The sequence below is a fragment of the Zingiber officinale genome, chromosome 8A (genome assembly GCF_018446385.1).
Source record: "Zingiber officinale cultivar Zhangliang chromosome 8A, Zo_v1.1, whole genome shotgun sequence".
NCBI lineage: Eukaryota > Viridiplantae > Streptophyta > Magnoliopsida > Zingiberales > Zingiberaceae > Zingiber > Zingiber officinale.
This window is the reverse complement of record NC_056000.1, coordinates 18,624,752-18,696,840: the sequence shown is the minus strand read 5'-3', so window position 1 is coordinate 18,696,840 and position 72,089 is coordinate 18,624,752. Positions and strand designations below refer to the sequence as shown.

Genomic DNA, 72,089 nt, shown 5'->3' with positions numbered 1-72,089 from the left:
CCATGCAATGCTCTAATAAATCACCAAAAGTACTCACCATGCATCGCTGAAAAGTACCTGGAGCGTTGCACAGTCCAAATGACATCCTACGATATGTGAATGTACCGAAAGGGCAGGTGAAGGTAGTCTTCTCCTGGTCCTCTAGGTCGATGCAAATCTGAAAATAACCAGTATAATTGTCAAGAAAACAATAATGGGATTTACCTGCCAGCCACTCTAACATCTGATCAATAAAAGGAAGTGGATAATGATCCTTTCGGCTTGCTTGGTTCAGCTTCCTATAGTCCACACATACTCTCCAAGAATTCTTCACTCTCGTGGGCACCAGTTCGTTCTCTTCATTAGCTACCACTGTCACTCCTGACTTCTTCGGAACCACATGGATGGGACTGACCCATTTACTGTCATAAATCGGATAAATAATGCCAGCCTGTAAGAGTCTAGTCACCTCCTTCTTTACCACATCCAATATCAAAGGGTTCAGTCGTCTCCGTGGCTATCTCACTGGCCTCACATCCTCCTCTAAATGAATCTTATGCATACAAATGGAAGGACTGATCCCAGGAATGTCTGCCAGAGTCCATCCAATTGCCTTCCTATGCTGTCTCAGAATCTCTAGCAATCGTTCCTCCTGATCCGGTTCCAAATTCTGAGCTATGATGACAGGTAGCTGCTGATTCTCTCCCAAATAGACATACTTCAAATGCTGAGGTAATGGCTTCAATTCCTCCTGTGTCTGGTCAATAGTAGGTGATTCTGGGGGTAGTGCTGCTGAGCAATCCCCTACACATACCTCTTCCTCTCTGAGCGATCCTAAGGGTAATGCTTCTCCTAAGCAATCCCCTACGCATTCACTTAAGTTAACATCAGATTCCACATCTAAAATATCTTCCAACAATGCAACGAATTCATTCTCCATACCAAAATCAGAAACCTCTAAGTCTGAATCAATATCTGACAAGAACTCCATGCCATCCAACTCCTCCGAGATATCCATGCTAAGTATAGAATGATCCTCTCTAGGATGCTTCATAGCCTCAAAAATGCTGAAACGAACCACTATGTCTCCTATCTCCATAGAAAGAGTTCCTGCATGTACATCTATCTTGGTTCTAGCAGTCTTCAAGAATGGACGTCCAAGAATAAGCGGAGCCCTGTTTGCAATCACATCACCCTCCATATCTAAGATGTAAAAATCTGCAGGAAAAATTAACTCCCTCACTTTTACCAATACATCCTCAATCACTTCTGCTGGGTGTGCTTGACTACGGTTGGCCAACTGAATCACTACACCTGTAGGCTACAAAGGTCCAATTCTTAATGACTAAAAAACTGATTTAGGCATCACATTAATAGAAGCTCCAAGATCTAACATCGCATCCTCAAAGATACAATCTCCTATCACACAAGGCACGGTGAAAACTCCTGGATCTTCACACTTCTGAGGTACTAGCTGAAGTAATGCTGAAACATTCTTTCCCATACTTATCAATTCATTCCCTTTTAATTTCTTTTTGTGCACACAAAGATCCTTGAGGAATTTGGCATATTTTGGAATTTGCTTGATCATGGTAAGCAAAGGCACATTCACTTCAACCTTGCTGAATAATTTCACCAATTCTTGATATTCCCTAGCCTTTTCTTCCTCCATTTCTTTTCTTGGTTGTACACTTCTTTGAGGGAAAGGTAACGGAATGGAAGACTCAGCTCCTTGTTGGGTAATATTGCTGTCCAGATTCTGTGCAGAATTTTCCAGATTCTGTGCTGAATTTGGAGCTGAATTTGAAGCTGCTGTTGGAGTAAATTCCAAGCCGAAATCTGCTCCATCTAATTGATCGGATTCTAAAGTTGCAGGTCGATTAAAATGTTGCTGATCAGCTCCAATACTCCCATGCTGTGCAGAATCTGGCTGCTCTGAATTCGCTGAAAAATTCTGGAAATTCTGTGAACTCGAAGATGCAAATGGCCTGGAAATATTCTGCTGTGCTCCTGCTGAAAAATTCGGATTTGGGTCTGAAATTGTTTTACCACTGCGAAGAGTTAATGCACTCACATTTCCTTTAGGATTTGGAGTCGGTTGTGAAGGCAATTGTCCAGATCCTTGATTTTGCATCTGATTAATATTACTAGCCAGCTGCCCAATCTGCCTTTCAATATTTTGCAGTGTTGTATCAGTCCTTTGCTGATGTTGCTGCTGTTGCATCATCTGCTGCTGCTGTTGAAGCACTTGCTGCATCAAATCCTCAATTTTTGAGCTGCTAAAGTTCTGCTGAGGTTGCATTGATCTTGGGCTTGTAGAAGAAGGCAGTGCAAGCTGAGATTGGTGCTGATTTGATGCAGCAAAGGTTGCTGAACATGCTAGAAATTTGTGTGCTGATTTTGTGAATTCTGAAACTATGGCTGACTTACAATATTTGAATGCTGGAAATTCTGAAATGGTTGAAATTGTTGATTTTGGCTGAAGTTTTGCTAAAATTAAGGCTGCTGATGTGGCTGAAATTGCTGTGAATGACTTGCTGGATGATTCTGGTAATAAAGTTGATTCTGTTGATGCTGATAATATGGTTGATGAATCTGCCCTTGTGGTTGTTCCTGATAAAATGCATTCCCATACCTCAAATTAGGGTGATCCCACTATCCCGGATTGTAAGTTGAAGAGTTGGGATCATATTTGTGTTGCTGAAATTGAGGTCTTGAAATGACTACAACGGATTCATCTTGATGTAGATTAGGACAATGATCCGAAGAGTGATCTGGCTTGCACAAATTCCACACAACTTCATCATTGGTAAAGGAAAATTTGAAACATGACTCGAATTTTGCAACGCCATTTGCTTTACTAGAGAAGTCAATTCTTGCAAACTGTTCCTAATTTCTTGTTGTTCAGTTGAAACCAAATGAGTTTCATTAACCACTCTAGTACCAAGAGCTCTACTCCCAAATTGCTGTGAGTTTTCCGCCATATTTGAAATTAGCTCTCTTGCTTGATTTGGAGTCTTATTCACCAAAGCTCCTCCAGCTGTTGCATCTATCATGCTCCTATCCATGGGAAGTAAACCCTCATAAAAATATTGAACAAGGAGCTGGTCACTAATTTGATTTTGTGGACAACTCGAACACAGCTTCTTGAATCTCTCCCAATAATCATAAAGAGTCTCTCCCACTACTTGTTGAATACCACAAATGCTCTTCCTGATAGTTGCAGTCCTAGAAGCTGGGAAAAATTTCTCCAAAAAGGCCTTCTTCATATAAATCCAATTTGTAATAAATCCAGCTGGAAGGCAATATAACCAGTCTTTAGCTGCTCCCGTCAAAGAGAATGGAAAAGCCCTCAACTTAATGTCTTCTTCTGAAATCCCCTGTGTCTTCATGGTTGAACAAACCACATGGAATTCATGTAGATGGCGGTTGGGATCCTCTCCTGATAAGCCTTGAAATTTGGGAAGCAAATGAATAAGTCTTGATCTGAGTTCAAAATCTCCTGCCAAATCTGGATAAGTGATGCATGAGTACTTATAAGCCACATCTGGTGCTGCAAGCTCTTTCATAGTTCGATCCCCTTCTGTTATCTTATTATCCATCTCTAAAATACTTCTCTCACAAGTTGCTGCAGACCTAGCTTGTCTTCTTAAAGCCCAAAAGGTTCTCTCAATCTCCGGGTCAAGTTCAAGCAATGTTGCAAAGGAAGACCTAGTCATGCAAGCAATTCAACAATCAAAATTTAGTAGATATTCAATTAAATCAGAAAAAATCAGCAAACTAAATCTGAGAAAATTATTCACAATCCAAAACAAACAAACAAATCTAGCAAAGTTTTAAAGTTTCCTGGCAACGGCGCCAAAATTTGGTAGCTATCAAATTCGATGTCACAAATAAACTCCCAAATTAATGTTATGATCGAAAACTCACAACTACACAAGGAAATGTTTTAGTATAAGGCCCGAGTCAAATTTTTGAGGATTATGCTAGAAACATGCTTGTCTTGGATTAAGAACACTCTTTTTGGGTTTTCTAGATATAAAATGGGGATTTGGTATTAAAATGCAAAAGAAAACAGAATTGAACTTGCTGGCAATAGTTAATTTTTTAGCAATGAATTCTAAAACAAGCTAGGAATGAAACACTTAAACCACATTTGCATTAAATGGAATTCAACCAAATTTCACTTATGAAAACCACATATTCTAACTTATTTCTAGACAAACTTAAGAACTAATCTTTGGTTATTTGAAACTAATCTGAACTGAATGCACTTAACTACTTTAATTGACCAAATGGGAACCAAGTTGCAGAATTCAATGTAATTAACTGCAAAACCAAAACATGCAAGAGCTTAACATCACATCAAACTCATCACACAACAAATTCTCTATTCTATACTCCAACTAAATTATCAATGGATAGAAGGTTAAAATAGAATGCTGATATCAAACAAAGAAAAACAAAATTTGTAGCAATTCTGCTGCACGAACAGAACTAGACAGCACACAAAAATAGAACTAAGCATATCAGATTCATGTAGAAAATGAAACTACAACTAAATCCAAACTATAAACTAACAAATTCAAGAACAAAATTTCAAGAAAAGGATAATCTAAGCTAAGAAACAAAGTTCAGGAAAGCTAATCATCTCTACACACAAATCTCGGGCAAAACTTGTCTTCTCCTTGCCGTCACACAAGGGAACAGCAGAGAACACTCCAACTGTTATCGATATGGTTCCCTCAAGCTTCAAGATGAACTCAGATTCACTGAACGAACCACAAAAATCTTCAACAAACCCGGAACTCAGGCGTTCTGCTCTGTCACGTTCTGGGGTTCCTGATTCTGGAGATGCGACGCTGGAAAGAAGCTGCGAGAGATGAAGTGATGTCAGAAATGACTCAAAATCACCGGAGGACCACCGCCGATGATTCTGTAGAGGAGGGGAAGCTCGAATCGGAAGAACACCTCCAACCCGAGAGAAAACATGCGACTCGCAGGAACAGTAATCCACGCGCAAAATCTTCTTTCTGGCGAAGCACTATGGTCGGAATCTGATCACTGGTGGCTGAGGAACTTCACGCCGACGAAGACAAGCTAGATGGAAGATCTGGACGAAGAGAGGGAGCTACGTTCGCGCCGTCAAGAAACTGGCACGATGAACAATAGCGCGAGCTTATTGTTCACCATGCCAAAAATTCCCTTTTATACTTAGGGTTTGGTCCAGCTGGGTTTTGACTCGAATCCAAGCTCAATTGGGGTCAGTTAGGGTTTTGGGCTCCATTTGGTTGAGTGAACCATGCCTCCACTTGAATCATGAACCCATTAGTACCCTACAAGACCAAATTCACATAATGAGAAATAAATCATGCATAAGATGGAAAAACATCATAAAGCTCATAAAAACCTTGTTTGGGGAAACATGATCAAAATTGGAATTAAACATGTGCAAATATATAAAGAATACCAAATATTAACCCAAAATTAATGTGTCAATTCATAGATTATCACCCACCGACCCACCGAGATCTGGAGGAGAAAGCAAAAGCAATCCAGCTTTCTCGCGACACTCACCATCACAGCCGATGCAAATCATAGGTTTAGGTTCTTTTGCCTCAGTGATGGTCATTAGGTCGAGGGTGAAATAACAATAGGAAAGAGAGATGTGCCAACGAAAGAAGAAAACGGGAAAAAAAGGAAAAGCACTAAAATTATCGATAAAAAAATCTTATATATTGTAGTTCTTTTTTAAACCTTATATTGAGTTATTTAAAATGAAAAAAAACTCAAAATAATTTTTAATACATTAATTAATAAGGATAAAATTAGAAATTTATTTCATTAGTATTACTGATATTGATTTAAACCAAACATCGATAATACAATCATGATTCTCATTCCTATAAGTCCCCAGGGCGTAGCACAGCTGGGGGCACATGGTTTCGTAGCCGAGAGGTCCAAGGTTCGATCCTCGGGGTGCCATTAGCTGGGGTTAATATCCCGGCCATGCGTTTTCAGTTTTGTACCTGCATTTACCTCTCGTCATATCCATGGGACCGGCTCTAGGGTGCCGCTGATGTGGCGGTTCCACAATTGATTCTCATTCCTATTGACCCCATAATCAAACTCATTACTATTTTGATTCACAAATCCAAACCAAATGTCCCCTAAGTTCAAAAATAGATGAATTTGCTCCCGTTGATACCTACATGAATATTTATTATAATAGATCTTAAGAAAAATTATTAACAGGTGAGAAAATAACTTGCTAAATGTCTAACATCCCCATAGGCAGCTATGCAGGGACATAAACGGTTCTAAAGGGACCGTTAAGATTTTTTTTTAAGAGATGAATTTGAGTGTAAAAACTGACATTCATTTATTTTTAAATTAGAATATTTTTAAATTAGAATATTTTTAAATTAGTGGACAAATATTCTTTTAGCTCCTCAAACACGTTGATGTACTTCTCATCCCATTAGAACTTAGTTGCTCATCGGAGTACCTTGAAGAAGGGGAGACTCCGATCGGTCGACCGAGAAATGAAGAAAGACAGGGCAGTAATCCTCCCTGTCAATCTTTGGGCCTCCTTTAGGTTCTTTGGGGGAGCCATGTCTGGTAATGCTTTTACCTTGCTGGGGCTGGCTTCTATTCCCTGCTCGGTCACTACGTATCCCAGGAACATATCGCTCTTGGCCCCAAATAAACACTTGTTGGGATTGAGCTTGAGCGCATACCTCCTCAGGGTCCTACAAGTTTCTTCAATATCAGCACATAAACTAGAATCATGTATAGATTTAATAAGAATATCATCCACATAAACTTTCATGTTCCTTCCAATCTGCTTCTGAAAGACCTTGTTCATAAGCCACTGATAAGTAGCTCCTGCATTCTTTAAACCAAAAGGCATAACATTGTAATAATAAGTACCCTCAGTAGTTATAAAATTAACCTTTTCCTGATCCGCCTTGGCGAGTGAAATTTGGTGATACCCTTGACAGACGCCTAGCATACTAATGAATTCACATCTAAATGTATAATCCACCACTTGATCTATACAAGGTAGAGGATAATAATCCTTTGGACAAGCTTTGTTGAGGTCCCGAAAATCAATACATACTCGCCACTTATTATAGGGCTTAGAAACCAAGACAACATTAGCCAACTAGCTTGGAAATTGTACTTCCCGAATATATCGAGCTTCCAGTAGTTTATCCACTTTTTCATTGATAATTTATTTTGACCAGCTCCGAAGTCCCTTTTCTTTTGCTTGAATGGTCGGGCATCTAGGTATACATGCAAAGTGTGTTCCATAACTGTTGGTGTAACACATTTTACCTCCTTAGGTCTCCATGCGAACACATCACTGTTTCTCATTATGCATTTTACGAAGTCTTCCTTGAGATCAATAGCCAGATCGATCGCGATGTAGGTAGTAGCTTCCGATCGACCGACTTGTATCTGCACCTCTTCCTTCTCCTCATATACAAGAGTGGGCGACTTCTCATCAATGCCATTGATATCCATCCTCTGAGCTTTTCGGGCGACATTGGCTTCCGCCCTTACCACCTTATTTAGTCTCCCTTGACTTCCCCTACTTGATCATCCACAGGGAATTTTATTTTCTGGCAGAAAGTAGAAATGACTGCCCTGAATTCATTCAAGGCTGGCCAACCCAATTAACATTGTATACTGATGGAGAGTCCACCACCATGAAAATCGATCGGCGTGTCCGCATAAGGGGCTCCTCCCCTAAAGATATGGCCAATATTATTTGATTCAGTGGTTGTACCTCATTGCCTGTGAACCCATATAACGGAGTGACCATAGGCTAAAGCTCACTCGGGTCGATCTGCAGCTGATCAAAAGCTTGTTTAAAGATAATGTTAACAAAGCTACTAGTATCAATAAAAGTACGTGAAATGTTGTAATTGACTATAACAACTTTAATTATCAATGCATCATCATGGGATACTTCCACCCCTACTAAATATTTAGGCCCAAAACTAATTTCTGGCCCTGCTACCTTCTTAGCACTACATCCAACGGCGTGAATCATTAATCACCAAGCGTGCGGCTTTCTTGCCCGGTTGGAATCACCATCAGTGGATCCTCCATCTATCATGTTTATGCTACCTTAGGCAGCATTGCTGTGATTTTCTTCTTTTCAGGCTGATGGTTTCTCTAGCCGTACTTGATCCAACGTTTGTGCTTGTATAGTGGGGAGAGGTAATATTCCCGTTTGTTGTCCACTCGATTGATACTCAATTTTGAGAGGACTATTTTATCGTGGATACCTATTGATTCTTTAGAGTAAAGCAGTTTTTTGTGTTGTCGGTGCTGGTCAGAGATAGGTGCACCACCTTTACAGAAAATGTGCAGGAGCATCTACATGTTGTACTGCTTGAGGCCGAGACTCGGGATGATGATGGTGCGGATCCACTCGAGGTCCTTTAGGGGGATGGGCAGGTCCCACCGGACAGGTTACTACTGGAACTGCCACAGAAGTGTTAACATCTTTCATGCGGGCATCTTAAGCCTCCTACACATTAATTAACTCCGAAGCCCGCTCGATTAATATATCAAAATTGGTAGGATGATTCCTAACCAAATCCTTGAAAAAGTCATTGTCATTAAGCCCCTGAGAGAAGACGCTTACCAAGATCTCTGTGGTGGCCAATGGAATATCAATAGCTACTTGGTTGAATCTCTTAATATAAGCTCTGATAGATTCTTTAGGGCCTTGCTTAATAGAAAAGAGACTCCAAGGAGTTTTATGGTACCTCCAATTACTAGAAAAATGATGTAAGAATACCTTGTGGAAATCCTTGAAGCAATGAATAGAATTTTTCGACAATCGCTTGAACCATCTCTGAGCTACTCCTCCAAGAGTAGTAAGGAGCATCCGGTATTTAACTCCATCAGTATATTGTTGGAGGAGTGTCGCGTGTTCAAATTTAAGAAGATGGTCTTCGGGATCAATTGTTCTCGAATACTCTCCGACATTTAAATTTTGATAATGCTTTGGCAAAGGATCATCTAGTACTCGTTGAGAAAATATAGTGATAATCCTTTCAGGAGAAATATCAGTTGCTACAACCTTCCCTTTTTGCTTCTCTCATAGGGGTTTCTCTAGAAAACTCCTGAAGGATTGCTCTTCGTCCTCCTTGTTTAAGAGGTGTTTGAAAATAAACTTTTGGATGTCAAGTGAGATAGAGGGGGGAAGAGAAAAGATGAACCGGATCGCTCCCCCTCCCCCCTTGATTTCCCTCTCTCTGTGATGAGAAGTTATAGACATCACTAGAGGTGGCACTACAGGTAATGTGCCACCAGTATTCACTTATTGTTACTGTTATTGAAATATCTTTTGTACTCTAGCATTAATGAGCAACTCTAGATCATAGTAATAGTGTTAGGTTTGCCATCTTCCTACATCTTTGTAGCTTCAAATCTAGGTGAATAGTTCTCACAGACGACGCCAAATTTGATCCTCTCTGAAATCTACAAAGATGTGTGCTAGCTCCGGTGAACGTCGATCCCTGATGAAGAGAACCTCCTATAGATCTGGAAGAAGCCCTCCACGATCCTACGCACAGCGAGACAAACCAACAAAGCGTTAGTAATCTAAGACCGGGGTGGAGATCCCTAGCTAGGCCCTCCGACGCTCAAGTCAGTTTCTCTCTCAAAAGGTGGAAGAAAGGAAGAAGAACAGTAACTGAAGTGAAACAGAGTTTAGATGCTAGAACTTGTGTACCTTGCCAACGGAGAGGATTCCCCTTTTTCTACTACCTCACATGATCTCCGTAGTCATGAAGTGATCCCTAGTTCGTTAGGGTTTGTTAGGAGATGAAGTCATCTTCTATACTTCGTACAATAATCCTTTAAGAAATTTTTTCTGTACCTCAGATGTACCCATTTTATCATTTATGACTTGTATTTCTAATGGGGACACATCATTATCATTGAAAAAACTTCTAGAAGATATTTCCTGCCAAATATCCTATTGGGCATGTCTTGGCCGGTCGTTCAAGTTGGCTGCATATGCTGTTAAGAATACCTCCTTCTGTTGAATATATCTCTGTCGGTTGTTCAAGCCGACTATATATTAGGAATACCTTCTATTTAATATGTCTTTATACTCAGGCGGGCATATATAAGTACGTGTTAGAGTGTATATTAAAAGTCTAGCTTTTGTTAACATTTATTTTGAAAAAAAAGAATCACATTGGTCAAAAATATCTATATTTATGTTAAGTGTAGTTGTTCAATTAATTTATATCATAGATAACATGGTGTGTGGTGTCACGCACAGAAGATCATGTTATCAGTTCTTTATAAATTATAAACAGTTACTTACGACTAAGATGGAAAGGAACAAACCATCGGTAAAGTCGTAGTGTGATTAGGGATTAGTTTATCTTGACTAATAAATTACACTAGTACACTCTAAGTGTATTGATTAGGACCATTTTAGGTAAGTTCTTTTTATACTGACTTGATAAAAGAACTAGACCTTAGTTATTATGGAAGTGTGTGATCTTAATCCTAATATAATAACAAACACATATATTTAGTATTTATTTCTTTGACTTATCAATGGGTGAGATTTAACTCGATAAATCAATAAGCCTGATAAGTTGGGAAATGATATTACTTATAGTGTGTGTTGTTGATTATAGAAGGAAACTGTGTCCTAGTAATCTAGGTTGAGAATGACCCCAAGAGGAGCTCATAAGGATTGTCATGTTAAACCCTGCAGATGGACTTAGTCCGACATGACGATGAGGCTGAGTGGTACTACTCTTAGACTAAGATATTAATTAAGTGAGTTGTTAGTAACTTATTTAATTAGTGGACATTCGACATCTTAAACACAGGGAGACTAACACACTCATAATAAGAAGGAGCCCAAAATGTAATTTGGGATTGGTGCGATAGTTCAATAATAATTCTTTAGTGGTATGAATTATTATTGATGAAATTAAGTTGTGTGTTCAGGGCAAACACGGGAAGCTTAATTTCATCGGGAGACCAAAACCAATTCCTCCTCTCGGTCTCTATCGTAGCCTCTTGTATATAGAGAATTATACCCACCTATATCCACTCTTTGATGGCCGGCCAAGCTAGCTTGGAACCCAAGCTAGGGCCGGCCAAGACCCAAGGATTGAGCCAAGATTAGTGGCCGACCCTAGCTTGGAGTCCAAGCTAGGTGTGGCCAGCCACATATAATATAAAAGGGATTTTATTTATAAATTTTTCTTATGTGGATAACATGGTTTTTTAAAAGAGAGTTTAAAATTTAAATCTTTCCTTTTATAGCTTTCTACAAAAGATTAAGAAAAGATTTGAAATCTTTCCTTATTTGTAGATTAAAAGGTAGATTTTAATTTTGAGAAAACTTTCCTTATTTAACCATATTCATGTTTTAAAAGAGAGTTTAAAAATTAAATATTTCTTTTATAAGTTTCTACAAAAGATTAAGAAAAGATTTGATAACTTTCTTTATTTGTAGATTGAAAGGAGATTTTAATTTTTAGAGATAACTTTCCTTTTTGGAAAGCATCCACATATTTAAAATAAAGATTTTAATTTATAAAATTTCCTTTTTACAAACCACCATAAAGGGAAAAATTATTGGAGAAATTTTTTATAAATTTTGGAAAATAAATTAGGAAGTTTTAATTCTTGTGTTAATTAAAACTCTCCTTGTTTTGGAGATTAAAGTGGTCGGCCATTATAATTAAGAAAAGGATTTTAATTTTAATTAATTAAATTTTACCTTTTCATGACAAAAGAATTAAGTTTTTATTAAAAATTTCCTTATTTGCCAAGACCAAGGATTATAAAAGAGGAGGTAGAGATGCCTTCATGGCGAGAGAACTCTATTCTTTTTCTTCCTCTCTTTTCTTCCTTGGTGTGGCCGGCCCTAGTGGTTCTCCCTCTCCTCTTCTCTTCTTCTTTAGTGGTCGGTTTCATCTTTCTTTTGGAGTTGGTGATGGTGGCCGGTTCTAGCTAGGAGAAGAAGGAGAGAAAGGAGGCTTTGTTTCTAGCATCCCTTGGAGCTTGGTGGTGGTGGTCGGATCTCTATTTCTCTTGGAGAATTGATGGTGGCCGAATCTAGCTTGGAGAAGAAGGAGCATGGTGGTTCTCGTCTCGGAAGATCATTTCCCTCACAACGTCCAAGATTAGAAGAGGAATACGGTAGAAGATCAAGATGTTATTTGCTTACAAAGAAAGGTACTTGAAGGAACTTTAGATATCATAAATTCATCAGTAAGAGTGATCAGTTTTAAGTTTGTCACGTTGAACTTGAATCATCACCAGCTACACTACGACCACGTAGTGCAGTAAAGCTAGTTTGCCTTTCAAATTAGGTTCAGCATTGAAAAGGAAAAACAATTAAATTAGTTTACATGCAGAAAATCAGAAATTATGGTAGCTTAACTAGTAATTTTCTCCTGACAAGACACCAATTAATCACCTTTCTTTAATCCAGGATCACAGCAACAATTTCCAAACTAGAGCAAGTAGTTCAAATCGTTTTAATTTTATTGATTGAGCGTCAACAAAGATTGCCACACAAAGAAAAGCAGTAGACAACCTTCAAAATGTGAAAATTTTAAGCTTTACAGCCACAAAGTGTAGGATCAACGTACTCACCCTGTAATTGAGAAGCAGGATACATTTCTAGAGCTTCCAAAAGCCTCAATTCCAGCTCAATTTGCGATTTCTCCTCATGAAACCAGGTCATTATTAATTGTTATTTTGAGCCAATTTGATTGGTGAAAGAAGGAACCAGGTGCACCATCTCAATTCAGTGGGAAAATAAATGATTAATTTGAGCCAATTTGATTGGTGAAAGAAGGAATCCTTAATTGAGAAGTAGCTTTCATTAAAAACTCCTTGAAAGCATTTTATAATTGAAAATGAGCTTTACATGGTTATTCTCAAGCTGATGATGAACCTAAAAATTATCAAAGAGGCACTTTAGTGTCTTCCTATGGAAAAGCAAAAAAATTACATCAGAAGAAGAGACGAAGTATGTGAGAATAAATCAAGTTAGAACTTACTGATTTAAAGATAGGACACAGAGCAAATAGGAATAAATGAATTCTCAGAATAAAAATAACAAATTCAATACTCGTTTACTAGTGAGAACTGAGAAGCCATACCAAATGAGGATTTAACTATGGAAAATACCTTTTCACCTATAATCATATTTACCTGTATTCACTTGATTATGGTTATAATGTCTTATTTATATTTACAATTGCATCAAGGGATGTAAAAAATAACTTTCTTAAATGGAGAGTTGGATTAGGAAACTTACATGGAAAAATAGTAAGTTACACTGTCAAAGGCTAGCTTAAAGTTTGCAAGCTCCAAAAGTCAATAGATCACTTAAAGTATTTCTTGTGTATACTTTAGGCTTCTTAGCAGCATGCCAGCATGTTGCCCCAAAAGGCCAAAACTATTGTAATAATGAAATAGTAAATATCTTTTATGGAAATTTACATTTCTAAATTTTAAATATTTAGTTTAAGGAAACAAAAAGGAATTACCTGTGCTGTGTTTACATTTGAATCAAAAAATTTTTTGGCTTCTCTGTATGCTTGCATCACACCGCGAGGAACTTCATAGAAAAAAATTTCTTACAAAAGCAAACCAGTGGTAGTATCAATATGAGATGAAATCAAATGCAAGGTTCCCAGTTGAACTACATATTACAAATCCATGAATTTTGGAATAGTTAATCATAAATACTGTTAAAAAAATTAGAAATAGTATACTCATAGTATACTTCACCTTCATCATCAATTCCAAAGTCAATAGGATTAATGCAACTTAAGAGATGAATAGGAAAAAAAAGTAGCACAACATGAAGAGAGGAAGGGGAAGATGAAGGAGGCTTCAAAGTTCAACCTGCAATACTTCTTGTAAGCCACCGTCAAGTACATTCTCACTCAAGTATAAGTCTCATGAATGCAGAACATAAATATAATTCATAAACCATCAAATATCTTACAAGATTTGTGCTTCATGTAAAAGTCACAACTCAAAATAAAAGTGTCACATCAAATTTATCACAAGTTGTAACACTAAATGACTATAGCTTAGACTGCTTAGTTACAAAAAATATTGTCTGCAGATTTTTTGAAATTCCAACGTCTCAAAAGACCTATAAAAGTTTAAAACTAAAATTTAGTTACAAATATTAGAATTTAAATAAGAAAACATAAATGCAGTCTTACTAACTATAATTTTATTGAAACTCTAAGTCTCTAACATCTCAAAGGACCTGCAAAAGTTACAAACTAAATTTAGTTACAAATAATAGAATTGAAATAAGTAAACATAAATATAGTCTTACTTTTAAAGTTAGACCAAAGTGGAGGGGCGAGAAGATGAAGTGTTTGCACGGTCTTGACTGCATTTGCATCTGTTAAAAGAAACATGATTATTCATGTTAGATTAACAATGATAAATATTTTATAAATATAAACTTAATTTAATAAAAAATGGTTACTTTTTCCAATTTCTTCAATTTCCTTATATAGTTCATGGTCATCATCGGTTGGATCTTTCCAAAAAGAGAACTCCTCCGCTCTTAGCCAATCACTAGTGCATACCAATGCCTCTACCATTTTAGGACTCAAACTGCTCCTAAAAGGATCCACAATTCTTTTGCCCAAACTAAAAGTTGACTCACTAGCAACGGTTGAGCATGGAATTGAAAAAACATCCTTGGCAATCATTGAAAGGATTAGGTGTAACGACCCAATTTTTTTTATTTCGAGTTCTAAATGTCCATAAAAATATTTGGAAATGCTTTTAAAATATTCTAGAGATTTTTAGAAATTTTTAGGGTATTTTTATACAATTTCTGGAGTTCATTTGGTATTTTTACCAAGAGGAAGAAGTTAAAAAAAAAAATAAATAAATATGTTGAAGCTAGGTCTCGAACCCGAACCCGTGACCTCGGGTCAGACACGACCCAACCGGACGCAGCTCGACCAGCTGAGCCAGCGAGTTTTTGTTAATTATATATGGAGCAATATGTATATAAGTAGTAGTTAGGAATAAGAATAAATAGGAAGGAAAATAGTGGCAGCCGAGACTCGAATCCGCGAGCCTTGACTTAGTCAAAGCGCAGCCAACCAATCGGTCTACGAAAGCTTTGTTAATTATATAGGAGGTGGAATATATTTAAGCTATAGTTAGAGCATTTTGAATAAAAGGGGAATAAAAGTGCGCGGCTGGGATTCGAACCAATGAGCTGGGCTTTAAGCAAAATCGGCCCAAACCAGCTGAGCTACACGGACTTTGTCAACCTAATATGGAGAGAATTGGTATTAAAGTGTAGTTATGATTAAACCCGAATATATTAAAGGGAATTAGGTTTTGATTTTTCCAAAAAACCAAACATTTTCTCCCGAATCTCCTCTCCTCTCACGCGCGGCGCGGCGATTTGCTCCTGCTCGGGCGACGGCGAAGAAAGGTCTGGGTTTCAATTTCCGGCGCCGGCGAAGCTTCCTCCCGGCTAGTTTTCATCCACGGGTGGTTGTCTCGACAGAGGAGAACTTGGGAGCACGAAGGGATCGTCGGGAAAAGTAGCTACCCGAACCCTAGAAGCTTCCTTTCCTTCTTTCCGGTTGTAAGTGCAAGAAACCCTAGGTAAGTTGTAACAACCCCACCCTCCTCACTACTGGACTGTGAGGGCAGAGCGCTACTGGACTACTAACTTTACTTAACTAACATTGCACACATGTTGATAGTAATTCCTAAAACTCTCGGAGAACTCAAAACATACAATTAACTAGCAGCGGAAGACTAAATGACTCATCTAATACATTCTTAATAAATTCTTAAGCTAAGTCCCAAGGCTTCCATAGTCCTGGCATCACACATCCCTCGAACACCTCCTTGTCGCCTTCCTTTCTATATCTTTTCCTTTCCTGTATCTGCAGTAAGAGGAAGTGTAGTCTATAAGCAAAATTTGCTTAGTAAGCGCTATCTAACTCACAAAAACTCGATATGTATGTATATAAATAAAAACATGCTAAAACTGAATGCTAACATGTAAGACAAGTCTATACTATCATGCTAGCATAAAGAATTTAACTTACTGAATTCTAAACACTTTCTGATTCTTATTAAACTTACTTAAAAACTTATTCTTTTATTTCACTTATTTAAAACTTATTCTTTAATACTTGTAAACTTTTGTAAACACATTGTTTTATTAGTTCAAAAGCTTATACTTATAATACTTCAAAATAATAATCAACTTCTTCTTGGGCTCAGGCATAGTACCATCTTATGCGCGTTCCCTAATAGGTTGGGGTAGCGAGCCACCAATCCTAAAAGAGCAGACCTCGGTCTACCAGGGCCAAGACCTCGGAATTGGACACCTGGATTTGTTTAACGACAACCTTGGAAGTCGGGTACTAGCCTCTTCTTAAAAGTAAAATACTTATAATCTTAATTACTTCTTCTTTAAATGCCTTGGCATTTTAATAGGCACCTTGTGTGCCTAAAACCCCTAAAGTCTTGACTTTGGTATCTACTTAAGGCCTCGGCCTTTTCTTTCTTTTCTTTATCTTTCTTATACTTTTCTTTAAAAGAATGCTTCTTACAAAACTGAAATGTTTAAACAAATTCTAACACTGAAATGCTTAAATAAAAATCTGCATACAAGTTTAAACAGAAATATGCATATTAAGCTTATCTGAAATCTGCATACTATACTTATAAAAATCTGCATACTATTCTGCAAACAAACTTAACAAGATTCTGCATATAAACTTTAACAAAATCTTTAACATGCTACAATGGAAATCGGAAGAAAGGAAAGCAAATCACGCATGCTATTCTTAACCTCTTCCAAATCCTCACGGAATCAGATTAATCATGCTTGACCTTTCTGTTCATTCTATCAAGCTACAGAACAGATCACGGTTTGATCATACAACTCAAGCAAAGCTCAGTTCACAGTATTGCTAATAGCAAGAAAATATGAACCCAAAGCTACACTTCCACCAGCAACTATACTTATCCAACAAACATCCCTAACTGTTCATTTGCTGTTTACTTGGCCACAAAGGGTTTAAAACTGCATATTTAACGAAATGAACAGAACTGTACCAATCCTAATACATAGCAAACCTCAAGGCTGTTCTTATTCGTCTCAGCAAGGAAGAATCTAAACTAAGGTGTTACTCAATACGACTAAACTGCATGCTCCAATTTTAACCATTTCATGCTCCAATAACCCAACAAATGATCAACCATAGAATTTGGAAACTATAAAACTCCACATGAACCGAGCATGCATATCAAGGTTCCAACCAATTTCAAAACCTGAAGGGATCAACCCACTTGCTAGAACTTAACTAATCCATCTCGTAGCAAGAGAATTCACAACCTACCAATTTTCATCCACCGAATCTAACTACAATAGAGACAAACACACAATAAAACATCCCCCAAATCCCTCTAGTCTACACTAGAAATAGCTCGGCATCATCACCAGGGAATGAGAAACTCATCACGTTCATCAATGTTCGTATGGCAAACAAAACAAATCGGGACTGAGTCTTCCATGAAGAACTAGGGCGTCCTTATCCAACAAATCCATCAAGAGTATAGTTTCAAAACTCAATTCATCAGGAAAAAGAAAACTTGAACAAAACAAGATCTTACACTAACAAGCGGAAATCCAGAAAACATCACAAGATGAAATCTCGGAACTACTCTTATGCAGGTGAGGAGCGACGTACCTCTTGTTCTTTGACTCACAACCGGAACAACTTCTAGGGTTTCGGCGAGCTCGAGGTCCCAGCTCTTCCTTGCACTCACGAGCTCTCCTTGACGAGAGGGACTCGGGTCCGAGAAGAGCTCGCGGAAATCCTCTTTGGCCGGCCACCGGAGAAGCCCCAACTCCCTGCTGCGTCTTTGCCCGAGAAGAGGAGTGTCGACGCGCCGCGCGTGAGAGAAAGGGGAGGAAGTTAGGTCACGGGTAATCAATCAAGCCCTAAGTTCTCCTCTTTTATAACTTCAATATTCGGTTAACTTCTTTAAATAAATTTGCTATCAATTCTAAACAGAACCGACGGCCTGAATACTTGGTCAGCAGCGGTTTGGCGCGAGTTAAAGGTCGCTGAATACTTGGCGCGTGTTCGAACTCTGCTCGGCTCCCTTTTATTTTGGTATTTCTGTTCCCAAAAAAACTGCTTATATAGATTTTATTCCATACTTTATTAACAAAACTCTCGTAGACCAGCTGGTTGGCTGAGTTCGGTTAACATCTGGTTCGGGTCCGAGGTCTTGGGTTCAAAACCCAGCTTTAACACTTTTATTTCTTCTTTTTTTTAAAACTTCTTCCTCTTGGTAAAAATACCAAACGAACTCCAAAAATTGCATAAAAATACTCTATAAATTTCTAAAAATCTCTAGAATATTTTAAAGGTATTTCTAAATATTTTTAAGGACTTTTAGAATTCCTAATGATGAAAATTGGGTCGTTACATAAGTACTACTCACCTGCGGTAAGAGTTGCTCCAAGCTTCGATTTGATTTCTTTGCTTTCGGATTTTGCTGTGTCGAGTGGAATCATATGCTAGGGTTTTCTTTTATGCTTTGTTTATCTAGCCGAATTGTTAAGGTTAAGTTTGTTATGCCGAATTTATTGTGCTAGGGATATAGTTTCTCTTGTTTGGATCATGTGTGCAGAAATTTAGGGATTAAGGAAAACTTCCGAGATTTGTTTCCTTCCTATTATCTCTGCCATAGCATTCTATAGCATGCTTAGAGAGTTCTATATGAGGTTCGCTTATTTCTTTTTAATGTGGCAGTAGCATGCTTTAGGAATTGATTGCTTGAAGTTTAAGAGTAATTCCCAAGAATTGTTTCCTCTGCCTTATTTCTGTTGAAGCATGTTTAAGGAATCCAGATTTTCTGTTCAATGGGTTTTTTTTTATGCATGCATGAACCCTAGAAGTTTCTAAGAGTTTGTTAGGAGTTTCCTTAAATCGTTAGGGAAATTTATGGATTGATTCTTTTGTTATAGCTAGAATCGTTCCTCCTCGTTATTGCTGGAGTTGCTTCTTCTTGAATCGGTTATGTTCCTTACCGTTAGTGTTATGCAAGTGAATGAACATTGATCCTTCTTCTTGATCTGAACCCTAGTTTTTAGTTGGGGATTAGTTCCTTCTTATTTAGCTTCAGTTTTAGTTAGCTTTTAGTGCTACTCTAACATGTGTTCCAGATCCCTTGATTAGCATTTCAGTTTTCAGCCTTTAGTTGTTTACAGTTTCAGATTTAGCCTTGTCGTCGATTTAGTAGCATGAGCAGCCCTGCCTTTTAGCATATAAGTATCTATTTCCTGCTATTCTTACAAGCATGGACAGCATATTAAAGAAGCCTGAAGTTGTATTCTTTTGCTTTAGTTATGGCATGTTTAGAAAGTTTGAAGTAACATTCTGTTGCCTATTTTATAGCACGTTAAAGAAGCATGAAGTTGCATTCTTTTGCTTTATTTATAGCATGTTTAGGAAGTTTAAAGTAGCATTCAGTTATCTATTTCACAGCATGTTTAGGAAATCTAAATAAGCTCTCTTTCGGTTTGTTTTACAGCATGTTTAGAAAGTCCAAGTTAGTTTTCTTTTGCTCTATCTTACAGCATGTTTAGTAAGTCCAAGTTGGTTTATTTTGCCCTACTTTACATCATGTTTAGAAAGTCCAAAATTAGTTTCTTTTGCTCCATTTTGTAGCATGATTAGCAAGATCAAATAGTTTTCTTTTTGCTCTACTTTGTAGCATGATTAGTGAGGTTAGATTAGTTTCCTTTTTGCTTTTATCACAACATGTTTTAAAAGTTCAAACTAGCTCTCTTTTGCTCTATTCTAGAGTATGATTAGTAAGTTTAGATGTGCTTTCTTTTCCTTTGTTTTACAGCATGTTTAGAAAGTTTAGATTTGTTTTTCTATTGCTTTGTTTTATAACATGCTTAGAGAGAGTCTAGATTTGTTTCCCTTGTATTGTTTTTATATAGCATGCTTAGTTAATTGTAATCCTACACTTGTTAGGTATATCTAAAGGATTCCAATAAACTCTAATAAAGGATTATGAGAAAACTGAGTAAAAAGAAAAAAGACCAAGGTCTAGTTAAAAAGAGATAACAAATAAACTAAAGTAAGAGGCTAGTACCCGACTTCCAAGGTTGTCGTTAAACAAATCTAGGTGACCAATTCCGAGGTCTTGGCCCTGGTAAGACCGAGGTCTTTATCCTCATAGGGCTGGAGGCTCGCTACCCCAGTCACTATTAGAGAGCGCGCAAAACAAAGATGGTACTAAGCTTGGGCCCAAAGAAGAAAAGAAAAAGAAGAAGAAGAAAAGAAACGTTAAGAAAAAAAAGAAGAAGAAGAAAAGAAAAGTTAAGAAAAAAGAAGAAAGAAAGAAGAAGAAAGTAAAAGATAGAAATTAAAAGATTAATTTCTATTACAAGGATATATAAGAAAATATAATAAGTTTTATGCTTAGAATAAATAAAAAGTTAGTTTCTTTAATTCTAAGCTTACAGTGTTCATTTCTTATTATCCTGTTAGATAGTGAGCATGTTTAGTATTCAGTTTCATTTTTTGTATACCATGAGCACATGCAGATTTGCTTTAGCATTTCAGTTTCAGTATTATTGCATTACTTTTATGCACTTCGAGTTTTTGTGAGATAGATTAGTACTTACTAAGCGTTTCGCTTATAGATCTATTTTCTTTCCTCCTACTGCAGATAAAGGAAAAGCTAAGATATGAAGGGAGACGACAGGATGGTGGTGGTGATGAAGGTGTGTGGTGACTGGACTGTGGAGAGATCCAGAAGTAGCTGGCAAAATTGTCAAGACTTTCTTTTAGTTCTCTGTTAATGTTATATTAAATTTGGGATTGTAGTTGAGTTTATTTCCGCATGTCTAGCTAGTCTCTTTCATTATTTGTGGAGTGCGGTAGTCATTGCTATTGCTAGAGTAGTTTCTTTGTTTTTATTGTGATTTTTATTACTGCGTGGTTGTGGAAAAATATGTTCCAGCCGTCTGTGGCTGCGTATACTATGTTTGTATTATAGATTTGGTCACCGGTACAGGGGAGATTCTGCCGAAATTTTTCGGTAGGGTTTCCATGTGATATTTAATCATACCGGTTAAGTAGAGTTAGTAGTTAAGTAACGGTCATCCTTAGAGAGTAGTAGTAGTAAGAAGGGTGGGTTGTTACATTGGGTACCTAGTTTCACTTCCTTTCCACCACTCTAAAAGATTGAAAGATTGATTAGATCATTTTTCAATCTCATCGGCCAAGTACTTATCCACTTCATTGGATATCTCTTGAAGTTGCTCTTCTTCATTTTGTGCTTCCACATCATCAAACAATTCATCACAAAGACCACCACTAGGTCCACCACCACCACTAGTACCGCCATATCCATCATCACACTCTATTTGCATATCTTGACTCTCAACATTCAATATATTATTTTTTTTCCCTTGTACTCCATCCACAAAGTTACCAAGCTTTGCTTGACACTATCAACAAACTCTTTGACACTTGTAGGAGTACCTCCCAATTTTTTGACGATGACTTTCATCATTTGAAGTTTGTTTCTCGGGTCCAAAATATTACCAATAAATATCAAAGGATTAATGTCATTCCAATTTCCCCAATACTTGTCAAACTTTAACTTCATTGCACATGCTACCTCTTTAAGAATTGGATTTGAATCATCATGTCTCTTTCTATCAATCTCAACTTGTAGTGCAATCATTGTTTGCTAAAGCAATTGGGAGGTAGGACTTTTTGATGCACTTAGCTCCAAAGTGGCATCATAAAATTTTTTCAGAAAGTGTACAAAAGCCTTTGAAATCTCCCAATCATCAGCATTTGGAGGCCCTATCCTTTCTTTACCCTTATCATCTTTTTGACGAAATAATTCATAAAGGGCAACCATTCTTCAGTCATCCTTTCAAACACCCTTCTATACTTTTAATGCAACTTCAAGCATTTTATAAGTTGCATTCCACTTTGTTTTGACATCCATAGGTACTGTTGATGTGCTAGAAAACTTGGCTAGTATGGCAAACTCCCTAAATTTATTCAATCTCGATGGGGAAGAATGAATAAAAACAACTGCATTCCTTATAGCTTTAATTGAAACATTAAGCTCCTTCAAGCCATCCTTAATAAGTAAGTTAATTATATGACAAGCACACCTCAAGTGCAAGTATTTCCCTTCAAACAACAATGAATTTTCACTTTTCATTCTTCTTTTCAAGTAATCAATTGCAGTGTCATTAGATGAAGCATTGTCAACTATAATTGAAAATACTTTGTCTATCCCCCAATCTCTTAGACAAACCTCAACCATCTTTCCAATTTCTTTCCCATGATGACTAGTGATTTTTGTGAAGTTAATTATTTTTTTATGTAGCTTCCAATCACTATCCAAGAAGTGAGCTGTCACTACCATGTAATTTATGTTTTGAATGGATGCCCAAGTATCAGTAGTGATACTTATCCTTTGGTTGCCAATCACACTTTGTATCTTAGCCTTTTCAACTAAGAAAATATCATAAACCATACTTGCAACTTTCTTTCAATCAGGAATTCTGAATCTTGGTTGTAATTCATGTAATAATTCTACAAACCCCTTCCCTTCGATAGCCCTAAAAGACACTTCATCGACAATCACATATCTCGCCACTTTCAATTCACATTTTTTTTTATTAAAAGTATGAGGAACCAATGCACTTCCTTGCCCCATAGTCTCATTCGTCAATATAGTTTCACTCTTATCATCCCCCCTTGCTTCATAGAGCGTACTTGACTTACACCTCTTTACTAAGTGGTTTTTTAACCCACTAGTACTTCAGTAAACTATTGGGATCTCAACTTTGCAATATTTGCATATCCCTATTTGTTGTTCGGTTCCATCACTCAATTTCCTTGATCCCTTTGCACAATGCTTCCAAAATTTACTCCTAATATGTCTAGGAGGCTTCCTTGGTTGTTTTTCAGCAGTGGATTGTTGTGTTTCAGGTTCAATTGTATTTGATGTTTGTGATGAATTTTGGAGAGTATTAGACTCCATCCTGAAAGAAAACTATGATAATAGTATTAATTGCCAATTTATTCGATATATCAACATGAAACTAGAAAGGAATTAAATCATACTACATGAAGAAGATTTAATAGAAATTGTCAACCTTTTAAATCAAGATAACATGTAATAGCAACTCTGTTATCAAAATAATTACACACTAATTATAAATGTAAAGAATAGTTGCTTATTTTAAACATTACAAATGCATGCAGGACAGCAGGAATGTGAATCCATAAGGCCATAAGGGCAAAGAAAAGAAAACATTAATGTAAGTATAAATATGGTTCTTTCAAAAAAAGACTGCATTAATGTAAGTATTATGAGTTAAGAAGAAGCTCTAGTAGTAGAACTGTAGAAGAAGAAGCTCTATCTATTTTGATTGATTTCTATATTTTTCATTTAATAAGTTTGGGCAGCTTAGTTATAAGAACAAGAGATGTGATTTCGGACCCGAATATGGAAGATTGAAGCTTAAACCAACTGCTAGTTGTCACAGAGTGGTGGCTCGATGGAGACTCGTCGAAATCTTGCCGAAAATAGCTAAACGCTAGCTGGAAAAATAGGGGAAACATATTTGCTTCAATCCTACTAAAAATACCATAAATCCACCAAAAAGACGAAGCTAAAACTCACCGGAAAATTGAACAAGAACTTGCCCAAGCCAAGCACAGCTCTCAGAAGTCAGAACTCAGAACAGACTTGGTGCCCAGATTTCTTCAGACTCGGTGCTTCTTCTCTGGTGACTAGCGCGATGGTCGGATGCACAAGGAGAAGAATCGTGACTGGACAGCGCGTGGTGGTCGGCTGCGCAAGGAGAAGAATCTTGACAGCGACTGCGCATGATGGTCGACTGCCAGGAGAAGAATCGCGACGGCGACGCGCTGTGGTCGGCTGTGCAAGGAGAAGAATTACAACTGCGACTGCATGCGATGATCGACTGCGCAAGGAGAAGAATCGGGACTTCGTGAGTCGCGACGGCGGGTTATGCGCGAATCGCGATGGTCGGCTACGCGAATCAGGAAGAGTTTAGGGTTTCGTTTAGGAGTAATTAAATTAATATAATTAATATATGGGTTTTGTCGGTATTTTGGTATACCGAAATAATGTAAATTGTTACCGCTACTAGAAAATTCGGTACAGTATGATACCGTACCGAATTTTTCGATATACCGAAAAATTCAGTATATAAGGTATTTTTTCGATACAGTATTTCGGTATTTCAGTATTTTTTTTAGCCCTAGTGGGTGCTCTCATACCCAAGAAGGTCATGTGCCTCGCCATGCAGTCCTGGAAGTCAATTTTGGAAATTAATATTTAATTGAATTTATAACATAGGTCGATTTGGATCAATAGTGTTAAGTTCTGCTTACGATCCAAGTCTAAATCATTAAGAACAGATAAGTTAAATTTGGAATCATAATGTTAAGTTCCGTTTGTGATTCCTAATTTAACTTCTAAAGAATACAATAGGTTATTTAGGAAAAGGTTCGACACTTGTACAAAAATATTGTACAGTGGAACCGGTACGATTCTCCTAGGACCAACCAACAGTACGTGGGTGCTCGCTCGGCTTACAGTCAACCGGTGATATGCTGTGAATCATATATAAGGCTAAATATCTTTATGCTCGAGCGAACTTTATCCGGCCGAGCGTATATGAGCACGTGGATGCTCGCTTGGCCTACAGTCGGCCGGTAATATGTTGAGAATCATATATAAGGCTAAATGCCTTTATGCTCGGGTGGGCTTTGCTCGGCCGACCGTATATGAGCACATGGGTGCTCGCTCAGCCTACGGTCAGTCGATAATATGTTGAGAAATATATATAAGGTTAAATGTCTTTATACTTAGGCGGACTTTTCCAGGTCGAGCGTATATGAGCACGTTGGTGCTCGCTCGGCCTGTGGTCGGCCGGTAATATGTTGAGAACCATATATAAGGATAAATGCCTTTATGCTAGGGCAGGTTTTGCTCGGCCGAGCATATATGAGCACGTGGGCGCTCGCTCGGCCTGCGACCAACCGGTAATATGTTGAGAACAATATATATGGCTAAATACCTTTATACTCGGGCGGGCTTTGCCCGGCTGAGCATATATGAGCATATGGGCGCTCGCTCGGCCTGTGGTCGACCGGAAATATGCTAAGAATGTAACGACCTGCCTTCTACTACTAGGCTGTAAGGCCGATCGCTACATTATGCTGTGCTAAATTACTATTGCGAAAATCTGGATTGATTAAAATTTTACTAAACTGATTACTGTAAAATCTGAACTTAGTATTCTAGGTGTACCTAGGAGTTGTACACATGCTAGGGAAGATAATCTATGCCTCTCGGATGTCCTGCTAGCTGTAATCAGGCATTTCAATCGATCCATGAATCGATTGGGCTGTCGGATCGATCCAGTGATCGATCCAGCTTAATACTGGCACGGAAGAAGACTCTGGATCGGTCGGCTGACCGATCCATGGCACGGAGCATTTCAATCTGAACTCAATTGCTTCTGTATGCGTCTGGATCGGTCTACCGACCGATCCAGGAGTACACTGATCGGTCGGCAGACCGATCCAGTGGCTCACTGATCGGTTGGCTGACCGATCAGTAAGCTTCGATACTCACTGTTCGCATCTGGATCGGTCGGCTGACCGATCCATAACATACACCAACTCTCTGTTCGCGTCTGGATCGGTCAGCTGACCGATCCAGCGGCACAACCCCCACTCTGATCGGTCTGTAGACCGATCTGGGTTCTGATTTCGAATCAGAACCCTGATTTCAGCACTAGTTCGTGCCTAATTCTCATATAAGAGTTCTAAAATCAATGGAAATAAGTTCTAGTATCTATTAACTAGCATTCCAACATAATTACTAACAACTTAAACAAATCTTCCATGGTTTAAGCATTCTAAGGTTTAAAAGTGCATAAAAGTGCTTGAGAAAAGAAACTAAGTTCTTAATTTGCTAAACTCCCTAAGGATCTTCATTCCAGGTTCTTGCCACACACACCATCTTTGCATTGACCTTAAGCTTCCTCTGCTAATCCATTTTCCCTTTACCTTTATCTGCAGTATAAGGAAAAATAGTATCTGTAAGCTTAAAGCTTAGTAAGAAACCAGCTACCTTACTAAAACATGCAACGATGCAAACATGTTTTTAAATAATGCTATTTTAAAACATGCACTGAATTTGTTAAAGCATGGCATACTGAAGTTACATGGCATAAACACTGAAACATGGCATGCATAATAAAATCTAAACATGGAGCTATCTCCTGGTATCAACTAGGAGAACTAAACTGAAACTGAAGCTAAAACTATATTCACATAACTAGGTTGCGAATTTAAAAGCTATTATCATAATAAGTGAAAATAGTAATCATGCTGCTGTTTGGGTCCGGCAACTGTACGTGCTGTGCGTGCATCCCTAACTAGACCCGGGTTTGCAAGTCCCGAATTTAGTAGGGTTACTAGGTTGTCTGAACCTAGGGACGACTGTGGGAGTCCAACCCAATAGATATCTGATCCTGTACAGTGCAACTGAAAATAAAATACTGATATAGCTGAATTTACTTATCTTGCTATTACTAGGTTATCTGAACCTAGTGCTAGGTTGTCTGAACCTAGAGGCGACTGTGGGAGCCCACCCATTGGACCGCAGTCCCATGAAAGCTGTAGTAAGGCTAACTAAGCTATTTTAAATGCTTCTATTGCATTTACTGAGCTATTAAAAATGCCTAAGTTGTATTTTACTGAGCTAATCATTTAATCGAACATCTAGTGTGCTTAAACTCTCCCCTCTTTTAGGGAGACTACCTCTAGGCACCCGACAACATCTAAGACCTCCAACTGAAGGGGGAAAGACGTGTCCGGCCCATCTAAAGGTACTCACTAAATCCCTAAACCTGCGAGGAGGGTTAAATACACCCTATGTGTCAAAAAATCTGCAGATAACTAAACTAATGCATAGAAAACCACACAGAAGCTACTTATACTGCAGGTGAGGGGTTTCTTACCTCGTACGCTAATTTCCTTACAATTCTATTCGCTAGGATTCCGGTGGAGACGATCCTTTCGACGATCTTCTCGCGTCTAAGCGTTCCTCTCGCGAAGGGGAACGTCCTCGTGTTGGAGATGTCGCCGGAAGGTGTCCTTGAAGCCCTAGGAAGGGAACCCTAGGTTTCTTCTTGTGGTTGGCGCCGAGAGAAGGAGAGGGAAGGGGAGTCGGCGTGAGTTAGGGTGAGGAGAAGAAAGTCACGAATAAAAATCGAATAACTCCTCTTCTAATTTCCTATTTATATTAAGTGGGTATTTCGACCCAACTTAAACTTAAATATAAATGTTCCCCTTTCCTTTCAGCACGGCCCTGCTGGGTTCAACTGGTTACTAGCATTATCCCTAAGCCATAGGTCTCGGGTTCAATCCCCGCTTAGGCCGTTTTCGTTTTCTATTTATTTTTGCTACTTCTGCTACTCTAAAAATTTCGGAAAAATATCTAAAAATTCCAGAATAATTATAGAATATTTTTAACATAGTTTTGATAATTTTCGGGCGTTACAATCCCTCATACCTTATAAAAAGTTCGTCCTTGAACTTAGAATAATTCTGGGTACTTCTGTCTCATGCTGGCTTCTGATGTGTGACTGTGCCAAATGACTTTGACTAATGGTACTTCCTTGTTCCGCAATTTCTTAACTGCTCAGTCTATTATCTGAATAGGTCGACTGTCATAGCTGACGTCTTCGCGGATCTGTACCGACTGGGGCTCAATCACCTGGGTGGCATCTGGGGTATGCTTCTTTAGCATAGAGACATGAAATACATTGTGGACAGCTGACATTTCCTGGGGTAGCTCTAGCTCATATGCTACCTTGCCCACTCTTCTGCTGATAAGGTATGGTCCCACATATCTGGGACTTAGCTTGCCCTCTTTCCCAAACCGCATTACTCCCTTCATGAGAGCTACTCGGAGGAACACTGAATCCCCAACTGAAAACTCTAAGGGTCTGCGTCGTGTATCAGCATAGCTTTTCTGGCGGCTCTGAGCTGTCTCTATCCTCTGGCGGATCTGCTGTATAGCTGCTGTGGTATCTGCCACTAGATCTGTCTGAAGTTCTAGCACTTTCTGTTCACCACTCTCATACCAGCAGATTGGAGATCTACACCTCCGCCCATAGAGAGCCTCGTAAGGTGCCATACCGATAGTGGCCTGATAACTGTTGTTGTATGCAAATTATGCTAGGCTCAGATATTTGCACTAACTTCCCTTGAAGTCTAGGGCACATGCTCGGAGCATATCTTCGAGTACCTGATTTACTCGCTCCGTCTGACCATCTGTCCGAGGATGGAAAGCTGTGCTAAATTTTAACTTCGTGCCCAAGGCTGTCTGTACACACTCCCGGAAGTGTGATGTGAACCTACTGTCTCTGTCTGAAATAATGGTTCGTGGGACTCCATGCAGCCTGACGATCTTCTTGAGATACAACTGAGCTAGTTGCTCCATGGAATAGGATATTCTGATAGCTAAGAAGTGGGCTGATTTAGTCAATCTGTCGACTATTACCCAGATGGTATCAAAACCATTCGTGGTTCTGGGTAATCCCACTATAAAATCCATAGAAATGTCTTCCCACTTCCATTCTGGAATCTGGATGGGCTGCAAGACTCCTCCTGGTATCTGGTGTTCTGCCTTAACCCTCTGACAGGTTAGGCAGGTGCTGACATATCAAGCGATGTCTCTCTTCATCCCAGGCCACCAAAAACGTTTCTTCAAGTCCTGGTACATTTTGGTGGAGCCAGGATGCATCGCATAGGGAGTCTTGTGAGCCTCATCTAAAATTTTCCTTCTGAGTTCTTCCTGATCTGGAACACATAATCTGTCGCCAAAGTACAACACCCCGCTAACAGACACTCTGAACTCTCCGCTTTCTGTTCCTGCTAATCCTTGCTTGATTTTCTGAATTTCAGGATCCTGTTCCTGAGCTGTCTGGATGTCACCAAGCAAGGTCGACTCTAAGGTCATAGTAGAGAGCTGTCCGACTATGAGCTCGAGACCGAAATCTGTGATCTCTTTTTGTAAGGGCGGTGACATGGCTGCTAGAGATAATAGGGTAGTGCTGGACTTCCTGCTGAGGGCGTCTGCTACCCTATTCGCTTTTCCTGGGTGGTAGAGGATATCTATGTCGTAGTCTTTAACCAATTCTAGCCATCGGCGCTGTCGCATATTCAGATCCTTCTGAGTGAAGAAGTACTTCAGGCTCTGATGATCTGTATACACTCTGCACTGAGCTCCATACAAGTAATGTCTCCAAATCTTGAGAGCGAACACCATTGCTGCAAGCTCAAGGTCATGAGTAGGATAGTTCTTCTCATAATCCTTAAGTTGTCTAGAGGCATAGGCGATCACCTTGCCATCTTGCATCAGCACTGCTCCTAGTCCCAACTTCGAGGCATCACTATATATGTCAAAGCTATCTGCGTTCTCTGATAGAGTCAGAATAGGTGCAGTCAATCTCCTTTTCGGTTATGTTCTCATGATCCTCACCTGAAATTTTCATTCTTTACGGTAAGAGCGGTGGGAGGCTATCTGGAGAAGTCCTCTCGAATTTCTGTAGTAACTGCTAATCCCGAGCTTGATCTCGTGGCGTTCTTGGGTCTTTTCCAATTGCTCACAGCTTATCTTATTGGGGTCTACCATGATACCATCCTTTGAGATGATGTGACCCGGGAAGGACACTGATCTAACCAAAATTCACATTTTGTGAACTTGGCGTACATCTTGCAGTACTATTCTCATGTGCTCTGCGTGTTCTTCCTGAGTTCTGGAATAGATGAGAATGTCATCCATGAACACGATAACGAACTTATCTAAATATTCCCTGAATATCCTGCTCATGAGGTCCATGAAAGTAGCTGGAGCATTTGTCACGCCGAAGGGCATGACTACGAACTCGTAGTGTCCGTATCTAGTCCTGAATGCTGTCTTGGGTATATCCCCTTCTTTAACTTTCACCTGATGATAACCTGATCTGAGGTCTATCTTAGAGAACACTGCTGCTCCCTTTAGCTGATCAAACAGGTCATCTATTCTGGGAAGGGGATACCTGTTCTTGATCGTAACCTGGTTCAGTGCTTTGTAATCTATGCACAGGCGCATGCTCCCGTCCTTCTTCTTCACGAACAATACAGGTGCTCCCCATGGTGAGTGACTAGGATGTATGAAGCCTTTGTCAAGCAGCTCCTGTAGTTGCTCATGAAGTTCTTTTAGTTCTGCTGGAGCCATGCGGTAAGGTGCTTTGGAGATAGGATTTGTACCGGGAATGAGCTCTATCTCAAATTCGATCTCCCTGTCTGGTGCTAGGCCTGGTAACTCTTCAGGGAAGACGGCTGGGTAGTCACATACGACTCGGACCTCTGCTAACTGTTGGTCCTTGTCCTGACTGGTACTGACTACGTGTGCTAAGAACCCCGTACATCCTGAATCCATCAACCTCTGTGCCTTCATAGCTGAGAGAAACTTCTTGGCTTTTCTCCTGGGTTCTCCGACGTATTCAAACTGTGCTTCTGCTTTGGGTTGGAATACGACTTTCTGTTTACGGCACTCTATGGAAGCGCCGTATCTGATCAAGAAGTCCATTCCAAAGATGACATCGTAGTCAGTCATATATAGCACTATCAGATCACAAAAGAGTTCTCTGTCTGCTATAGTGACTGATACTGCTCTGAGCCAGTGTGTAGATGTCATAATTTCTCCCGAAGGTAATGTCGTCAGAAACTGACTACTGAGTACCTCTGGAGGTATTGCTAACTTGTTTGTGAATGCCCTAGCTATATAAGAATGGGTTGCCCCAGTATCGAATAAAACAATTGCTATTTGCTGAAAAATACTAATCTGACCTGTAACAACTGTCGAGGCATTTGCTACGTCCTCTCTGGTCAGTGAGTAGATCCGTGCATTTGTCGTAGCTGGAGGGGCTTCTAATCTGCCCTGGCTGATATGTAGACCATCTAAAGCGGCCTACATCTGATGTAACTGAGCTGGCTGGCCTCCATACTGAATCGGCTGTGGCTGAGGAAGACTGGTCTTGTTTGGACACTGCTTGGCCATATGCCCTTCCTGTCCGCATTCAAAGCATCCTCGTGTGCCCTTACGACAAACTTCAGGATGGAATTTCCCACAAGTAGCACACTTTGGATAACTGGGCTGCTTGCTGGCTGGTCCTCCTTTTGGGTAACTCCCTGGTTTGCGCTTGTTGTTAGAGTTCCCTTTCCAGTTAGAGCTATGGGAGCTGTGACCCTGCTGTTTCTGAGTGCCTGAGCCTCCTTGACCTTTAGTTTCTAAGAGGATTTGCTTCTGCTGCTTGATATTATTCTGGTAGTGCTCAGTGGTCAAGGCGCTGCTGACTAGTTCTTCGGTGGTTTGCGGCCTGTGGATGCCGCCAGCCACGTTCATTGCTATTTCCGGCCTCAGCATCTTGAGCATCAACCGGACTCGTTCTCTTTCTGTGCTGACTAGTTCTGGGCATAGACGAGCCAACCTGTTGAATTTCTTCACGGCTTCCTCCACTGAAAGGTTGCCCTGACGAAACTCTGTGAACTCGTCGTAATGGCGATTCGTGACCTGCATGTGAAAGAATTCCTCAAAGAACTCCTTCTCGAAGTCAGCCCACAACTTTACTGGGTGCTTCGCTCGATTCTCTCCCACCACATGCGTGCATCCCTGTGCCGAAGGAGGCACACTTCACCTTCGCGTGTAGTCCACAAGCTCCATCGTACTCTCCAGTGTTTTGAACCAGGCTTGTGCATCCCATGGTTCACTAGTGCTGAGAAGTTCTCTCTCTGCCACTGGATCGATAGGCTTCTCTTCTTGCCTCTGTTACTCAGGCTGGACTTGTGGAACCTCTAAGACCACCGGAGTCGCCGATTTGGTTCGGGGTGGTGGGGGTATTCTCGATTAGCCACGAGGGTGGCTATCTCTGTTGTTGTTCACTGCTGCAGAATCGAGCCACTAACCTTTGTAAGGCACTGAACTGCCTGCCTAATGCTGGGGCTCAGTAGCTGGTGTCCTTCTAGCTGGGCGTCCTCGTGCCATTTCTAAAGACATGGAGGACAGGACATGCATAACTAATACAATTATAATTGTATAACTATTTCTATCATGTTATATACTATCACATACTAATATGCATCAGATATCTATAAACATGAGCTATAACAAGAAAGCAAGATACATAAATAAAGTAGAGGTATTCTTACTTGGAAGCTGCAGGTTCAATGCTGATGTATGTGTAGGAAGTATGGAACACTGCTCTGATACCACTCTGTAACGACCCGCCTTCTACTACTAGACTGTAAGGCCGATCGCTACATTATGCTGTGCTAAATTACTATTGCGAAAATCTGGATTGATTAAAATTTTACTAAACTGATTACTGTAAAATCTGAACTTAGTATTCTAGGTGTACCTAGGAGTTGTACACATGCTAGGGAAGATAATCTATGCCTCTCGGATGTCCTGCTAGCTGTAATCAGGCATTTCAATCGATCCATGAATCGATTGGGCTGTCGGATCGATCCAGTGATCGATCCAGCTTAATACTGGCACGGAAAAAGACTCTGGATCGGTCGGCTGACCGATCCATGGCACGGAGCATTTCAATCTGAACTCAATTGCTTCTGTATGCATCTGGATCGGTCTACTGACCGATCCAGGAGTACACTGATCGGTCGGCAGACCGATCTAGTGGCTCACTAATCGGTCGGCTGACCGATCAGTAAGCTTCGATACTCAGTGTTCGCATCTGGATCGGTCGGCTGACCGATCCATAACATACGCCAACTCTCTGTTCGCGTCTGGATCGGTCAGCTGACCGATCCAGCGGCACAACCCCCACTCTGATCGGTCTGTAGACCGATCTGGGTTCTGATTTCGAATCAGAACCCTGATTTCAGCACTAGTTCGTGCCAAAATCTCATATAAGAGTTCTAAAATCAATGGAAATAAGTTCTAGCATCTATTAACTAGCATTCCAACATAATTACTAACAACTAAAACAAATCTTCCATGGTTTAAGCATTCTAAGGTTTAAAAGTGCATAAAAGTGCTTGAGAAAAGAAACTAAGTTCTTAATTTGCTAAACTCCCTAAGGATCTTCATTCCAGGTTCCTGCCACACACACCATCTTTGCATTGACCTTCAGCTTCCTCTGCTAATCTATTTTCCCTTTACCTTTATCTGCAGTATAAGGAAAAATAGTATCTGTAAGCTTAAAGCTTAGTAAGAAACCAGCTACCTCACTAAAACATGCAACGATGCAAACATGTTTTTAAAGAATGCTATTTTAAAACATGCACTGAATTTGTTAAAGCATGGCATACTGAAGTTACATGGCATAAACACTGAAACATGGCATGCATAATAAAATCTAAACATGGAGCTATCTCCTGGTATCAACTAGGAGAACTAAACTGAAACTGAAGCTAAAACTGAGCTAAAACTATATTCACATAACTAGGTTGCGAATTTAAAAGCTATTATCATAATAAGTGAAAATAGTAATCATGCTGCTGTTTAGGCCCGGCAACTGTACGTGCTGTGCGCGCATCCCTAACTAGACTCGGGTTTGCAAGTCCCGAATTTAGTAGGGTTACTAGGTTGTCTGAACCTAGGGACGACTGTGGGAGTCCAACCCAATGGATATATGATCCTGTACAGTGCCACTGAAAATAAAATACTGATATAGCTGAATTTACTTATCTTGCTATTACTAGGTTATCTGAACCTAGTGCTAGGTTGTCTGAACCTAGAGGCGACTGTGGGAGTCCACCCATTGGACCGTAGTCCCATGAAATCTGTAGTAAGGCTAACTAAGCTATTTTAAATGCTTCTATTGCATTTACTGAGCTATTAAAAATGCCTAAGTTGCATTTTACTGAGCTAATCATTTAATCGAACATCTAGTGTACTTAAACTCTCCCCTCTTTTAGGGAGATTACCTCTAGGCACCCGACAACATCTAAGACCTCCAACTGAAGGGGGAAAGACGTGTCCGGCCCATCTAAAGGTACTCACTAAATCCCTAAACCTGCGAGGAGGGTTAAATACACCCTATGTGTCGAAAAATCTGCAGATAACTAAACTAATGCATAGAAAACCACACAGAAGCTACTTATACTGCAGGTGAGGGGTTTCTTACCTCGTACGCTAATTTCCTTACAATTCTATTCGCTAGGATTCCGGTGGAGACGATCCTTTCGACGATCTTCTCGCGTCTAAGCGTTCCTCTCGCGAAGGGGAACGTCCTCGTGTTGGAGATGTCGCCAGAAGGTGTCCTTGAAGCCCTAGGAAGGGAACCCTAGATTTCTTCTTGTGGTTGGCGCCGAGAGAAGGAGAGGGAAGGGGAGTCGGCGTGAGTTAGGGTGAGGAGAAGAAAGTCACGAATAAAAATCTAATAACTCCTCTTCTAATTTCCTATTTATATTAAGTGGGTATTTCGACCCAACTTAAACTTAAATATAAATGTTCCCCTTTCCTTTCAGCACGACCCTGCTGGGTTCAACTGGTTACTAGCATTATCCCTAAGCCATAGGTCTCGGGTTCAATCCCCGCTTAGGCCGTTTTCGTTTTCTATTTATTTTTGCTACTTCTGCTACTCTAAAAATTCCGGAAAAATATCTAAAAATTCCAGAATAATTATAGAATATTTCTAATATAGTTTTGAGAATTTTCGGGCGTTTCAAAGAATCATATAAAAGGCTAAATACCTTTATGCTCGGGTGGGCTTTGCTCGGCTGAGTATATATGAGCATGTGGGCGCTCGCTCGACCTGCGATCTGTTGGTATAATGTTGAGAACCATATATAAGGCTAAGTGTCTTTATGTTCGGGCGGGTTTTGCCCGGCCGAGCATATATATGCACGTGAGCACTCGATCGACCTGTGGTTGGCCGGTAATATGTTGAGAATCATATATAAGGCTAAATGCCTTTATGCTCGGGCGGACTTTTTCCGGCCGAGCATATATGAGCACGTGCATGTTCGCTCGGCCTGCGATCGGCCGGTAATATGTCGAGAACCATATATAAGGCTAAATACCTTTATGCTCGAGCGGACTTTGCTCAACTGAGCATATATGAGCACGTGAGCGCTCGCTCGGCCTACATTCGATCGGTTATATACCTTTCCTATATTTCTCAACCTAGATGCCTCCTTCACTCGCCAGGCCGATCTATCATAACCCGTATCAATATTGATTGTAAAATACCGGAAATATGCGAATATGAATAAGGGAATTTTTCGGAATTTTTGGACATTTTTCGGGAATTTTTCGGAGCTCGTACGGATAAGTTCACGGGGATAAAAACTGGACCCGGAAAAGCTTGTTTAAGCTACCCGAATTAAGCGAGGAAAAGTTTATATTTATATATCTTTTTTCCTTTTATTTTCTTATTTCTTTTTCCTTTGCTTTTGTCACCGTTTCTTCCCTTGCCGAGCCATCCCGACGCCGCATTCCTTCTTCCTCCTTGCCCTAACCGCCGGCGGCGGTTACTTCTCCTCATGCGTACAACCTCTCGGCTACCCCCTCTTCATCTCCTCTTCTCGGTGAAGCCGACACCCTGTTTTCCTCTGCCCTAGCCAGCCCGACGCCACCGCCGGCTGCAACTCACAGAGCCGACCAATTCTCTCCTCTGCCGACGCCGACCACCTTTTGCTGCCCTAGCGCCGGTTCACTAGCATTTAGTGGCGAGTCTTTCTTCCATCTCGCTACTGCCTCCACATTTTTCTTCCTCACTGTGGTCACGCCTCCTGTGCCCTACCTCCGAACCTTGCCTCCTTCTCAGAGCAGAAGTGGTTCGGCAGTGTGACAGCAAGGTAAGATGAATAGGTTGTTGTTGCATTGTGATCTCCATTTTGATCTCATGTTTGATGTCCGATCAGTAGGAAAAATCTGCAAGGTGTTGTTCTTGGCCTTTTCTTGGGTCCGGTGATCACCATCTAGCGACTACCTTTCTCCGGCAGCAATATCCCTGTTGAAAAGTAAGGTAAGGTGCTTAGGTTATTCTGGAAATTTGGGGGTATTTGGATTTTTGATTAGAATGTTTGTGCTGAATTTGTGGGGCTGATCACTGTGGTATCGTTATTATTTTGTCCAGCAGTTGTTTACCTTGAATTTCAGTAGCCGGCAGTCCTATTCCAGCAGCAACAAACTGTGTGGGGATCAACAATCAAGGCTGTGGATTGAGGTAAGGTTTAGGGTTTTGAGCTTTGTGTAGATTGATTAGGTTTATGTTGGGAATTGGTAGATTGGATTAATTTTAGAGTTTTAATCTAATGTTATGATTAGGGTTAAAGAAAAATTAATCCTAGTTAATTGTTGGATTTAGTTTAGGAAGGTCGAGATTATGGTTTAGGGTTTTTCCCTAAATTATTCTTAAGGATTTTTATTTAGCTATTCGTTTAATTTGTAGCTAAATAAAAATGTATGTTTAATATTACAGGACCTTGACGCGAGACGAGTATCTCGGAGTCAGATTGGACCTTTCTATTTTCGGAGGCGGGTACTTTTGACTCATGTCATTTGATATGCTTAGTAATTAAATTAACATGTTGCATTAATTGTGTTTCTTATCTGTTTCGGTTAATCACTACCCAAATCTTACATGCTTGATTGATTGATTGGTTTTGCATCTCAGGTATATTTTACCTGGTTATACATGCTTATAGGGGTAGTGATATGTCATGCTTGACCATGTTCAGGACCTAGGTTTTTATACCTTCTGTGTACCTTTGATTCGATATGATTCGTTAACCTAGGGTGCACTTTTCTATATATATGGATTAGGTCAGGATGTTTATATGGTTATTGCCATGCATCATTTGCATGATTGCATGCTGTGTGATAGTCCGCTCCATTATTGTTGAGCACATCGCCAGTTACATGGATCTGCACACACCACCACTCATGGGTTAGTGGTCGATTCAGGCTGAGTGTGTTGCAGCAGGGACTCTGTTAGGCACCGTTGGTCCGCTCATGGGTAGTGTGACACAACGTGTTATCCGGCAGGGATTCCTCCCCGTCTTTGAGTACCGGGAGTTGAGAGCATTGCGCTCCCCCATATATGGTATGGGGTAGGAGGATAGGTGTACTGCAAGCATCCGTCCACTCGGTCACTCATCGGGAGTAGTGACGACAGAGTGCACGGTTGTCACACCCTACCCACTCGGCCTCACTTTTGTATGAGATGATCGTCAGGGGTGACCAGGACGCATCATTGGCATCATATGCATGATGCATTTATTGCTTGTGTTTGTGTTTGCTGCATTTATATGCTGCATATTGTTTGGATACCTATGTTTGACATGCATACAGGATTTCCTTATCCCTCGGACTGTTTTGACCTTATACTCAGGACCTGGTTAGTACAGTATTCTCCTGTTTATTTCAGATGCATTCTTATCTTTCTTATCAGGAGACTGTACGCATGATTAGTGTTAGGTGTTGTTTCTTTACTTTGCATATCAACTGTACCTGCTGAGTGTTGGACTCACCCCGCCTCCATTGTTGTTATTTTCAGGTTGATGCTGTCAGGAGGGAGTTCCAGTCGCTAGTCCCCACTGCACGTAGTGCTACTCCGCTGCTGGTTTTTGAGTTGTTTCATTTTAGCTTTTCGCTATCAGACTTTATTCTAGTTTTGTTTTGGACTTACATATGGATATTGTATGGAATCTTTCCGTTTGATGGACTTTTAGTATGATTTGGATTTACTCTACTACATGGCTGCCTGGACGGCAGAAGAGGTAAGAAAAATCGGATTTGGGCTTTACGAGTGTAGTTGAGTCAGAGTATTACTATGTTGTTTATTTTATTAACTGCGTGGTTGTGACAGCCAGAGGCTGAATACATATATAAACTGCGTGGTGATTGATTTTATTTACTGTTATTATTCCAGCCGCCTGTGGCTGAGTATTTAGTGCTTGTAGAAAATTTTGATTGTCCACCGTACAGGGGAGATGCTGCCGAAATTTTCTCGGACAGGGACTCTTCTGGGGGCGTGACAATTTAGTGGTATCAGAGCACAGTTATACGATCTTTTGTTTCGTATTTTTGGATTTTCGGGATTTATCTTATACCAATTTACAGGGGAGAATACCAATTTATTTGGTATCAGAGCAGGTTATGATACCTGCTTTTGGTGTTCTGGAGATTTATCGGATACCTGTTGTTGGTATTCTGGATATTTGGGTTAGCCAGGTTTGCGAGTCAAACTGGGCATTATCGGATTTTCGATATGGTTATATTTCGGATTTCCGTTGCGGATTTATTTGGATTTCCGGTGATATGTACGTTCGAAATTTTGAGGTCAAATTGGGGACTGGACAGCGACGGAACATCTCCATACGGCAAATAGGTATGCTGTTATTTTATGTTGGTTATATTGGTATTGATATCTGTAATTTAATTTAACAGATATGAGACGATCTACTCGTATTCCTGCGAGACGTGGTGCTGGACGGACACGTAAGATCTGGATATGCCGAGATGCCCACTATTAGTGAGCCCGACGTCGATGCACTCGGGATGCGGGAGCATCGGGCCTCAACCCGATAGCTCCAGAGATACCTACTTTGGCCACAGCGACCGTATCCACGCCTACCCTGCTTACGGTACCATGGGTACCATTGGTGTGCACATCCGCGACCTCACGGACGTATTCTGCCACCACCACTTGGACCTCGGTGTGCAGGCACGATGCTTTGTGCCCCGATGCTCTGATGGCAAGTGCACCATATCCGTACCATTACCCACCGCACTCCACCGCCACCACTTTTGTCCCCAGCAAGTACCACCGACGGCGATATGCTCCAGATATACAGAAGACCGGAGTTCCTCCTCCAGTATATTCGGTACCACGTAGTATCGCTCAGTGTTTCCAAGAGTTCTGCCGTCCGACATAGCTCATCGATATTGTCATTGACGAGCTAGGATTCCGGCCGAGTCGATGAAGACTCGTTTCACTCTTTTCCGCGGAGATCTCGATCCGAGTATGGCTCTGTCATGGATAGAGACTATGGAGCAGACTTTCTTCTATATGGCTTGCTCCGAGTGGGAGAAAGCAGAGCTGGCTGCTTACCATTTACGGGATGAAGCTAATGCCTGGTGGGTTACTCAACGTTCTATTATTGGTGAGCGCAACGTCACATGGACCAGGTTCAGAGAGGCTTTTGAGAGCCGTTTCTTTCCACTGTCCTATCAGATGGCTCGCCGACAGGATTTTATGAGTCTGAGGCAGAATAATCGCTCCGGTTGGCTCAGTTTTGTCCAGAGTTAGTTGCGGAGGACAGAACTCGCATGATGCAGTTTATACAGGGATTGGATGGTTATCTGCATGTACAGCTTGCCGGATTAGGGATTTCATCTTACTCTGATGCATTGAATCGAGCTTTGATGATAGAGTTAGCTCGGCAGACAACATATCCGGACAGGAAAAGAAAGCATACGGGTCAGACTTCAGGGCAGGTCCAGCAGACACAGGCGACAGGACAGCCTCAGAGTAGTCACAGACGGTCAGGTCAGGGTACTTCTGGGGTGTCACGTAGGCCTCAGAAATCAGGACGGTCTTCTTCAGGACGTTCCCGGTTTTCTCAGCAGAACCGGCAACCACCTTCCGGTGATACTCATTGTTTCAGATGTGGATCCAGAGATCACCTCACCCCAGCTTGCTCTCTGGGACAGTCAGTTTGCTTTTATTGCAAACTGCCAGGGCACCAGAGCCGAGATTGTCAGCTGAAGGCTCAGCACACGGCTTCCGGAGGGTCAGGTCAGGGGCATATCGAGGAGGGCAGAAAGCCCAATCTTCACAGCGTCAGCAGGGAGCAGCTCCCTCCGCAGCAGCATTTGGCATGCTTGGACAGGAGTACTCCAGTGCTTCTGTAGCACCCCAGAGTTTTGCTCCAGGACCTTATTATCCGACTCAGGGGCAGTATCAGACTCAGTCCCAGCCAGCTGCACAGTATCAGTCACCATCCTCTCAGTCTTATCTGGCACATAGTCCAGCAGCGCCTCAGTGGCAGGCTTCTGCCCAGCCGCAGCAGCCGCTGGCAGTGTTACCACCTCCTCCTCCGCCAGAGACTGGTCGTGTTCATGCGATTACCAGAGAGGATTGATACTGGTAGTTCGCATTCTTTTATATCCCGTACCTTTATGCGGGAGATTGGTAGATTACCTACTGTTAGGTTGCGACGATTGACTGTCTCCCTACCGTCCGGTGATACTTTAGACGTCACCCAGGAGATCAGAGGTTGCCCGTTAGACTTTGGCAACATGATACTTACGGTAGATCTTCTAGTATTGGAGATGGTCGAGTTTGATGTCATTCTTGGCATGGATTGGCTGTCAGTGTATCATGCTACCGTTGATTGCCAGACGAGGGTGGTCACCTTCCGGCCTCCGAACCAACCCTCGTGGAGTTTCACTGGCATCAGAGACGACGACATCTCGATTATTTCGGCGATTCAGGCGCAGAAGCTGCTGTCTCACGGCTGTCATGGTTTTCTGTTGTCGTTGATCAGTACTGAGGACAGTAGTAGTTCGCAGCTCTCCGACGTTCCTGTTGTCCGGGAATACCCAGATGTATTTCCAGAGGAGCTGCCAGGTTTGCCTCCTAGAAGGCCAGTGGAGTTCGCTATTGAGCTGATTCCGGGAACCTCACCGACATCGAAAGCTCCGTATCGTATGGCACCAAAAGAGTTGAACGAGCTGAAGGTTCAACTCCAGGAGCTTTTAGACAGGGGATTTATTCGCCCTAGTGTTTCACCATGGGGTTCTCCAGTTCTGTTTGTCAAGAAAAAGGATGGTACTATGAGGTTGTGTATTGACTACAGGCAGCTGAATGCAGTTACCATCAGAAATAAATATCCATTACCACGGATTGAGGATTTATTTGATCAGCTCAGAGGTACATCAGTGTATTCTAAGATTGATCTGCGATCTGGATATCATCAGCTGAGAGTCAGAGACTCAGATATTCAGAAGACAGCTTTTCGTACCAGATACGGTCATTATGAGTTTTTGGTAATGCCATTTGGGCTTACCAATGCTCCAGCGGTGTTTATGGATTTGATGAACCGCATCTTTCTGGAGTATCTGGATCAGTTTGTTATCGTTTTCATTGATGACATATTGGTCTACTCTCGTTCCGAGGAGGAGCATGCACAGCATCTTCGCACAGTCTTGGAGATTCTTCGACGACATCAGCTGTACGCGAAGTTCAGCAAGTGTGCATTCTGGCTATCCTCAGTTGGTTTTCTGGGACACGTGGTTTCTAGCAGAGGTATTTCAGTTGATCCTCAGAAGATCGAGGCTGTCACCGGTTGGGAGCAGCCGAAGTCAGTTCAGGAGATCCGCAGTTTTCTGGGATTGGCCGGATATTACCGACGTTTTGTCGAGGGCTTCTCGCGTATTGCTATGCCACTGACACGTCTTACCCGGAAAGGCGTGAAGTTCATATGGTCCGAGGATTGCGAGACCAGCTTTCAGGAGCTGAAGCGGAGATTAGTGTCGGCTCCAGTTTTGGTTTTACCTTCTGGAGAGGATGGATTTGTACTTTACACCGACGCGTCTCTACAGGGTTTGGGTGCTGTTCTGATGCAGCACGGCAGAGTAGTCTCTTATGCTTCTCGTCAGCTGAAGGAGCATGAGAAGAACTACCCAGTGCATGATTTGGAGTTAGCTGCCATCATCTTTGCTCTGAAGCTTTGGCGTCATCATTTATACGGTATCACATTTGAGATTCTCACTGATCATAAGAGTCTCAAATACATTTTCACTCAGAAGGAGCTTAATCTCCGACAGAGGAGATGGATGGAGTTCCTGAAGGACTACGATTGTACCATTAGCTACCACCCTGGGAAAGCTAATGTGGTTGCAGATGCACTCAGGAGGAAGGCCAGATGGACTTTACTTCGGACTTACGGACTTGATTCAGAGTTTCTGAGTTAGATCTTGAGGAGCAGGGACCGACAGAGCAGGGTATTCTGGTTACCATGGTTGCTCAGTCGTCGATCAGGACGAGGATCCGAGAGGCACAGGCCAGTGATCAGCATTTGCAGTTTATTGGCAGTCAGATAGCTTCCGGGCAGCAGACCGAGTTTACACGAGACGAGGAGGGTATTATATTCTTCCGAGGCAGATTATGCGTACCTCAGTCTCATTCGGTCTTACAGGAGCTACTTTAGGAGGCACATCGTTCTCGATTTGCGATCCATCCAGGCGGGACCCGTATGTATCGAGACTTGAGACGTTCCTATTGGTGGAACGGTATGAAGAAAGACATCGCGGATTTCGTAGCTAGATGTCTTGTTTGTCAGCAGGTGAAGGCTGAACACCAGAGACCTGCAGGATTACTTCAGCGGATTCCTATTCCTGAGTGGAAGTGGGATCACATTACCATGGACTTTGTGGTGGGTTTGCCGAGGACACGACGAGGCCACGATGCGATTTGGGTAATCGTTGAAAATCTTTTAAACTCAATTTCAAAATTATTTCAAAAATCTTTTAAACTTAACTTCAAAATTATTTGAAAAAATCTTTTAAACTCAATTTCAAAATTATTTCAAAATTATTTCAAAAATCTTTTAAACTTAACTTCAAAATTATTTGTAAAATCTTTCAAAATTCATTTCAAAATTATTTTAAAAATCTTTAAAAGAATTCATTTCAAAATTATTTTAAAAATCTTTCAAAATCATTTTAAAATCTTTTAAAACTTCATTTCAAAATTATTTGAAATTCAAAACTTATGTTTTATATCAATTGCAAAGACAACTCCATCTCACGCTCACTCATATGCTAAACATGCTTGTTAATCTAGAATGAGTGAGATGGAAAGATAGGAAAATATTTTTTTACCTCTCATGCTTGGACTCCTGAACTCAAAAATTTATTAAGGCATTAATTAAGGGGGAGTGATTTTGAGTCGGTTTTAAAATTAGTTTTTCTTTAAAATTTTTAACTTGACCTCAAAATTAAAAACTATTTTTACTTATCTTCAAAAATTCAGGTTATATTTAACTTAACTTTAAAATTAAAATTATTTATGACCTGGCTGTTAAATTACAACTCTTCTAGAATGTTTTCAAAGCTAAGCCCTTACATAAAACCTCTTTAAGCTAAGTACTTAATCAAGTCTTCTTTAACTAAGCTTAGTTAGATTATACTCTAAACTTAGCTATTTGGCAAGAAGTTTTCTCAAGACAATCATTTTTAAGCTGAATTTATAGCTAAGTATTTTCAAATTTAGCTAAGTGCTTTTTAAAGTTTTTTAAAGACAAAAAGGGAACTTAGCTAAAAGTATCTCTCAAACTAAAGGAAATGGAAATATTAAGATTAAGATTACCTGTACTTTAGGGCTCTGATACCTGATCAACACCAATTAGATAATTTGATTACTATTTAAACTTGACTCATACTTGGACTTAAAGACCAACTGAATAAATAATCTAAATTAAAATTTTAGATTATTTTTGTTGGAGGCAAAAACTAACAAGTTCTCTTTCAAAAATAAGTATTATTTTATTCAAAATTAAGCTAAGTCCCTTTTCACTTAAGCTATATCTTCAAAATTCAATATTTGCAAAAGGCGATTCATAGAGCAAAGGGGGAGAGAGGAAGTTACATAGACTATTTTTCTCTTTTCCTAGGTTTCTTTTTGATCTATGTCAAAGGGGGAGAGAGAAAAGTTAAGTAAAGAGTAAACTTAAACATAATCAATGGGAAAGCATAATAAAGTTTTTTGTTTAAGTTTCTGTACTTACTGTCTTATTTGTTACTTAACTTTGAACTGTATTGCCATAATCAAAAAGGGGGAGATTGTTGGTGCGGGAAGCATCCGACGATCGAACCTATGTTTTGATTATGTCACATGGACTTTCCAAGTGGTTATATGTATCGAGTGAATAAGTCCTTGGTTATGGTTATACACTAGTAGTCCTTATAGCTTGAAACAACACTTAGACTCTATATGTTGAGGATACACTTTGACTAGTTTACTGATTTCATTAGTGTTATTAAGTGATGAGATTGAGTGTAATAACGAAATACATAAGAGTCAATATATTATAGATGGGGATTTACCACACACCCATGAGTATGGATATCCTATATACTATATTGTTCTACAGTATATGAAGTCTCTTATAAGAGATGTAAGATGTGCTTTAAGAAAGGAGTTTCCTAGTTGTATATGCGTTGTCACTATAAGATACACTATATGATTGTCAAATCAATATTCAAACCTCAATGTACCAATGGTTATAGATTTTACCTGGATATATGAGATGAAGGGATCAGATTGTACGTTAACCATAATAGATTGGTTCTTACAATCACTATTCAGTGATACCAAGGAAGTCATAGGGTAGTGTTGCTAGACATTTTTACCATGATTCAATACGTACTTATCAGAATTAGTTCTGACATCCTATAATCAAGCAGTTGATCAAAGAAAGAGTATTAAGGGTATGCTCAAATAACGGAAGAGTATCGTCTTACATCACAAAGAGTTGTGAACCACGGCAAGGTGTATCCCTAAACCATTGAGGATCAAACAAGTATATTAGTTTCACTATTTCCTATTAACAAAGTAAAATTAAGTAGTTGAATTTAGTGAATAAAGTTTAATATAATCAAATATTATGACTCATAAAAAAGTTTATGAGCGATTTCCAGTTAATACATACAAGGATAGTGAAAGAATTCCACACAGAATCTACAAATTGAATCTGTGTTATCATAATATTAAGCAAGTGTGTTCGTCATACCGATAATTTTGGATCATTGGTATGATTATGATGAATTCTCATAATTGAGTTATAGAAAAATTCAACATCTGGTTAAGATGGAAGAGATATAACGGGCCTAGAAACCTCAAACCTATTAAAATCAAATTAAGTATTATGAAAAGAAAAATAATACTTGGTTTTTATGCAATATGAGGAGTGATTTTTCACCATATACACCACTTTCTCCACACCTCCACTTGTCCACTCCTCTTGAAAATTTTCGGCAGCCCTCAAAAGGAAGGAAAAAGATATTTCCCTCATTCGATGAAGAAATCTGCTCTAAGGGGCAGCCACCTCTTCTCTTCCCCTTGGTGAATTCGGACAACCACCTCTTCTCTTCTCCGTGGAGAATTCCCTTGGAATTTTCGGAATGAAAATTTTCATCTTCCTTGGAGTAATTTCAGCAACACCTCTTCATCTCCCTTGAAGGTTTTTCAATAGCTATTCTTTGAGAGTTTACAGTAGCCATATATCCTTGGAGAATTTCGGCAGTCCTTTACCTAGTTGCCGCTACCTTTTAAAGGAAGAATATAGAGATCTTCTTCCCTTTCTTTCATCGAAAGAGATCCATCTCCTTGTTGTTTCTTCTCCTCTTTGAAAAGCATTATTGTCACCCATCACTTTGCAAATTTTTTTATAGTTATTACCTCTTGTTGAGGGTGTTTTTAGCAGCCCCTTCTGAAGGGATAATTGGACAGTATCTCCCTCGAGGAAGGTTTTTCTATTGTCTCGATGAAAAAGGACACTTGATCTTTAGTACGATCAAGTATTTAAAAAGAGACTCCGATCGTGGATCAGATTAGACTAAGAAAGCACGAGTTTGAGACAAACAACGGAGAGTGATTTCACTAATACTAAAATAGTAGGAGTCATCCCCAAACAAAAGTTATTTAGGAGGTATAATTCTTAATATATGTTTTGATTCAGATGTATAATGATACATATGTTAATAGTTTTACTTAGATTATAAAAAATGATTTAGTATCCTTGTTTTAGATTGTCAAGCCTGTTTAAATAAAATAATTAAATTGATATTAGATGTTTCAATCATTTGATAGTTTATCTTTATTATATTTTTAGAATCTAACTTAAATGATTAATTTATAATGCATAGTTTAATTAAAGATTATAGTTATATTTATTTAAAAAATTCTTACAGACATTCCTTTGATTTAATTATTTAATCATACAATATAAATTTTATTTTTCACTATATACAGTTAGGATGTAGAAATATCAGAATTTTAAACTCATTCCTACAGTTTGGTTGGCGTCAGAATCGCTCAACCTAATAAATCAAACGTATTATCAAAATCCAGCTCGTCTCCTATTTATTGCACACTTATTATGGATCTCCTCCAACGATATATATGCAACGCATTCACAAAGGATATACAGGCCACAAATTCTCAGAATTCTCAACAAGTTTAATTTAAACCCTATTAGTCATTCTTCTTTCTCATTTTCTCTAAAATTTACATTCTGCAGCTTCATATTTCCTTTTGGATATCTCAGTGTTGAAGCCGCGATTTGATCCGTTACCTCGCGAACAGCAATGGCCTTGGAGCAAAGTGGAAAGATTGGGTCCTTTGTGATTATTCTAGGCTTCTTGTCCTTCATATTGGCTATTGTCGCAGAGAACAAAAAGGTTCCCTCTGCTATCTCTTGGAATTATATTCTTTAGTATTAAGGTTCAGCGTTTCATTTCGCGTATTCATTTTACAGCCTCCGTTTGGAACTCCAATTCAAGGAAAGGGCGTTGTGATCTGCAAATTCCCAAGCGATCCGACAGTGCTGGTCGGTTCTTTGTCAGTCGTTGCTCTAGTTTTACGATCATAGGAGGGCATGTCGCTGTGTTCTTTAACTACAAAGGGAAGGCTGTTTCAAACAATGTCCTGTTTGGCTACTCCGCCTTATTCGTATTCTTTGTGATCGCTGAGTGAGTTCACTCCTCTTTCTTACTGTGTAGGCATCAGTTCTGTATTCATAAACTTGTTATCGTCTTGTTTCAGGATTGTGTCAACTCTAGCATTTGCGTTCTTGATATGGACTGTCGTTACTGAAGGCCTACACCGATCCCGCAACGTTCACTACGATCTCACGACTCAGTGTCCCACGGCAAAGACCGGCATGTTTGGCGGCGCAGCTTTTCTCGCCCTTGATGCGGCCATCTTGTGGCTTGTTTGCCTCACGCTGACCTTGAACGTAAGAGCTGATCACTTTGAGGACGAGGAGGTTAAGAAGGGAGAGTATGGGCAGGTTTATGCTACTGAATTGGTTAGCCAAGGGGCTTAGCAATACTAATTACGTGCATTTATTTCTCTTATAACATTTGTAATTACTGATTAGTATTAGTATTGTGTACTTAGTTTGCTCGTGCTCTGATCTTTGAATTATCATTTTAATGTATGATGATAAATTGTATAATATTATAAGGCCTTTTTATTTCAACTATTACATTCATGATTTTACTATGAATTTTTATATATATTCTATTTTTATGTAAAATTTTATAGAAAATGAATAGATATTTTTTTCTATTGTTAATTTGAACTTAAATTTATCTCTAGTTTCTCCATTTTGTTCCAGCTCTATCAGTTTGCCAATTCAAGCTTCCTTTATTTGATTGGCCTTCCTTTATTTGATTGGCCTTCTTGATGACCTTTTAGTATTAAGGGGTTGTTTTGTTTAGGGGAATAAGGATGGGGAATGAAAATAGTAATCATTTATTGTCAATGTTAATCTTTGGATTATAAGAATGGAAATATAAATAAGGGAATGAATCCTTATAAATATTGGGCAATGATTCATTCCCCCACCCCCTTAATCAGCATTACTCTATTTTCAACAATCAAAATATTCTTTTATTTCAAAAATACTGTTGACCTAATACTAATTTTTCCCCTTGATACCAAATATTCTCGTGCCCCCTTCATTCGCATCCCTCCGTGTCGCAGCCCCATCTCCTCCATCAACCGGCGAAGTGGAAGCTAGTCAGAGTAGCTCCAGCGAAGGAAATCCAGCGTCTGAGTCAAGTACACCATGTTGCTGCCTTACCAACAACAGCCGTCACTTGCAAAGTTGCTCCCAGACGGTTGTGTCATCTCATGCTCCGTCTCTCCCACTACCACTTCCACATCCTCCCAGCCAAAGAAATCCAAATGATATGAAAAGGATTACAACGACCCGAAGAACCTGGACGCCATCAGATCTCCCAAGTTCATTCAGTTAAAGATCCTTCAGTTAGGCTGCAGCTTTCTCCTCTTAAATGTAAACCACTGCTCAACAACAACTCGACCCATCTACTTGTCTTCGATCAACGAATAACAGACTCGCAGCCTAATCGACAAAGTCGTCGTCCCACTGGAAGCTATCAATTTCAATGTCACAAATAAAGTCCCAAATTAATGTTATGATCGAAAACCCACAACTACACAAGGAAATGTTTTAGTATAAGGCCCGAGTCGAATTTTCGAGGATTAAGCTAGAAACATGCTTGTCTTGGATTAAGAACACTCTTTTTGGGTTTTCTAGATATAAAATGGGGATTTGGTATTAAAATGCAAAAGAGAACAGAATTGAACTTGCTGACAATAGTTAATTTTTCAGCAATGAATTCTAAAACAAGCTAGGAATGAAACACTTAAACCACATTTGCATTAAATGAAATTCAACCAAATTTCACTTATGAAAACCACAAATTATAACTTATTTCTAGACAAACTTAAGAACTAATCTTTGGTTATTTGAAACTAATCTGAACTGAATGCACTTAACTACTTTAATTGACCAAATGGGAACCAAGTTGCAGAATTCAATGTAATTAACTGCAGAACCAAAACATGCAAGAGCTTAACATCACATCTAACTCATCACACTACAAATTCTCTATTCTATACTCCAACTAAATTATCAATGGATAGAAGATTAAAACAGAATGCTGATATCAAACAAAGAAAACAAAATTTGTAGCAATTCTGCTGCACGAACAGAACTAGATAGCACACAAAAACTGAACTAAGCATATCAGATTCATGTAGAAAATGAAACTACAACTAAATCCAAACTATAAACTAACAAATTCAAGAACAAAATTTCAAGAACAGGATAATCTAAGCTAAGAAACAAAGTTCAGGAAAGCTAATCATCTCTACACCCAAATCTCGGACCAAACTTGTCTTCTCCTTGCCGTCACACAAGGGAACAGTAGAGAACACTCCAACTGTTATCGATATGGTTCCCTCAAGCTTCAAAATGAACTCAGATTCACTGAACGAACCACAGAAATCTTCAACAAACCCGGAACACAGGCGTTCTGCTCTGTCGCATTCTGGGGTTCCTGATTCTGGAGATGCGACGCTAGAAAGAAGCTGTGAGAGATGAAGTGATGTCGGAAATGACTCAGAATCACCGGAGGACCACCGCCGATGATTCTGTAGTGGAGGGGAAGCTCAAATCGGAAGAACACCTCCAACCCGAGAGAAAACGCGCGACTCGCATGAACAGTAATCCATGCGCGAAATCTTATTTCTGGCGAAGCACTATGGTCGGAATCTGATCACTGGTGGCTGAGCCGACGAAGACAAGCTGGATGGAAGATCTGGACGAAGAGAGGGGGCTGCGTTCGCGCCGTCAAGAAACTGGCACGATGAACAATAGCGCGAGCTCACTGTTCACCGTGCCAAAAATTCCCTTTTATACTTAGGGTTTGGTCCAGCTGGGTTTTGACTCTAATCCAAGCTCAATTGGGGTCAGTTAGGGTTTTGGGCTCCATTTGGTTGAGTGAACCATGCCTCCACTTGAATCATGAACCCATTAGTACCCTACAAGACCAAATTCACATAATGAGAAATAAATCATGCATAAGATGGAAAAACATCATAAGCTCATAAAAACCTTGTTTGGGGAAACATGATCAAAATTGGAATTAAACATGTGCAAATATATAAAGAATACCAAATATTAACCCAAAATTAATGTGTCAATTCATAGCTTATCAAATCCCCCACACTTATTCTTGCACGTCTCATGCAAGTGAACCCACTAAAATAACAACTAAGATGGTACCTCCTTCTCCTAACTAGTCTTGATCATGTCCAAAACAAAGTAAAAGGAAGTTATATGTAAGTATCAAGTTTCATAGACTCACACATTGATGACCTCTATTTTCACCTTGGTTCAATACTTAGTAAATTTCATCCATCGTGAATAAAATGAAAATGATAATATTTCTAATTCTCCCAAGGTAATTTGAGGTGGCTCTCTACTAATCTCAAATCTTGCAAAGGTGGAGGGCACTCAAGCTACTCATAGCAAAACCACCACCATAAGCTTGCTTTTCATCTAATTCAACCTTCATCACAATATCAAGATGCATAATTATGAAAATTCACAACCATTGGGAGGAAGAGCAAATTAAAATGTAAAGGGAAGAATTAATTCTGATAGAGTAAATAAAAAGATAAAGTTCAACTCAAGGTGGAAGACATGGAATTAGAATATTATGTGATGTTCAATTTCAGCCAAGCATGAAGTTCCGCATTTCTTCATTCCATTGCTTCTTGTTACTGATTTGGTGTTGCAAACACTCTAATTTGACTCTTCCTTTTACTCCACTTCATTTATAGTGCAGATTATACAGCCTTCCATTTTTTTTCTTCATTTCTCTTCACATCTTCCTCTTGTTTCCTTTGGCACTAAAATCCTGTTTCTGCAAATCTCTAATTGCAGGTTCCTCAAAATATTCAATCGAATCTGTAGTTCTTTGATTTGATTCATCACATGATCCGAGTTTCATCCATTCCTTAAAATCACATTGAAATTCTGATAATTAATAGTTTCTGTGCTATAGAAACATGAATCTGCCTTTCAATTTCTGATTTTGTTTCAAGTCATTCCAGCCCAGTTTCCCTAGCTAGTAGACCTTTGAAGATAGTTCATTTGCTGATGTACAATGATGGTTTAAGTTCCATTCATTTCAGATTCGCATAACCAGAAAGTTGACATTAACCAGCAGAATTCTGCTTGGCACAAGACTGTTCTGTTTCCCCAAAGTAGGATGCTCTGATTTCAGTTTGTCTGCACATCTCTCCGCATTTGACTGCAGTCATACTTAACCTCATCTTTTTCAGTAGCACGAAATTTCAGCTTCACTTTGAGCTTTAACCTGCTACAAACAGCCCCGAACTCAGGCTACAATTTAGTTCAGTTTGTGTTCAACCTCTGATTTCAGTTTGTCTTAGTGTTGAACTTTGTATCAATCTAACATGTTTAGCCACAAGAAATTTTCAATACACCTTCATATTGTCTCTACAGACCCTTACAATGCATATCCAAAAACCTTCCATTTTCCAGCAGCCCTGGCTCATCACAATTCTCATTCCAAATTGGCACAAACTGCCATTTCCCTGCAAATCTGCACAATATGTGTTTCTGCACTATCATTAATGTCATTCCAGCACCCTTCCTTTTGATTTTCACTTATTTTTCATTGAATTGAGTTTCACTTCCCAACTTGAGAGCTATCATTGTCTTCTTTTACTCCTCTCATTCACCAAAATTCAGCCTTTCAAGTACTATCAAATGACTTGCCATTTCTAGATTTCAGTGATTGAATTGCATTTTTGTAGAAGCTATTTATGCTAACGTCCCATTTGTTACTTCAAATTTCAACACTTCAGCTGAGCTTTTCTTCTCCTTGAAACCATTGCTGAATTTTTTTTTTTTTAATACTCCAACAGCTCTCAACTTCATCTTCACAGAATGTCACAATCTTCTTCACCGTTCTCTGAATTTTCAACTTAATACTTAGTATCCTCACCTGATGTTGCTGCTTCACTTCATGCTGCAACAACTCACTGATCTTTACAATCATTTAACTCAAAAGATAGCTTGATTTCCATCTTATTTCAGCTAATAACATCACTTAGAAGTTGCTGAAAATTCAGAATTTCAGCAAGTTACTACTACCAGAATTCTTCCAGTCGATTGAGAGTGCTATCAAGATTTAAATAACAATTGCTGCTGGAATCTTAAGAGTTCCTAAGGTTTTCAAAGTCTGATAATTCAGAGTTGCATAGTTTGTTGTTGTTTATGTTTTTCTGAATTCTGTTCCTGGCATTTTCCTCACTGTATTAGTTCAATTGCTGCCCCTTTCCTTCAATTTCCTCACTGAATTGTTCCGGCATTCTTTTGTGCCCGGAATAAATTCTGAAGCCATCATTCCTTGTGTTTGCATATGCAATAAAAATATTGTATACCATTTGTTTCAACATCTTCTCAAATTCTAACTAAACTTCCTTCACTTAGAATCTTGCATTCTAATTTTGATACTAAAACTGATACACAAGATTTCAGCTCCGCACCTGAATTCCTACAGATTTCCACAGCTACTCAGTTTCCAGAATTTTAAGCTGATCACAATATATCTTCTCACACTCAAATGTATCAATTACTGAAACAATATAACACAGCCAACTCCCACTGTGCTTCCTCTTTCCAGCTTAATACATTTCTGATTCCAGCTCAAAAGAACTCCAATTCCAAACTAAACACCTCCCCCACACTTACTCATTTGTCCGTCCCGACCAAACAAAATCATCACATATTATCCAAATTAACCACATCCAAAGAAATAGAACATGAGAAAAGAATACAGATAAGATGATTCATGACAAGAGAAATAGCAAAAATATGTGAGGGCAATGTGATAATGGAGTAAGTTTCATAAAAATGACTCAACAATGATCTAAAGGTATAAATCAGATTTGAAGCAAGTTCTAGAGTGAAATAAGCTACAAGTGCATCAATAAAGAATCCATCACTAGTATCAACCTCTTGCAATCCTAGAGTTCAATCATGCCATAAAGTCTTTAAACATGATAATCAAATTTAACATTCCTTTTCAAATCCCTAAAAATGATACAAAGAAATGTCAAAAGAAGGAAGAACCATTTATTCCTAAAACAAAGACTATCAAACTCAAAGAAATGGTAACTATCATGAACATAAAACCTAAATTCCAAAACTATAACTATGTAAAAATAAAAACTACTAATGAGATTCAAAATTTATTTATGCAAGAAAATTCTAAATGAAACCGAAACTTTTCCTAAACAAATAAGAACATTACTAGCACCAAAAATTTATTCATTTGCAAAGAAACAAAAGATAAAGTGAAACTCCCCTCTGACTCGGGTAGATAGCATCAACATGTTCCATTTCCTCCACCACCAAGCCCTTAACTCCTTCATGAAACTTTTTAAGCCTTTATCCATTAACTTTAAAAATCCGGCTAGTAGACATATCCTGGATCTCAACCACTCCATAAAAGAAAACATTAGTAACACAATAAGGTCCTTCCCATCTAGATCTCAACTTACCTTTAATCAATTTGAGACGAGATCGATATAAAAGTACTTTGTCACCAATTTGGAAGTCTTTCACCTCAATTTGTTTGCCATGAAATCTCTTGGTCTTTTCTTTATAAATCCGTGAGTTCTCATAAGCTTCCAATCTAATCTCTTCAAGTTCTTGAAGTTGCAATTTCCTTTCTTCTCCAACCGTTTCACTATCAAGATTGCATGCTTTAACCGCCCAATATGCCCTATGCTCAATCTCCACGGGTAAATGGCAAGCTTTTCCATACACAATCCTGTATGGAGACATTCCTATAGGGGTATTGAAAGCAGTCCTATAAGCCCATAGTGCATCTTCAAGTCTCTTACTCCAATCCTTTCTATCCGGTCTCACAGTCTTTTCAAGAATTGATTTCACCTCCCTGTTAGACACTTCTGCTTGCCCATTTGTTTGAGGATGATATGATGTAGAAACTTTATGTGTAACCCCGTACTTATGTAGCAAAGCCTTCATGTGTCTGTTACAAAAATGAGACCCTTGATCACTTATGATCGCCCTGGGTACTCCAAACCTGCAAAATATGTGAGACGTGACAAAGCTAACAACAACAGAAGAGTCATCAGTCCGAGTGGGAATGACCTCCACCCATTTGGAAACATAATCAACTGCCAATAAAATGTAAGCAAAATCGAAAGATGCAGGAAATTGACCCATAAAGTCAATACCCCAAACATCAAAAATCTCACAAAATAATATGAATTGTTGAGGCATTTCATTTCTAGGTCCTATGTTCCCAATTCGTTGACACCTATCACATGATCGATAAAAAGCATAAGCATCACGAAAAAGGGTAGGCCAATACAAACCACATTCTAAAACTTTCCTAGCAGTTCTTTGTGGTCCAAAATGTCCTCCACACTCAAAAGAATGACAAAAAGTAAGAACAGACTAAAACTCAGAGTCAGGTATGCATCTCCTAATGATCTGATCATTACAAAACTTCCACAAATAAGGATCATCCCAAACATAGAATTTTGAATCACTTTTTAATTTATCTCTTTGAGCCTTCGAAAATTGTTTGGGATAAACATGTGCAACTAAGAAATTCACTAGATCCGCATACCATGGAGACTCACCCTGCAGCTGTAGAAGCTGCTCATCGCTGAAATCATCATCAATAGCCGAATGGTCCACGTCTCCTTCAATCCTGCTCAAGTGATCGGCAACCAAGTTCTCCTTCCCACTCCTATCACGTATCTCTACGTCGAATTCTTGAAGAAGAAGCATCCATCTAATTAATCTAGGCTTTGCATCAGGCTTCTTGAGGAGATACTTCAAAACTGCATGATCAGAAAAAATAATCACATGAGAACAAAGAATATATGATCTGAATTTATCTAAAGCAAAAATAATAGAAAGAAGCTCTTTTTCTGTTGTTGTGTAGTTTGCTTGAGCTGAGTCCAAAGTCTTGGAAGTGTAGCAAATAGCATGTGGTGCTCCATCCACTCTCTGTGCTAGTACAGCTCCCACTGCATAATCTGAAGCGTCACACATCAACTCGAAAGGTAAGGACCAGTCTGGGGGTTTGATAATAGGTGTTGAACATCCTTCTGAAGAGCCTCCTTCAATCTGTCAAAAGCCTCTCTGCACCTCTGATCGAAATCAAACAGAACATCCTTCTGAAGCAGCTGAGACAATGGCAGAGCAATCTTACTGAAATCTCTAATAAATCTCCTGTAGAATCCTGCATGGCCAAGAAAAGCTCGAACTTCCCGCACACATGCGGGATAAGATAAAGAAGATATAGCGCTAACTTTAGCAGGATCTACTTCAATGCCCTTCCTAGAGACTATATGACCTAAAACAATGTCATGCTCTACCATAAAGTGACACTTTTCAAAATTTAAAACCAAATCCGTGTCGATACATCTACTCAAAACTCGAAACAAATTTTCCAAACATGCATCAAAAGAAGAACCATAAACATACAAATCATCCATTAATACTTCCATGCAATGCTCTAATAAATCACCAAAAATACTCACCATGCATCGCTGAAAAGTACCTGGAGCGTTGCACAGTCCAAATGACATCCTACGATATGCAAATGTACCGAAAGGGCAGGTGAAGGTAGTCTTCTCCTGGTCCTCTAGGTCGATGCAAATCTGAAAATAACCAGTATAACCGTCAAGAAAACAATAATGGGATTTACCTGCCAGCCACTCTAACATCTGATCAATAAAAGGAAGTGGATAATGATCCTATCGGCTTGCTTGGTTCAGCTTCCTATAGTCCACACATACTCTCCAAGAATTCTTCACTCTCGTGGGCACCAGTTCGTTCTCTTCATTAGCTACCACTGTCACTCCTGACTTCTTCGGAACCATATGGATGGGACTGACCCATTTACTGTCATAAATCGGATAAATAATGCCAGCCTGTAAGAGTCTATTCACCTCCTTCTTTACCACATCCAATATCAAAGGGTTCAGTCGTCTCTGTGGCTATCTCACTGGCCTCACATCCTCCTCTAAATGAATCTTATGCATATAAATGGAAGGACTGATCCCAGGAATGTCTGCCAGAGTCCATCCAATTGCCTTCTTATGCTGTCTCAGAATCTCTAGCAATCGTTCCTCCTGATCCGGTTCCAAATTCTGAGCTATGATGACAGGTAGCTGCTGATTCTCTCCCAAATAGGCATACTTCAAATGCCGAGGTAATGGCTTCAATTCCTCCTGTGTCTGGTCAATAGTAGGTGATTCTGGGGGTAGTGCTGCTGAGCAATCCCCTACACATACCTCTTCCTCTCTGAGCGATCCTAAGGGTAATGCTTCTCCTAAGCAATCCCCTACACATTCACTTAAGTTAACATCAGATTCCACATCTAAAATATCTTCCAACAATGCAACGAATTCATTCTCCATACCAAAATCAGAAACCTCTAAGTCTGAATCAATATCTGACAAGAACTCCATGCCATCCAACTCCTCCGAGATATCCATGCTAAGTATAGAATGATCCTCTCTAGGATGCTTCATAGCCTCAAAAATGCTGAAACGAACCACTGTGTCTCCTATCTCCATAAAAAGAGTTCCTGCATGTACATCTATCTTGGTTCTAGCAGTCTTCAAGAATGGACGTCCAAGAATAAGCGGAGCCCTGTTTGCAATCACATCACCCTCCATATCTAAGATGTAAAAATCTGCAGGAAAAATTAACTCCCTCACTTTTACCAATACATCCTCAATCACTTCTGCTGGGTCTGCTTGACTACGGTTGGCCAACTGAATCACTACACCTGTAGGCTGCAAAGGTCCAATTCTTAATGACTGAAAAACTGATTTAGGCATCACATTAATAGAAGCTCCAAGATCTAACATCGCATCCTCAAAGATACAATCTCCTATCACACAAGGCACGGTGAAAACTCCTGGATCTTCACACTTCTGAAGTACTAGCTGAAGTAATGCTGAAACATTCTTTCCCATACTTATCAATTCATTCCCTTTTAATTTCTTTTTGTGCACACAAAGATCCTTGAGGAATTTGGCATATTTTGGAATTTGCTTGATCATGGTAAGCAAAGGCACATTCACTTCAACCTTGCTGAATAATTTCACCAATTCTTGATATTCCCTAGCCTTTTCTTCCTCCATTTCTTTTCTTGGTTGTACACTTCTTTGAGGGAAAGGTAACGGAATGGAAGACTCAGCTCCTTGCTGGGTAATATTGCTGTCCAGATTCTGTGCAGAATTTTCCAGATTCTGTGCTGAATTTGGAGCTGAATTTGAAGTTGCTGCTGGAGTAAATTCCAAGCCGAAATCTGCTCCATCTAATTGATCGGATTCTGAAGTTGCAGGTCGATTAAAATGTTGCTGATCAGCTCCAATACTCCCATGCTGTGCAAAATCTGGCTGCTCTGAATTCGCTGGAAAATTCTGGAAATTCTGTGAACTCGAAGTTGCAAATGGCCTGGAAATATTCTGCTGTGCTCCTGCTGAAAAATTCGGATTTGGGGTCTGAAATTGTTTTACCACTGCGAAGAGTTAATGCACTCACATTTCCTTTAGGATTTGGAGTCGGTTGTGAAGGCAATTGTCCAGATCCTTGATTTTGCATCTGATTAATATTACTAGCCAGCTGCCCAATCTGCCTTTCAATATTTTGCAGTGTTGTATCAGTCCTTTGCTGATGTTGCTGCTGTTGCATCATTTGCTGTTGCTGTTGAAGCACTTGCTGCATCAAATCCTCAATTTTTGAGCTGCTAAAGTTCTGCTGAGGTTGCATTGATCTTGGGCTTGTAGAAGAAGGCAGTGCAAGCTGAGATTGGTGCTGATTTGCACTACTTGGCTGCTGGAAATTCTGCAAAGGTTGCTGAACATGCTAGAAATTTGTGTGTTGATTTTGTGAATTCTGAAACTGTGGCTGACTTGCAATATTTGACTGCTGGAAATTCTGAAATGGTTGAAATAGCTGATTTTGGCTGAAGTTTTGCTAAAATTAAGGTTGCTGTTGTTGCTGAAATTGCTGTGAATGACTTGCTGGATGATTCTGGTAATAATGTTGATTCTGTTGATGCTGATAATATGGTTGATGAATCTGCCCTTGTGGTTGTTCCTAATAAAATGCATTCCCATACCTCAAATTAGGGTGATCCCACTATCCCGGATTGTAAGTTGAAGAGTTGGGATCATATTTGTGTTGCTGAAATTGAGGTCTTGAAATGACTACAACGGATTCATCTTGATGTAGATTAGGACAATGATCCCAAGAGTGATCTTGGCTTGCACAAATTCCACACAACTTCATCATTGGTAAAGGAAAATTTGAAACATGACTCGAATTTTGCAACGCCATTTGCTTTACTAGAGAAGTCAATTCTTGCAAATTGTTCCTAATTTCTTGTTGTTCAGTTGAAACCAAATGAGTTTCATTAACCACTCTAGTACCAAGAGCTCTACTCCCAAATTGCTGTGAGTTTTCCGCCATATTTGAAATTAGCTCTCTTGCTTGATTTGGAGTCTTATTCACCAAAGCTTCTCCAGCTGCTGCATCTATCATGCTCCTATCCATGGGAAGTAAACCCTCATAAAAATATTGAACAAGGAGCTGGTCACTAATTTGATGTTGTGGACAACTCGAACACAGCTTCTTGAATCTCTCCCAATAATCATAAAGAGTCTCTCCCACTACTTGTTGAATACCACAAATGCTCTTCCTGATAGTTGCAGTCCTAGAAGCTGGGAAAAATATCTCCAAAAAGGCTTTCTTCATATAAATCCAATTTGTAATAAATCCAGCTGGAAGGCAATATAACCAGTCTTTAGCTGCTCCCGTCAAAGAGAATGGAAAAGCCCTCAACTTAATGTCTTCTTCTGAAATCCCCTGTGGCTTCATGGTTGAACAAACCACATGGAATTCATGTAGATGGCGGTTGGGATCCTCTCCTGATAAGCATTGAAATTTGGGAAGCAGATGAATAAGTCCTTATCTGAGTTCAAACTCTCCTGCCAAATCTGGATAAGTGATGCATGAGTACTTATAAGCCACATCTGGTGCTGCAAGCTCTTTCATAATTCGATCCCCTTCTGTTATCTGATTATCCATCTCTGAAATTCTGCCCTCACAAGTTGCTGCTGACCTAGCTTGTCTTCTTAAAGCCCAAAAGGTTCTCTCAATCTCCGGGTCAAGTTCAAGCAATGTTGCAAAGGAATACCTAGTCATGCAAGCAATTCAACAATCAAAATTCAGTAGATATTCAATTAAATCAGAAAAAATCAGCAAACTAAATCTGAGAAAATTATTCACAATCCAAAACAAACAAACAAATCTAGCAAAGTTTTAAAGTTTCCCGGCAACGGCGCCAAAATTTGGTAGCTATCAAATTCGATGTCACAAATAAACTCCCAAATTAATGTTATGATCGAAAAGCCACAACTACACAAGGAAATGTTTTAGTATAAGGCACGAGTCGAATTTTTGAGGATTATGCTAGAACATGCTTGTCTTAGATTAAGAACACTCTTTTTGGGTTTTATAGATATAAAATGGGGATTTGGTTTTAAAATGCAAAAGAAAACAGAATTGAACTTGCTGGCAATAGTTAATTTTTTAGCAATGAATTCTAAAACAAGCTAGGAATGAAACATTTAAACCACATTTGCATTAAATAGAATTCAACCAAATTTCACTTATGAAAACCACATATTCTAACTTATTTCTAGACAAACTTAAGTACTAATCTTTGGTTATTTGAAACTAATCTGAACTGAATGCACTTAACTACTTTAATTGACCAAATGGGAACCAAGTTGCAGAATTCAATGTAATTAACTGCAGAACCAAAACATGCAAGAGCTTAACATCACATCTAACTCATCACACTACAAATTCTCTATTCTATACTCCAACTAAATTATCAATGGATAGACGGTTAAAACAGAATGTTGATATCAAACAAAGAAAAACAAAATTTGTAGCAATTCTGCTGCATGAACAGAACTAGACAGCACACAAAAATAGAACTAAGCATATCAGATTCATGTAGAAAATGAAACTACAACTAAATCCAAACTATAAACTAACAAATTCAAGAACAAAATTTCAAGAACAGGATAATCTAAGCTAAGAAACAAAGTTCAGGAAAGCTAATCATCTCTACACCCAAATCTCGGACCAAACTTGTCTTCTCCTTGCCGTCACACAAGGGAACAGTAGAGAACACTCCAACTGTTATCGATATGGTTCCCTCAAGCTTCAAGATGAACTCAGATTCACTGAACGAACCACAGAAATCTTCAACAAACCCGGAACTCAGGCGTTCTGCTCTGTCGCATTCTGGGGTTCCTGATTCTGGAGATGCGACGCTGGAAAGAAGCTGCGAGAGATGAAGTGATGTCAGAAATGACTCAAAATCACCGGAGGACCACCGCCGATGATTCTGTAGAGGAGGGGAAGCTCGAATCGGAAGAACACCTCCAACCCGAGAGAAAACGTGCGACTCGCAGGAACAGTAATCCATGCGCGAAATCTTCTTTCTGGCGAAGCACTATGGTCGGAATCTGATCACTGGTTGCTGAGGAACTTCACGCCGACGAAGACAAGCTGGATGGAAGATCTGGACGAAGAGAGGGAGCTGTGTTCGCGCCGTCAAGAAACTGGCACGATGAACAATAGCGCGAGCTCACTGTTCACCATGCCAAAAATTCCCTTTTATACTTGGGGTTTGGTCCAGCTGGGTTTTGACTCGAATCCAAACTCAATTGGGGTCAGTTAGGGTTTTGGGCTCCATTTGGTTGAGTGAACCATGCCTCCACTTGAATCATGAACCCATTAGTACCCTACAAGACCAAATTCACATAATGAGAAATAAATCATGCATAAGATGGAAAAACATCATAAAGCTCATAAAAACCTTGTTTGGGGATACATGATCAAAATTGGAATTAAACATGTGCAAATATATAAAGAATACCAAATATTAACCCAAAATTAATCTGACAATTCATAGCTTATCACCCACCGACCCACCGAGATCTGGAGGAGGAAGCAAAAGCAATCCAGCTTTCTCGCGACACTCACCATCACAGCCGATGCAAATCATAGGTTTAGGTTCTTTTACCTCAGTGATGGTCATTAGGTCGAGGGTGAAATAACAAGAGGAAAGAGAGATGTGCCAACGAAAGAAGAAAACGGGAAAAAAAAAGTAAAAGCACTAAAATTATCGATAAAAAAATCTTATATATTGTAGTTCTTTTTTAAACCTTATATTGAGTTATTTAAAATGAAAAAAAACTCAAAATAATTTTTAATACATTAATTAATAAGGATAAAATTAGAAATTTATTTCATTAGTATTACTGATATTGATTTAAACCAAACATCAATAATACAATCATGATTCTCATTCCTATAAGTCCCCAGGGCGTAGCACAGCTGGGGGCACATGGTTTCGTAGTCGAGAGGTCCAAAGTTCGATCCTCGGGGTGTCATTAGCTGGGGTTAATATCCCGGCCATGCATTTTCAGTTTTGTACCTGCATTTACCTCTCGCCATATCCATGGGACCGGCTCTAGGGTGCCGCTGATGTGGCGGTTCCACATTTGATTCTCATTCCTATTGACCCCATAATCAAACTCATTACCATTTTGATTCACAAATCCAAACCAAATGTCCCCTAAGTTCAAAAATAGATGAATTTGCTCCCGTTGATACCTAAATATTTATTATAATAGATCTTAAGAAAAATTATTAACAGGTGAGAAAATAACTTGCTAAATGTCTAACATCCCCATAGGCAGCTATGCAGGGACATAAGCGGTTCTAAAGGGACCGTTAAGATTTGTTTTTTTAAGAGATGAATTTGAGTGTAAAAACTGACATTCATTTATTTTTAAATTAGAATATTTTTAAATTAGTGGACAAATATTCTTTTAGCCCCTCAAACACGTTGATGTACTTCTCATCCCATTAGAACTTAGTTGCTCATCGGAGTACCTTGAAGAAGGGGAGACTCCGATCGGTCGACTGAGAAATGAAGCGAGACAGGGCAGTAATCCTCCCTGTCAATCTTTGGGCCTCCTTTAGGTTCTTTGGGGGAGCCATGTCTGGTAATGCTTTTACCTTGATGGGGTTGGCTTCTATTCCCTGCTCGGTCACTATGTATCCCAGGAACATATCGCTCTTGGCCCCAAATAAACACTTGTTGGGATTGAGCTTGAGCGCATACCTCCTCAGGGTCCTACAAGTTTCTTCAATATCAGCACATAAACTAGAATCCTGTATAGATTTAATAAGAATATCATCCACATAAACTTTCATGTTCCTTCCAATCTGCTTCTGAAAGACCTTGTTCATAAGCCACTGATAAGTAGCTCTTGCATTCTTTAAACCAAAAGGCATAACATTGTAATAATAAGTACCCTCAGCAGTTATAAAATTAACCTTTTCCTGATCCGCCTTGGCGAGTGAAATTTGGTGATACCCTTGACAGATGCCTAGCATACTAATGAATTCACATCTAAATGTATAATCCACCACTTGATCTATACAAGGCAGAGGATAATAATCCTTTAGACAAGCTTTGTTGAGGTCCCGAAAATCAATACATACTCGCCACTTATTACAGGGCTTAAAAACCAAGACAACATTAGCCAACTAGCTTGGAAATTGTACTTCCCGAATATATCGAGCTTCCAGTAGTTTATCCACTTTTTCCTTGATAATTTTATTTTGACCAGCTACGAAGTCCCTTTTCTTTTGCTTGAATGGTCGGGCATCTAGGTATACATGCAAAGTGTGTTCCATAACTGTTGGTGTAACACATTTTACCTCCTTAGGTCTCCATGCGAACATATCACTGTTTCTCATTATGCATTTTACGAAGTCTTCCTTGAGATCAATAGCCAGATCGGTCGCGATGTAAGTAGTAGCTTCCGATCGACCGACTTGTATCTGCACCTCTTCCTTCTCCTCATATACAAGAGTGGGCGACTTCTCATGAATGCCGTTGATATCCATCCTCTGAGCTTTTCGGGCGACATTGGCTTCCGCCCTTACCACCTTATTTCGCCTCCCTTGACTTCCCCTACTTGATCATCCTCAGAGAATTTTATTTTCTGGCAGAAAGTAGAAATGACTGCCCTGAATTCATTCAAGGTCGGCCAACCCAATATAACATTGTATACTGATGGAGAGTCCACCACCATGAAAATCGATCGGCGTGTCCGCACAAGGGGCTCCTCCCCTAAAGATATGGCCAATATTATTTGATTCAGTGGTTGTACCTCATTGCCTGTGAACCCATATAATGGAGTGACCATAGGCTAAAGCTCACTCGGGTCGATCTGCAGCTGATCAAAAGCTTGTTTAAAGATAATGTTAACAAAGCTACTAGTATCAATAAAAGTACGTGAAATGTTGTAATTGACTATAACAACTTTAATTATCAATGCATCATCATGGGATACTTCCACCCCTACTAAATATTTAGGCCCAAAACTAATTTCTGGCCCTGCTACCTTCTTAGCACTACATCCAACGGCGTGAATCATTAATCACCAAGCGTGTGACTTTCTTGCCCGGTTGGAATCACCATCAGTGGATCCTCCATCTATCATGTTTATGCTACCTCGGGCAGCATTGCTGTGATTTTCTTCTTGTCAAGCTGATGGTTTCTCTAGTCGTACTTGATCCAAAGTTTTTGCTTGTATAGTGGGGAGAGGTAATATTCCCGCTTGTTGTCCACTAGATTGATACTCAATTTTGAGAGGACTATTTTATCGTGGATACCTATTGATTCTTTAGAGTAAAGCAGTTTTTTGTGTTGTCGGTGCTGGTCAGAGATAGGTGCACCACCTTTACAGAAAATGTGCAGGAGGATCTACATGTTGTACTGCTTGAGGCCGAGACTCGGGATGACGATGGTGCGGATCCACTCGAGGTCCTTTAGGGGGATGGGCAGGTCCCACCGGACAGGTTACTGCAGGAACTGCCACAGAAGTGTTAACATCTTTCATGCGGGCATCTTAAGCCTCCTACACATTAATTATCTCCGAAGCCCGCTCGATTAATATATCAAAATTGGTAGGATGATTCCTAACCAAATCCTTGAAAAAGTCATTGTCATTAAGCCCCTGAGAGAAGACGCTTACCAAGATCTCTGTGGTGGCCAATGGAACATCAATAGCCACTTGGTTGAATCTCTTAATATAAGCTCTGATAGATTCTTTAGGGCCTTGCTTAATAGAAAAGAGACTCCAAGGAGTTTTATGGTACCTCCAATTACTAGAAAAATGATGTAAGAATACCTTGTGGAAATCCTTGAAGCAATGAATAGAATTTTTCGACAATCGCTTGAACCATCTCTGAGCTACTCCTCCAAGAGTAGTAAGGAGCATCCGGTATTTAACTCCATCAATATATTGTTGGAGGAGTGTCGCGTGTTCAAATTTAAGAAGATGGTCTTCGGGATCAATTGTTCTCGAATACTCTCCGACATTTAAATTTTGATAATGCTTTGGCAAAGGATCATCTAGTACTCGTTGAGAAAATATAGTGATAATCCTTTCAGGAGAAATATCACTTGCTACAACCTTCCCTTTTTGCTTCTCTCATAGGGGTTTCTCTAGAAAACTCCTGAAGGATTGCTCTTCGTCCTCCTTGTTTAAGAGGTGTTTGAAAATAAACTTTTGGATGTCAAGTGAGATAGAGGGGGGAAGAGAAAAGATGAACCGGATCGTTCCCCCTCCCCCCTTGATTTCCCTCTCTCTGTGATGAGAAGTTATAGATATCACTAGAGGCGGCACTACAGGTAATGTGCCACCAGTATTCACTTATTGTTACTGTTATTGAAATATCTTTTGTACTCTAGCATTAATGAGCAACTCTAGATCATAGTAATAGTGTTAGGTTTGCCATCTTCCTACATCTTTGTAGCCTCAAATCTAGGTGAATAGTTCTCACAGACGATGCCAAATTTGATCCTCTCTGAAATCTACAAAGATGTGTGCTAGCTCCGGTGAACGTCGATCCCTGATGAAGAGAACCTCCTATAGATCTAGAAGAAGCCCTCCACGATCCTACGCACAGCGAGACAAACCAACAAAGCGTTAGTAACCTAAGACCGGGGTGGAGATCCCTTGCTAGGCCCTCCGACGCTCAAGTTAGTTTCTCTCTCAAAAGGTGGAAGAAAGGAAGAAGAACAGTAACTGAAGTGGAACAGAGTTTAGATGCTAGAACTTGTGTACCTTGCCAACGGAGAGGATTCCCCTTTTTCTACTACCTCACATGATCTCCGTAGTCATGAAGTGATCCCTAGTTCGTTAGGGTTTGTTAGGAGATGAAGTCATCTTCTATACTTTGTACAATAATCCTTTAAGAAATCTTTTCTGTACCTCAGATGTACCCATTTTATCGTTTATGACTTGTATTCCTAATGGGGACACATCATTATTGTAAAATACCGGAAATAGGCGGATATAAATAAGGGAATTTTCCAGAATTTTTGGATATTTTTCGGGAATTTTTCGGAGCTCGTACGGATAAGTTCACGGGGATAAAAACTGGGCCCGGAAAAGCTTGTTTAAGCTACCCGAATTAAGCGAGGAAAAGTTTATATTTATATATCTTTTTCCTTTTATTTTTCTTTATTTCCTTTGCATTTGTCGTCGAACCCGAGCCGTTCCCGCACCTCTTCTTCCTTCTTCTCCCCGACGCCGTCGCGCACCTTCACCTTTGGTGCCCTAACCGCCGGCTGGCGGTTGCTTCTTCCCGAACGCCGGCAGTCGATCCCTTACCGAAGCCCTAGCCGCCGGCGACGCCCCCCTCGGTGCCCTAGCCACCCGGCGCCGCCCGACTGCCTTCTTCTCTTCTCCTCTCCTCTGCCGCCACCACAGAGCCGACGCCGACCTTGTGAGCCGACGCCTTCTCACTTCTGTGTTGCCACCGCCCGAAGCCAGGCCGGTCGGCCAACGGCCAACGCCACTGCTTCTCCTACGAGGCTTCTTCCAGATTCAACGAGGGACGAACCTTTGAGACACCTCTCCTCTTCGGTATCAAGAGGAAGAGTTTTGTGTTCACCAAAACAGTACTTGGATCTAGTTCATTCTGGAGAAATTTCAGATTAGGGTAAGTTGTTTGAATTATGGGTGTGATCCTTGAGGAATCGGGTCTGATATTAATTTTGGTCGTGTTAATTATGATTTAGGTTTATCTGTTTGGGATATTGGCAATTTAACTTTGCTCCGACTGTTGATTTACAGAAGCAACGTTTCCAATCAGATTTGGACAAGTTGTAGAGGTAATTTTTGTATATGTACTATATTTCATTTTTTGTTGTGGACTGGCTAGGGTGCCCTAATTCTACATAATCGTGATATGTGGTTTGAGTGAATTTGGGTTTTTATCATTTGTTGATGATTGATAGATAGGTTAATAACTAATGTTAACCTAGGTATATGTGTTGAATTAAGGAATGGATAAGATTATTAAATAGGTTTGGAGATTTTTATTTAGCTATATAGCTAAATACATTATCTGTTTGATAATACAGGACCTTGACGCGAGACGGTATCTCGGAGTCAGATTTGACCTTTCTATTTTCGGAGGCGGGTACTTTTGACTTATGTCATTTGATATGCTTAGTAATTAAATTAATATATTGCATTAATTGTGTTTCTTATCTGTTTTCGGTTAATCACTACCCAAATCTTACATGCTTGATTGATTGATTGGTTTTGCATCTCCGATATATTTTACCTGTTTATACATGCTTATAGGGGTAGTGATATGCCATGCTTGACCATGTTCAGGACCTAGGTTTTATACCTTCTGTATACCTTTGGATTGTTTTGGATTCGTTGACCTTTGATGCATTTTTATATATATGTGGATTAGGTCAGGATATTCTTGTGGTTAGTGCCATGCACCATTTACATGATTGCATGCTGTGCGATAGTCCGCTCCATTATTATTGAGCACATCGCCAGTTACATGGATCTGCACACACCACCACTCATGGGTTAGTGGTTGATTCAGGCTGAGTGTGTTGCAGCAGGGACTCTGTTAGGCACCGTTGGTCCGCTCATGGGTAGTGTGACACAACGTGTTATCCGACAGAGATTCCTCCCCGTCTTTGAGCACCGGGAGATGAGAGCATTATGCTCCCCCATTTATGATTTGGGGTAGGAGGATAGGTGTACTCCGACAGCATCCCGTCCACTCGGTCACTCATTAGGAGTAGTGACGACAGAGTGCACGGTTGTCACAGCCCTACCCACTCGGCCTCACTATTGTGTGTGAGATGATCGACTGGCGTCAGGGGTGACCAGGACGCATCATTGGCATCATATGCATGATGCATTTATTGCTTTTGTTTGTGGTTGCTGCATTTATATGCTGCATATTGTTTGGATACCTATGTTTGACATGCATACAGGATTCCTATACCACTCGGACTGTTTGACCTTATACTCAAGACCTGGTTAGTACAACATTCTCCTGTTTACTTCAGATGCATTTTTATCTTTCTTATCAGGAGACTGTACGCATGATTAGTGCTAGGTGTTGTTTCTTTACTTTGCATATCAACTGTACCTGCTGAGTGTTGGACTCACCCCGCCTCCATTGTTGATATTTTCAGGTTGATGCTGTCAGGAGGGAGTTCCAGTCGCTAGTCCTCACCGCACATAGTGCTGGTCCTGCAGACCTCCAGGATATGTTTGGTTTTCTTTGGTTTCTTTCTGTTCTAGACTGTTTGAACTCGTTATGTTCTGGATTTATTTGCTTATGGACATGATATAGATTTTATTATATCGATGGATTTGGATTTGGTTTTTATTCTACTACATGCCTGCCTGGATGGCAGAAGAGGTGAGTTCGTCGGTTTTGAGCTTTACGAGTGTAGTTGAGTAGGGTGGTTTTTGAGTCGAGTATTATTATATATATAAACTGCGTGGTGTTTGTTTTTATTTTTGTTATCATTCCAGCCGCCTGTGGCTGAAGTATATGTGATATGTAGAAAGTTTCATATTGTCCGCCGTACAGGGGAGATGCTGCCGAAATTTTTTCGGACAGAGACTCCTCTGGGGCGTGACAATTTAGTGGTATCAGAGCACAGGTATACGATCTTTTGTTTTCGTATTTTGGATGTTTGGGATAACCTGATACCAATTTATTTACTTGGTATCAGAGCGCCAAGTTTGGCGATACTTGTTGGATTTTTGTATTATGGATTTTCGGGATTTATCTGATACCAATTTATTTGGTATCAGAGCAGGTTATGATACCTGCTTTTGGTGTTCTGGAGATTTATCGGATACCGGTTGTTGGTATTCTGGATATTTGGGTTAGCCAGGTTTGCGAGTCAAACTGGGCATTTTTTTTCGGATTTTCGATATGGTTATGTTTCGGATTTCCATTTCGGATTTATTTGGATTTCCGGCGATATTCTCGTTCGGAATTTTGAGGTCAAATTGGGGACTGGACAGCGACGGAACATCTCGAGACAGCAAATAGGTATGTTGTTATTTTATGTTTGTTATATTGGTATTGATATCTGTAATTTAATTTAACAGATATGAGACGATCTACTCGTATTGCTGCGAGATGTGGTGCTGGACGACCACGTGCGAGGACCACGGGATCTCTGGATATGCCAGAGATGCCCACTGTTAGTGAGCCTGTCAGTCAGGGACAGACTCAGGATGCAGCGGGAGCATCGGGCTCTCAAATCCCGATAGCTCCTGTAGAGATACCTACTTTGGCCACACCGACGGTATCCACGCCTACCCTGTTTACAGTACCATCAGGGGTACCATTGGTGTACCCGACATCCGCTCAAGGCACCTTACAACGATTCAAGGCCACCACCACTTGGATCTACAGTATCCTATACCGTGGCACTGTACTCTGCCTACAAAGAGTGCAGAATGCCCACATCCAGTACCTTTTCCCACTGCACTCCGCTGCCACCACTTTTGTTCCCTGTGCAAGCACTACGGCCTATGCTCCAGATATACAAAGCAGTCACGGAGTTCCTCCTCCGGTTATTCCGCACCACCCGTAGTATCACTCTAGTGTTTCCGCCTCGCACCGTCCCGACATACCATCGATATTGCACGAGCTAGGATTCCAGCGACTGGCCGAGTCGATGAAGACTCGTTTCACTCTTTTCCGCGGAGATCTCGATCCGAGTATGGCTCTGTCATGGATAGAGACTATGGAGCAGACTTTCTTCTATATGGCTTGCTCCGAGTGGGAGAAAGCAGAGCTGGCTGCTTACCATTTACGGGATGAAGCTAATGCCTGGTGGGTTACTCAGCATTCTATTATTGGTGAGCGCAACGTCACATGGACCAGGTTCAGAGAGGCTTTTGAGAGCCGCTTTTCCATCGTCCTATCGATGTCTCGCCGATGTGATTTTATGAGTTTGAGGCGTAATAATCGCTAGTGACCGAGTATAGTATCGAATTCCTCCGTTGGCTCGGTTTTGTCCGAGTTAGTCATGGAGGATGTAACTCGCATGATGCGCTTTATATGTGGATTGGATGGTTATCTCGCATGTACACTTGCCGGATTAGGGATTTCATCTTACTCGATGCATTGAATCGAGCTTTGATGATAGAGTTAGCTCGGCAGATAGCATATCCGGACAGAAAAGAAAGCATACGGTCGACTTGAGGTGTCCAGCAGACACAGCATGTGACGCCCTCGAGTAGTCATAGACGGTCAGTCGTGGTACTGGGCGCCTCGTAGGCCTCGTAAATCGTATGGTCTTCTTCAGACGTTCCGCTTTCTCAGCAGAACCCAAACCCCTTCCGTGATACTCATTGTTTCGTATGTGGATCCAGATATCACCTCACCCCCTTGCTCAGATACTTGCTTTTATTGCAACCGTCGGACACCGAGCCGAGATTGTCACCAAGGCTCAAGACACGGCCCGGAGGGTCAGTCGAGGGACAGTCTAGTCAGCAGGCATATCGAGGAGGGCGAAGCCCAATCTTCACATCGTCAGCAGGGAGCAGCTCCCTCCGCAGCAGCATTTGGCATGCTTGGACAGGAGTACTCCAGTGCTTCTGTAGCACCCCAGAGTTTTGCTCCAGGACCTTATTATCCGACTCAGGGGCAGTATCAGACTCAGTCCCAGCCAGCTGCACAGTATCAGTCACCATCCTCTCAGTCTTATCTGGCACATAGTCCATCCGCAGCAGCCGCTGGCAGCATTACCACCTCCTCCTCCGCCAGAGACTGGTCGTGTTCATGCTATTACCAGAGAGGATGCTCAGCGAGCCGACGGATCCGTTTTCCGCGGTACGATTTCAATTTATGCATTTACTGCTGATATTTTGATTGATACTGGTAGTTCGCACTCTTTTATATCCCGTACTTTTATGCGGGAGATTGGTAGATTACCTACTGTTAGGTTACGGTGATTGACTGTCTCCCTACCGTCTGGTGATACTTTAGACGTCACCCAGGAGATCAAAGGTTGCCCGTTAGACTTTGGCAACATGATACTTACGGTAGATCTTCTAGTATTGGAGATGGTCGAGTTTGATGTCTTTCTTGGCATGGATTGGCTGTCAGTGTATCATGCTACCGTTGATTGCCAGACGAGGGTTGTCACCTTTCGGCCTCCGAACCAACCCTCGTGGAGTTTCACTGGCATCAAAGACGACGGCATCTCGATTATTTCGGCGATTCAGGCGCAGAAGTTGCTGTCTCACGGCTGTCACGGTTTCCTATTATCTTTGATTAGTACTGAAGACAGCAGTAATTCGCAGCTCTCCGACGTTCCTGTGGTCCGTGAGTACCCGGATGTATTTCCTGAGGAGCTTCCTGGTTTGCCTCCCAGAAGGTCAGTGGAGTTCGCTATTGAGCTGATTCCGGGAACTGCGCCGACATCGAAAGCTCCGTATCATATGGCACCAAAAGAGTTGAACGAGATGAAGGTTCAACTCCAAGAGCTTTTAGACAGGGGATTCATTCACCCTAGTGTTTCTCCATGGGGTTCACCATTTTTGTCAAGAAAAGGATGGTACCATGAGGTTGTGTATTGACTACAAACAGTGAATAGTGACCGTCGAAATAAATATCCATTACCACGGATTGAGGATTTGTTTGATCAGCTCGGAGGTCAGTGTATTCTAAGATTGATCCGCGATCCGGATATCATCGCTGAGAGTCGAGATTCGATATCCGAAGATGCCTTCCGTACGTATACTCATTATGAGTTTTGGTAATGCCATTTGGCTTACCAATGCTCCAGGTGTTTGTGGACTTGATGAATCGCATCTTTACAGTATCCGGATCAGTTTGTTATCGCTTTCATTGATGACATATTGGTCTACTGCCCGAGGAGGAGCATGCACAACATCTTCGCACAGCCTTGGAGATTCTTCGACGACATCAGTTATGCGAAGTTCAGCAAGTGTGCATTCCGGTTATCCTCAGTTGGTTTTCCGGGACACGTGGTTTCTAGCAGAGGTATTTCATTGATCCTCGAAGATCGAGGTCACACCGGTTGGGAGCACCAAGTCGATTCAGAGATCCGCAGCTCGATTGGCGGATATTACCGACGCTTTGTCGAGGGCTTCTCCTGCTATGCCGCTGACACGCCTTACCGGAAAGGCGTGAAGTTCATATGGTCCGAGGATTGCGAGACCAGCTTCCAGGAGCTGAAGCGGAGATTAGTGTCGGCTCCAGTTTTGGTTTTACCTTCTGGAGAGGATGGATTTGTACTTTACACCGACGCGTCTCTACAGGGTTTGGGTGCCGTTCTGATGCAGCACGGAAGAGTAGTCTCTTATGCTTCTCGTCAATTGAAGGAGCATGAGAAGAATTACCCAGTTCATGACCTGGAGTTAGCTGCCATCATCTTTGCTCTGAAGCTTTGGTGTCATCATTTATACGGTATCACATTTGAGATTCTCACTGATCATAAGAGTCTCAAATACATTTTCACTCAGAAGGAGCTTAATCTCCGACAGAGGAGATGGATGGAGTTCCTGAAGGACTACGATTGTACCATTAGCTACCACCCGGGGAAAGCTAATGTGGTGCACTTAGCAGAAGTCCAGAGGGACTTTAGCTTGCCACCGGATTTTGGTTACATTCGAGTTTTTCCGAGTTAGACCTTGAGGAGCAGGACCGACAGAGCAAGGTATTCTTGTTACCATGGTTGCTCAGTCGCCGATCGTGACGAGGATCCGAGAGGCACAAGCTGGTGATCAGCATTTATAGGTCGCCAGATAACTTCCGGGCAGCAAA

At 40.3% G+C, this 72,089-nt stretch overlaps 3 protein-coding genes and 1 pseudogene across 11 annotated transcripts in view; 1 reads left to right on the top strand and 3 right to left on the bottom strand.

The window, feature by feature from the left end:
- LOC122012902 overlaps positions 1–5,133 on the bottom strand; it is a 9,926-nt gene extending 4,793 nt beyond the window's left edge. For both annotated transcript variants that reach the window (XM_042569568.1, XM_042569569.1), the window contains exons 1-3: positions 4,951–5,133; positions 4,641–4,852; positions 1–3,690 (exon numbers count right to left, since the gene is read on the bottom strand). The exon at positions 1–3,690 is cut by the window's left edge. In XM_042569568.1, the coding sequence (XP_042425502.1) occupies positions 2,703–3,690; positions 4,641–4,852; positions 4,951–4,971 (1,221 nt within the window). In that variant the 5' untranslated portion in view covers positions 4,972–5,133 and the 3' untranslated portion in view covers positions 1–2,702. The remainder of the gene's footprint in view (positions 3,691–4,640; positions 4,853–4,950) is intronic.
- Positions 5,134–46,465: 41,332 nt separating this feature from the next.
- Positions 46,466–47,286, top strand: LOC122008475 (annotated as a pseudogene).
- Positions 47,287–48,973: 1,687 nt separating this feature from the next.
- On the bottom strand, positions 48,974–60,530 carry LOC122012896. Of its 8 annotated transcripts, none has more exons than XM_042569560.1 (4): positions 60,297–60,530; positions 59,985–60,198; positions 54,455–59,037; positions 48,998–53,889 (listed from the first exon to the last, which is right to left on the bottom strand). In XM_042569560.1, the coding sequence occupies exon 3, from the start codon at positions 56,975–56,977 to the stop codon at positions 55,823–55,825; it is 1,155 nt and encodes a 384-aa protein (XP_042425494.1). In that variant the 5' UTR covers positions 56,978–59,037; positions 59,985–60,198; positions 60,297–60,530; the 3' UTR covers positions 48,998–53,889; positions 54,455–55,822. The 8 variants fall into 8 exon arrangements, with proteins under 8 accessions (XP_042425496.1, XP_042425497.1, XP_042425494.1 ...); XM_042569559.1 differs by having other exon boundaries at positions 59,998–60,198; XM_042569561.1 differs by having other exon boundaries at positions 60,003–60,198.
- On the bottom strand, positions 51,030–55,705 carry LOC122010572. Its single transcript, XM_042567093.1, has 7 exons — positions 55,622–55,705; positions 55,384–55,483; positions 54,892–55,176; positions 54,442–54,658; positions 53,342–54,126; positions 51,257–51,375; positions 51,030–51,152 (listed from the first exon to the last, which is right to left on the bottom strand). The coding sequence occupies exons 1-7, from the start codon at positions 55,703–55,705 to the stop codon at positions 51,030–51,032; spliced, it is 1,713 nt and encodes a 570-aa protein (XP_042423027.1).
- Positions 60,531–72,089: the final 11,559 nt, after the last annotated feature.

What these genes read in the sequence shown, in the direction of transcription:
- LOC122010572 (XM_042567093.1), bottom strand. Translation starts at nt 55,705, where the DNA reads ATGGTTCCGAAGAAGTCAGGAGTGACAGTGGTAGCTAATGAAGAGAAC. An exon ending in TGGACTGTGCAACGCTCCAG is followed by an intron (nt 55,177 to 55,383) that starts GTACTTTTCAGC and finishes ACATTGTTTTAG; the next exon opens with GTCATATAGTCTCTAGGAAG. An exon ending in CTGCAGGGTGAGTCTCCATG is followed by an intron (nt 54,127 to 54,441) that starts GTATGCGGATCT and finishes ATCATGTGATAG; the next exon opens with GTGTCAACGAATTGGGAACA.
- LOC122012896 (XM_042569562.1), bottom strand. Translation starts at nt 56,977, where the DNA reads ATGGAGGAAGAAAAGGCTAGGGAATATCAAGAATTGGTGAAATTATTC.